General features: G+C 45.1%; 3 protein-coding genes across 6 annotated transcripts; 1 reads left to right on the top strand and 2 right to left on the bottom strand.

Moving 5' to 3' along the window:
- Positions 1 to 3,171: 3,171 nt before the first annotated feature.
- On the bottom strand, positions 3,172 to 13,339 carry DPM1 (dolichyl-phosphate mannosyltransferase subunit 1, catalytic). The gene is made up of 9 exons (XM_081196716.1): positions 13,206 to 13,339; positions 10,940 to 11,039; positions 9,670 to 9,703; positions 8,811 to 8,887; positions 8,663 to 8,688; positions 7,177 to 7,272; positions 6,660 to 6,728; positions 6,347 to 6,461; positions 3,172 to 3,519 (listed from the first exon to the last, which is right to left on the bottom strand). The coding sequence occupies exons 1-9, from the start codon at positions 13,307 to 13,309 to the stop codon at positions 3,415 to 3,417; spliced, it is 726 nt and encodes a 241-aa protein (XP_081052842.1). The 5' UTR covers positions 13,310 to 13,339; the 3' UTR covers positions 3,172 to 3,414.
- A 168-nt stretch (positions 13,340 to 13,507) lies between these two features.
- MOCS3 (molybdenum cofactor synthesis 3) lies at positions 13,508 to 15,993 on the top strand (the record flags this gene model as incomplete). Its single annotated transcript, XM_081196476.1, has 1 exon — positions 13,508 to 15,993. One exon carries the CDS (start codon positions 13,508 to 13,510, stop codon positions 14,810 to 14,812), a length of 1,305 nt encoding a protein of 434 aa, XP_081052602.1. The 3' UTR covers positions 14,813 to 15,993.
- A 24,727-nt stretch (positions 15,994 to 40,720) lies between these two features.
- On the bottom strand, positions 40,721 to 52,179 carry KCNG1 (potassium voltage-gated channel modifier subfamily G member 1). Of its 4 annotated transcripts, XM_081196380.1 has the most exons (4): positions 51,024 to 51,453; positions 49,077 to 49,203; positions 45,320 to 46,129; positions 40,721 to 42,842 (listed from the first exon to the last, which is right to left on the bottom strand). In XM_081196380.1, the coding sequence occupies exons 3-4, from the start codon at positions 46,076 to 46,078 to the stop codon at positions 42,072 to 42,074; spliced, it is 1,530 nt and encodes a 509-aa protein (XP_081052506.1). In that variant the 5' UTR covers positions 46,079 to 46,129; positions 49,077 to 49,203; positions 51,024 to 51,453; the 3' UTR covers positions 40,721 to 42,071. The 4 variants fall into 4 exon arrangements, with proteins under 4 accessions (XP_081052506.1, XP_081052504.1, XP_081052503.1 ...); XM_081196378.1 differs by lacking the exons at positions 49,077 to 49,203; positions 51,024 to 51,453 and adding an exon at positions 51,584 to 52,179; XM_081196377.1 differs by lacking the exon at positions 49,077 to 49,203.
- Positions 52,180 to 71,364: the final 19,185 nt, after the last annotated feature.

The following is a 71,364-nucleotide window of genomic DNA, read 5'->3' as shown; positions in this document are numbered from 1 at the left end:
GGTTCTAAGGCTTATACAGTGGTACCTCGGGTTAAGTACTTAATTCGTTCCGGAGGTCCGTACTTAACCTGAAATTGTTCTTAACCTGAAGCACCACTTTAGCTAATGGGGCCTCCTGCTGCCGCCGCGCCACCGGAGCCCGATTTCTGCTCTTATCCTGAAGCAAAGTTCTTAACCTGAAGCACTATTTCTGGGTTAGCGGAGACTGTAACCTGAAGCGTATGTAACCTGAAGCGTATGTAACCTGAGGTACCACTGTAGTTAAAAAATGGTTCAACTCTTGAAACTTGGCAATGTAATAAAAGCAAGCTTGGTGGATGGCCCATGCCAAATTTGGGGTAGAAAGGATAATAAATTACTTGTTTTAAGCAAGCTAAACATTTGATGAGACTGGCATACTGACAGATGCTGTGCATTTTTCTTCCATAGAGTTTTCTGAGGTATTTTTTTCTGGAAATATTTCTCCATTTGCATTGTGCCTTTTGGGAAATAGTTTGTTGTGTTAGGTCGAGAACATATTTAGTGTGTGCTTTTGCCTAATATTCGCGTAACGAATCTGTACTCTTTGGAGGAAGCTTAGGCCTGCCCTGTGGAACTACCATCAGATGTCAAGGAAATAAACAACTATCTGACTTTTAGAAGACACCTGAAGGCAGCCCTGTTTAGGGAATTATTTAATTTTTGATGTTTTATTGTGTTTTTAATATTCTGTTGGGAGCCGCCCAGAGTGGCTGGGAAAACCTAGCCAGATGGGCTGGGTGTAAATAATAATAAATTATTGTTGTTATTGTTGTTGTTGTTATTGCTTCATAGCTCCCTGATTAACAATTTAAACTGCAATTAAAACTATTAATATTCAATTAACCAAAAATGGTATTTCTTGCTGGGTACTTGTAAAATGGGGTGGTAGATTCAATGGCATTGGCTACATGTGCCTATTCCAGTGAACAGACAAGTCTTAAGATGTAGGTCCCATCACACTACTGTTTTTTTATTTGGTAGATTTATGTCCTGCTTTTGGCCTGGAGTCTGAAAAACAACCAACCAACATTTACAAAGCACAACAGATGCACCAGGAAATACAGTCTTGCAACAGCAAGCTTCATTTTCTCTTGCATTCACCACTATACACAAACATAACAGATTTGGTTGTAGTTTTATCCCTGCTCCCCCAATTTGGGAGTACCTGTGGGCCTGCTATATTTTCCAGAAGAGAACCTAACCATTCATGGATAGATAATTTGCAATTCTATATAGCCTGAACTCTGGAGCTTCATTTCCATATTCCTTTCATGTATACTTTGAATTACAAATAACCAAACTCTCTTGAAGTGCAGAGGTATACTGCATAAAAAAAATTACTGCCGGGGATCAGAGTGTACTTTTTGTTTTGTTTTTCCACAAACAGTTCACATTAGGATTCTATTAATGTTAGCAGTAATCTAAATATGGAGAAGTGTACAGCCAGGAAGACATTACTGCACTAGCTGTATTCAGATAAGTATGCACTGTTGTATTTAGCCGCAAAAAATCTTATGTAGGTGCACCCATGAAAAATAGGCCACACTGTACGTGTCCATATCGAAGTGCTTCTGAAGTTTTTTGCATATCTCGTCCCAAACGAACATTATTTGTTAAAAAATTCTGCCTTGCCTTTGCATAAAAATGCTCAAGGAAGCTAAAGTCCAGCCATAATTCCCAGAGAGTGGTAGTAATTTTCCAAAGGAGTGCAATTATGAATTACATAATGTGGTTCAGGCCCTACCTAAAGGTCCAAATCAAAAGTTTAGCGCCAGGAGTGTGTTTTTTTGGACCTCTAGCAGTTGTGCCACAGGGCATTTTATGTTGCTTAACATCCATATGAAGCTGTTGAGAATAGTTATTAAGAGATTTGTGGTCAGGTGCCATCAATATGCTGATAAAATAAAGGCAGCTCTATTTCTCCACAACATTTGAATTACAGGAGGCTGTGCAGGCCCTGGACCAGGGGATGCTGGGAAATTAACTAGGCTTGAATCCTGGCAAAATGGAAGTTTTAGGGGCAAGTGGTTCTTGTGTCTGAGAAACTGGCCAATTTCCCACCCTGGATGGGGCAGCACTCCCTCTGAAGGATCCCCCACAGCCTGGGGACTTGCATGGGGGTTTTCGCTTGGGAACCACACTGCAAGGGATGTTGTCAGCTCCATGTTCAGTGTTTGGGGAAACTAGAGCTGGCAAAGTGGTTGTTTGTCGCCTCCAGTCCATTGACAAGGACAGGAGAAACAAGGCAGCAGTGTGACTGTTTCGCTTTGCTGCAGTTGCTTGCAAAATGTAGTTTTGTTTCTCCCCTCTGTGCCATAAGAAGCAAGGCTGCTTAGCGCTGGATTGGGTCCATGAGAGGCAGAACCACACCCAGCACTAAGTAGGACCTGCCTTCCTCACATCAGCTCCTGTGGCAGGGGTGAGATCCTGCTTGGTCCAAATGCACCTAATTTAAATACATGGTGGGGCAGACTGAATGGTATTTTCTGTTGCTCTGCCTTATGCACATGGAGAAGAGCAAATGCACTTGATCCACCTTCAGCTTCCCTGGGATGCAATGTGCAAATGTGGTCTACGTGCATAAAATCTAACATGCATAGGCCCATTCCCCCCCCCCCAGCAGACATGTGAATCTTTAAACAATAAATATCATGTTAAAGAAGTATGCAAAGGCCTGGAAACGATGCCTTATGAGGAACGGCTAAGGGAGCTGGGCATGTTTAGCCTGGAGAAGAGGAGGTTAAGGGGTGATATGATAGCCATGTTCAAATATATAAAAGGATGTCACATAGAGGAGGGAGAAAGGTTGCTTTCTGCTGCTCCAGAGAAGCGGACACGGAGCAATGGATCCAAACTACAAGAAAGAAGATTCTACCTAAACATTAGGAAGAACTTCCTGACAGTAAGAGCTGTTCGACAGTGGAATTTGCTGCCAAGGAGTGTGGTGGAGTCTCCTTCTTTGGAGGTCTTTAAGCAGAGACTTGACAACCATATGTTAGGAGTGCTCTGATGGTGTTTCCTGCTTGGCAGGGGGTTGGACTCGATGGCCCTTGTGGTCTATTCCAACTCTATGATTCTATGATTCTATGAAATAGCTTACTCCATTCAGAGGAGGTGCTCATCCCACACATACCCAAAATTTAAACACAATTTAAATGGAATGGGTTTATTTTTGAATAGCAAACATTACACAGTGATCATTATTCACATTTAATAAATAATGCCGCCCGAATTATATGTACTGTATTGTTTTTCTTCAAATCAGAAATTAGCAATGATTTTCTATATATAGCCACAAGAAAACTTAGCTAGATTCCACTATCCCATATAAAAATAATTTCTTCAGTCCAATGCAAAGGTATATGGAATGCTAGGAAGATTCTCTTTAATAAATTATGTGGTTGCAAACAAAGTCAACAGTCCCTTTACAAAAGAAACTATTTCATTGCCTCCTAATTTAGATTCGCCATAGACTCTGTCCACAAATGATATAGGTACCTATTAAAAAAACAAAACACAAAATTATTTTAGTTTTTTAGTTTTAACATAACAAGTTCAAGAAGTAATAGAAAGAAAAAAAGGGCCACTTCAGCTCCATCTAGCATGCAGACTTGAGAACAAAAAGACATCAGTGAGGGATACACCCCCAAAGGGAGGGAGTTACACAGATCTGGTGGCACTGCAGAGGGGGTCCTATCTCGCATCAGCACCCAATGAGCCGTATTTGCAGATGTCAATGTCTGGGTGAGCAGATATGGGGAGAGGCCCTCTTTCAGCTTTGTAAGTTAAAGTCGAGGTCTTGAATTGGGCATGGCTGCAAACAGTCTGGCAAAAATATTATTAAAACTCTTTGTTCAAAACGCAGGGTATAAATCTTTTAAACAAAGGGAAAAGAAGAGACAAAATTCTGTTCGGCTTTCTTTTCAGCATCCCCATCTATGTGGTGGTGGGTTTTCCATATTGCAGCAAAATTCATCACCATCTCAACAGTATTTAAAATTGTGATATACCTGCAATTAGTGTTATACTTCCAAGGGATACATACTTGGGCTACAATCCTACATCTACACACACACACACACACACACACACAATCACACACACACTAGCCTCAGACAACAATCTTGTAGCACCTTAAAGACTAGCACACTTTATTCTAGCATGAGGCATGAAGTGTAATTCTCAGTTGCCGGTATATATGGTTGTAAATAGTGGGACAAGGGGGAAACAAAATGCAAAAAGTACAAATACTGGCAATTCAATTGAGAGCCAATATATGCACAATAAGTAGAGTGACCCTTTACAAAAGCAGTGCCAGGTGTTATCTGGAAGTAACACAATACTTCCACTGAATGCAGGAAATATTCAATGATAAACGTGCATAGGATCACACTGTTAGGGGAATTAGCAGTCCTATGAACAGAATACTAGGCTTGATCTGGAGAAGCATGTGAATTCATATGGCCCTGAGAAAGTTACTACCTCTCATCCTCAGCGCCTTATCTGTAATTTGGAAACAATACTAACCTACCTCACAGAGTTGCTGTGAGAACAAGAGAGGCAAATGGTTACTGTATGTGTTAAATAAGATTACCAGTAAGCCTAACATGCATTTTATTTTTCTAGCAAACATATTGAAGTGCTGCTCCTTTAATAACTGTTGCACATGGTTCTAATTCAGTAGCTATTCATTTAAATATAGTAAACACTGATTTGAATTCTTTAGAATGCCAGCTATTTTCACTATACTGAAGCAGGAACTTTAACATTCCAGTGTGTAAGACTATATGTTAAATAATACCCAAGGGGCCGAAGTCAGACGGTGGAATCCACAGAAAGTCTGGCTAGGTACTCTCAGTTGGCATACTGAACTAGAAATCAGCTGGCAGGCAGAAATGGAAAAAACCACGCTTCCCACACACATGCCGCTCTGCCAAACATGAGTTGTTGCATCTCTAGGCAATAGTTTCTTCTGCCAATGGAGAGCCAAAGGCAGAGGCTTGTCTAGTACATTTTCAGTTGCTTCACTGACAACAAGGGCACAGTCTTGAGACAGAATTGCTAAAGAATCTGGGACTCCTACTGGAGGCTCTTGCCAGTGCAGGAAAAAGCAGCTTGGAATGTAGTGGAATGAGACAGTCTAGAACGCTTATGCTAAAAAATAATCTCATAAAACATGTTTATTTTCTTAGCAGTCTTGTACCTGTTTGGGAATCCTAAGAAACCAAAAAAGCAGTACAATTTTGAAATCAGTGATTAAAATCAGTGCAGTTCTGAAAGGTTCAGTCTACTATCTTGATTCAAAATGTTATCTAAGCATAGATAAAAACCTGCTCCTTGATGTCAGGAACCAGCATGCAAAATTTGGTTACATAGGATGAGATTCAACTGCCCTGTTCTGCTACTGGAAGCCAGTGCAAGGACTCCCATTAGCGCAATGGGGTTCCCCTGTTCCCTCTCGTACCCCACGCCTCCCCCAAATCCATACTGGAGGATTGGGAGAATGCCCAGAACAACATACTTGGGGAGCCAAGGGGTGATCATTCCATAGGGCAAAGCAGAAATGGAAGGAATGATTTCCTTAGCACTACAACTGAATTTCGCCCAGTAACTTAAGAGATGTCCAAATGCATAGTGAACAAACAACTTTCCAAAATACAGAGCAGAATCTACAACAAAGGCAGGCCACCATGTTTGTGTGAGGGTGCCAAGAAGAGATTTTCATCTGCAAAAGAAGCACCCACACCTGCTGTTGTTTAAAGCTTGTTAAAATAAGTAATGACTGTTGAAGTTAGGTACATATTAGGTAGACATTTGTTAATTAGGGATTTCCAGTGTACTATGGCATAGATAGGGATTAACTTTTATCCCTAATTCATTAATAGCAATTAAGTTGACAGTCCAAGTCTAAATAGTTGCTGGAAGGTTGGAGAGAACTAACTCGTAGTTGCATAGTGTCTGTATAACTGATCTGAATTAGGGGTTATGACTGGAGATCATTGGATTATTGGCTCAATTCAATACATTTTTGTGAACACATGGAACTCAAGCGGGTACCTATCTCAGTACAGGATGTTAAACAAATTAAATATTCACATTTTTAACAGCAATTACCACAAGCCTACATTTGTACTTTGCTGACTGTCAAGCTCCTCACAGCATTACATAATTTGTGTAATTTCTGTCACAATATTAGATTTAGTAGTTCTCAGGCTTATTACACCTCCTGGGCCATTTTGCAGCTGTTAGCCAATTATTATTCTATTATCCGTCAGGTAAATTTATAATATTTAAAATGTAGTGTTTGTGATTTAACATTCTTTACCTCTCCAACAGAGAAACCCAGCTGTCTGGCCCGGACAATCATTTCCATTTGGAAAACATATCCTTTCGAGACGCATTTCTCCATCAGTTTTTGTAAAACATCTTTTCTATATAACCTACAGAGAAAGTACATAAAATCAAAACCTCTTGAAATATTTCCGTTATACAAACACTCCACAATTGCAGTCTTTACTCCCAAAATTAAACAAGTTTTACCATTTCAATCCATGTCTGACGTTATTATCCATTTCAAATTGACCATTAATTTTATTGCTCATCTTTGAAAGCTGAATGCAACTTTAGAAGCAACACACCTGAAGCTGCCTGTTAAGTCAGATGCACCTGGCCGCAGTAGAACTTGAGTGAGGAAGTTGGCGCCTCGGCTGCCAAGAAAGATAAGGAGTTTTGGTAAACATTCAGAATCCAATGCTGAAAAATCACACACTGTTCTATAGATGGGATTTCATTATAATAACATTGGCCTACAAATGCATAATTTGGAAGAGTTTGCTAATTCACATCAAGCCAAGAAAAGAAGCATGTAGAACAAAAAAGATTTATCTATCCCAGTTTGTAAATTGTTTATATATTGCCAAACACAACCAGGAGAATTACAAGAATAAAAGATCAAATCTCTGCCCACAGGTTTACTATCTATAAAGTAGGACGGGGGGGGGGGGGGATGCTATTACTCTACGACCAAGCAAGAATAAAAGACTAATCTGGAACAGTACAAAAGGAGGAGGAGGAGAGTTAATAACAGAACTCAGAATCCTCCTGTGTGGCTTTTTCTATCACAGACCTTGAATGATGGAAGAAGAAGCTACTAACCTGATCAATTTTCGTTTCAAATCCCACCCATGCACACCTCCATTTCCTTTATATCGCGTTCCAGACACAATGTCAAAGTTACCTTCTTTCTGTGTTCTATGTAAACATTTGAGAAGAAGAGGGAAACACAATTACATTAACAAAAATCTATTAACTTCCAGTAATCTAGGTCCGATTTAATACAATAAATTCAGCTTAAGGAAGGCACCAAGTTGAGAAGGGGAGAAAAAGGGTCCATTTGTGACTGGCAGGTCTAGGCTGTAGTAAAAGGGAGTAATTTCAACTGGGAAACTAATCCCTTTTAATTCTTCCCATCTTAGTTTTGCCAGTTTGAGGACCAGACAAAAAGCAATAATTTCTTTGTTTTACTATGCCTCCTCCAGTCCCTCACTGTTTTAAGCACACAAAACACTTGTTTCCATAAAAACAGTGGAGAAAAAGGGGTGGAGAGCAAGACTCAATAAATACTACATGAAATGTAATTACTTTCATTTTCTAAGCGATCACTATCAGTTTCTGCTTCTTCATATGTATCAAACGATGACAAGTTTGAGGTCAAGTCAAGAGGACAGAAAAGACAGAAACAGATCCACCAACTACATCAACAAAAGGAAGCCCATAAGCAAAGAAAACCCTGAATTCTCCCTTCTCTTGTGACAACGGCAGTGCCCCCTAGAGGCAAAAACGATTCTTGCTCTTGCATTTGAGAGTTGTGCTCTAAGTGTACAGGAATCCGATACTGTTCATAGTTTTACATAAAAGTTTACCTGTTGCATAGTTTTTAGAAATCATTCTGGGGGAGTATGCTTATGAAAACCTAGTCTTAAAAACTTTATTCACTATTCTGGAGGAAAATATTTCATAACCCATTATTTTTCAGAAAAACTCAAAAGCATAGGCAGAATATGTTCCTCCACCACCACAATTTCAATAGGTTTTTTTGTGGGCTTTCACATCTCTGTGCTGCTATCCTTGTGAAGTTTGGCAGGAATCTGACCTTGCTGCAAACATTAACCAATTCTGGTCAAAAATTAAAGTTTAGACTTCTTTTCTGATTTCTTTCATTGTTCAACCTATTGCCCATTGCTAATGTACCACATCCCCTTCATGGATCACTGCCTTGCCGTGGCGAAGGGGCTTGAAGAACTCAGAGAAGCTATGAACTATGCCGAGCAGGGCACCCAAGATGAACAGGTCATAGTGGAGAGTTTTGACCAAACGTGATCCACCTGGAAGAGGAACTGGCAAGCCACTCCAGTATCCCTGCCAAGAAAACTCCATGGACACGACTAAACAACTAAACAACAACAAAAAATTTCTGCCTGAAACCCTAGAGAACTGTTGCCAGTCAGTGCAGATTATACTGAGCTAGTTGGAGAAATAGTTTGACTTGGTATAAGGCAGCTTCCTATGCACCTGGGCAATAAATGTCAAGGTCTGACTGAAATATTTAAAAAATACTAAAAATATTAAAAATACTACCCACCTGATGAACTCTGGAATGAATTTTGGCTGAAAACACAAGAGAGAGATATGGGAAAATGAAAATATACCCCAGCTCAATACAAGTTAAATAAAGAAAACTTTATAAAAGGCTAAAGAAATGTATGCACAGATACAATGGAAACACTTACATGGTGTGAGAGGTCAGCATCCATAATAATAATGAAGTTTCCTGTGGCATGCTTCATTCCATGAATGTAAGCAGTCCCTGGTGTAAACGATACAAAGGCAAGATCTGTCACCCACATTCAGAATCATGTACGTGAGCTGTCAGCTACAAGGCTGATTCAGTTTCTCTTTAAAGTCAACATATGGAATAAAAAAATGCCCTACATTTTTACTGAATGGCTGCTTGATCAATCTGCTATCCCACTCTAGCCTGTCCCGGGCAACAGTTAGTCACACATGAATGAATTTCAAGCGGGTACTACAACCCCAAAGTGTAGTGTATAAATGGGGATAAACAGCGTACAGTGGTGCCTCGCAAGATGAAAAGAATTCGTTCCGCGAGTCTTTTCGTCTTGCGATATTTTTCGTCTTGCGAAGCACGGTCCGTTGCAACTGCGCCTCGTCAAGCGGCTTTTAAAAAAAAGCGCAAGACGTTTTCGTCTTGCGAAGCAAGCCCATAGGGAAATTCGTCTAGCGAAACAACGCAAAACTGAAAAACCCTTTCGTCTAGCGAGTTTTTCGTCTTGCGAGGCATTCGTCTTGCGGGGCACCACTTTAATTTCATGGTTAGAGAAAATTGTGTAGGTTCAGCTTATTATTTAACTGGAGTTGTGATATGTTGGACGCTGTTGAAAACCAACAAATTTGCCTTCTTACCCCCAGAAAGGTACATATGTTAGTTTTTTCCAAGTTTCCCACACACACGCTAACCAACAGAGTTAAAGGTATGATTAAACTTATGCTTTTGAAAATGGTAAACTGCCCTGGGAGTTCAAGGTCAGAATATAAAACTTGTAAATCCTCAAATTAATGAATACTTACCCAATCCAAGTTTCTTTGCTCTGGGTCTTAAAAGCTGTAAAATATCAGTGGAGGAAATGATTAACTAATTAATTGCATTAAATGATCCATGATTGTAGGTTTTTTATTATTTCAGCTAAATATTAACATTAACACAGTTGCTCTTCTCTCAATTAGGGCTGCTACACTTCCATATTTACAGAGCAACCTGCCTTTAACATTTGGATTACACAGACATTAATTCAGATCAAAACAGTTACAGAATATAGAGCTGTAGACCAAGTTTAGAATGGTCTGCTGAAGATGGGAAATAGAGCCAAAGCTGGCTGAATCAGCTGTGCGTGGTGCTTTGTAGTCCTGACTTTGGGTCTTTGAGATCATTGCGATGTCAGGTGACTGACAGATGGTCAGCCACCCACTTGTTGATTTCAGCCCAAAGAGCCAAAAAAGTCCCCCTCCCTTAGCGTAAAGTATGGCTCACCACCAAGCACTTCGAAATAAGGGAGGCTTGACTAGCAGGGTTAGAGCATACACCTGCCATACATCCATGCTCTCTTAGGCGCTCACATAAAAACTTCAGGGGCTTAGTGCAAGTAAGTTTGCTCATTATCAGAAATACGTATTGCATTTTTTAAAAATCATGCATTTCCAATTTTTCTTAGCAACGCTTCATCAAGAGGTATTCAGCAGCATATATACCTTTAAGGACTTAATTCTGCAAATATGAGTGGGCACAGTATCAAATGGATGAAAATGTATTGGATAATATCCAACGGAGTCGCAATCAGAGTCGAACCCATTGCAATTAATGGACAAGTAGAGTCCACTGATTTCAGTGGATCTACTCAGACTACAACCAACATTGAATAGCACCCACTGTATATGCAGCTGAAGAAGCATTGCTAACACTGCACCTGGATCCCCTGTTGCAGTGCTGAACATGACAAACTTTTCTGTGTGTGTCACAATGCAAAAATTATGGGGAAAGTGATATCTGGTAGATTTCTCACAGATAGCTATTAGAGCATCCTATGAGGTCAAGTGATGACAACTCTAAGAATTAGCACAACTTTATAAAGTGAAAATTAAAACTGCATCCAAATATGCTAATTCAGGAAATTGCAAACAACTCCCAATGTTGCTACCCATGCTATCAACCTGAATAAACTGGTAAACAATTCAGTGTTAAAAGAACGAACAACCCATGCATCCCTTAATGCTAATAATATTATTAAGCATCTTGTGTTGTAACAGCAAACAAGTCAAGGCAAAAAATAAACATATGACTCACAATCTTATCAGATCCATAAATCTTTATCAACTGTTCAGCAACTTCCTGTGTCCCATCAGGACTTCCATCATCTATTACTATAATTTCGAAATCATTTCCACTGAAAAAATAGAGAATTACATTTTAAAGCCAGGTTCAAATGTTAAAGTATATAAAGTATTATGAAAGGGGGTAGGGGAACAGAGAGAAATAGCCAATGGTTCCTCATCAAACTTAAATGGTGTTATTAATTCTATTACAATGCACTCTCCTTTCAAAATGGAACTGAAATGCTTCATAGTGCCCTTGCTCCAAGTAAATACCGCAGAGTAACGGCAGGGTTTGCACTGTTGGCCAATGCTGGTTATTCGTTTCATGGGTCACAGTTGCCTCAGGCATTTGCCTGATTCAGAAACTGAATGATTAGAATCCTAGAAGTGGAAGGGACCCCAAGGGTCATCTAATTCAACCCCCGCAATGCCTAATCTCAACTAAAGCATCTATGACAGATGGCCATCCATCATCTGCTTAAAAACCTCCAAAGGAGGAGAGTCCATCACCTCCTAAGGGAAGCAGTTCTTAATGTCAAAAAGTTCTTCCTGATGTTTAAATGGAATCTCATTTATTGTAACTTGAATCCATTGGTTCAAGTTCTAGCCCCCAGAGCAGGAGAAAACAAGCTTGCTCCATCTTCCATGGGACAGCCCTTTAGATATTTCAAGATGGCTATTGTATCTCCTCTCAGCCTCTTCTTTGGGCTAAACATCCCCAGTTCCTTCAACTGTTCCTCATTAAGGATTGGTTTCCAGACCCCTGATCATTTTGGTCACTCTCCTCTGCACGTTTCAGCTTGTCAATAACCTTCTTAAACTGTGGTGACCAGAACTGGACACAGTACTGGCCTGACCAAGGCAGAATAGAGTGGTACTAATACTTTCCTTGACCTGGACGCTATACTTCTGTTGATGAAGCCTAGAACAGCATTAGCTTTTAGTGTGTGTTGCTGCATCACAATGCAGCTAAGCCTGTGGTCTACCAAGACCCCTAGATCCTTTTCACAAATACTACTGGCAAAGAGTAGTATTTCGCAAATACTGCTCCAGGTGTCCCATTCAAGAGATCTGGCCCTTAAAACCAGCATTCCAAATAAGTAAGTTACTACTCCATAAATAAAGCTATCAGATTGGATTTTGGCTCTTGATCAATAAGCAATAATGTGCTTACAGCTGGTGAAAAATCATGTTTCAGGAGAAGTTGCTGGCAATCTACACACCGCTTGCTCTGTCTGTGAAAACAGGCTGAAAATTTTCACCACAGGCAAGAATCCAAAGACTGCTTAATGAAAACCTACAAAATCTACACTCTGACACTTACTCACTTACAGTTACAGATAGGTAGCCGTGTTGGTCTGCCATAGTCAAAATAAAAAATTCCTTCCAGTAGCACCTTAAAGACCAACTAAGTTAGTTCTTGGTATGAGCTTTCGTGTGCATGCACACTTCTTCAGATACCACTTACAGGTACACATAAACCGGTCTATAGATTGCCTTGAGACAGTGGTTTAGAAGGTGATTAATAAATTTATTTTCATAATAATATAGGAATGTCCCTGGAAAATCACCATCCAGTTTACATGCAGATGGGGGGAAATAATGTTTAGGTTTCACTCCTATCCTAGACACACTTGCTTGGAAGGAAATCTCACTTGGATACGAATGAAAGTTTGCTTCCAAGTAAACATGCATAGGCTTGTGCTGCCAGGCTTTAATCCTATACACACGCTCCCCTAAGTGTGAAAACCCCATTGGACAACAGTGAGGTTTACCTGCAAAGTCCTAGCTTTTCTAAAACAACAGACAAAAGTCATGTCTAAACATATTCTATGGGGGCGTAATGGGTCTGACGCATCCTTAAAAACCTAGTTATATGGTGGAGCCTGAAACAAACGAAGCAGATACAGTACATCTTTTACCCCTGGAAGTTAAGCAGACCCAACACCATCATGCCCTTACTTCGGGGTACATATACCACGGATTCACAACCCCCAACACCTTTAAAACGGCCTCGGGAGAAAAGCTTATCCCCACGATACGGAGGATTCTAATTCGCAACGGCGACGATGGGAAACGGAACGGGGTTCTGGAAGATGGGGCTAGTTATTCCAGATTAACTAACGCGGAGTACAGGAACGGGGCGGATTTTTCCGGGGGGAGCTCGTTAGCGCTAGGGGCTTTTTTTGTATGTAGTTAAGTCGCTGAAACGAAACAAGTCCCCTCCCCTCAGTCACCTCTGCTCGAAACTCCTCACCAGCAGCCACACAATGAGCGGCAGGTTCTCGCGCTCGTTGTAGGTGGGCAGCAGCACCGAGTACTTGTCCCGGGAGGCGGCCATGATGGTGGCGGCGGCGGCGGCGGAGGAGGCGGAGGCCTGGCAAGGGCCGAGCCGACGTCGCCTGCGTGCCAACCGGCCTCCTCAGCACCGAAGAGCCGCGGAAGCGGAAGAGGCGAGGCCTCCCTCCGCTCCCTCCCTCACAAACAACCGCGGCTCGCCGCTGAGGCGTTTCTACTCCGTGAGGTGCTGAGGTAAATCATGGCGGCGGGAAAGCGCGCTGAGGGGAGCGTGCTGGGAGGCGGCGGCGAGTCCCAGGAGTCGGAGGCGCCAGGCCCTCTTCTCCCGCTGAGCCGGCTGGATATCCGGCGCTACTCCCGGCAGCTGGTTCTCCCGGAGCTGGGCGTGAGCGGCCAGCTGCGGCTGTCGGGCTCCTCGGTGCTGGTGGTGGGCTGCGGAGGGCTGGGCTGCCCGGTGGCTCAGTACCTGGCGGCGGCGGGCGTGGGGCGCTTGGGCCTGGTGGACCCGGACGTGGTGGAGCTGGACAACCTCCACAGGCAGGTGCTGCACCGGGAGAGCCGCCTGGGCACCCCGAAAGCGCGCTCGGCGGCCTCGGCGCTGGGGGAGCTCAACTCCCGGGTGCGCTGCGTGCCTTACGAGCTGGCCCTGTCGCCCAGCAACGCCCTGCAGCTGGTCCGAGACCACGACGTGGTGGCCGACTGCTCGGACAACGTGCCCACCCGATACCTGGTCAACGACGCCTGCGTCCTGGCCGGGAAGCCCCTGGTCTCCGCCAGCGCCCTCAGGCTCGAAGGGCAGCTGGCGGTGTACAACCACCGAGGGGGCCCCTGCTACCGCTGCCTCTTCCCCAAGCCGCCCCCTCCGGAGACGGTCACCAACTGCGCCGACGGAGGGGTCCTGGGGGTCGTGCCTGGCATCCTGGGTACCCTCCAGGCCTTGGAAGTGATCAAGATCGCCTCTGGCATGGGTGCCACGTGCCACGGGTCCATGCTGCTCTTCGACGCCCTGGAAGGCAGGTTCCGCCACATCAAGCTGAGGCCCAGGGACCCCAGGTGTGCCGTGTGCGGGGACCACCCCACGGTGACCGCCCTCCAGGACTACGAGGAGTTTTGCGGGTCGTCGGCAACAGACAAGTGCCGGGCGCTGCACCTGTTGAGTGGCGAGGAGAGGGTGTCCGTGGAAGAGTACAAAAGGGTCCTGGACAGCCGGGCTCCTCACGTGCTGGTGGACGTGCGCCCGCCGGTGGAAGTGGACATCTGCCGCCTGCCGCATTCCCTCCACGTGCCCTTAAGTAAGCTGGAAGGAGGAGACGAAGGATCCTTGAAGTCCTTGCAGGAGAGGATACATGAAGCGAGGCAAGGGGCGGACGACAGCACGGCTCTCCCCCTTTACGTGGTCTGCAAATTGGGAAATGACTCTCAGAAGGCTGTGCGAATATTGCAGGGGTTGTCTCAGAATGGACTTGGTCCCATTTCTGTCAAGGATATCAGGGGAGGGCTGATGGCGTGGGCTAGCAAAATCGACGAAGAGTTCCCCCAGTATTGATGTTTTCTAAGAGCGATAGTGTTTTGTTTTTATTCAAGTGTTTCATTGATCACTCTCGTGGCTGAAAATATTTGTAATACTCCTGCAGAAGACTTTTTGGAATATGTGAAATTTCTTTTTTAGGAAAAAAAGTTATTATTATTATTATAAAAGACAAATGTGTGTGCGTGTCAATTTGTTAAAAAGTCGTATGGGGTTCTAGCCAATGCTAGTCATGGTCAGAGGAGACCCAATGCAATTAATGGACATCACTAACTTAGGCCTTTTACTTTTAATGGATCTACTGATGAGAAAATCTTAGATGCAACTAACATCGTTTCAGAAGAATTGCTTCCTTAATAAGCTAGTTTATTTACATCTTTATTTTTGAATCTCTAATACGTTTCCTTTTACTAGTATTGATGCTTGTCTCAAGCTGCGACAAAAGCCACATCAAGACATATATCAGGTTCCATTTATGTATCGTCTAATACTCTTGAGAGCATTGAACATCACTGATCCAGTGAACTTTGAAAATGGCAGTCTCCCCTTCACTTTTCTTTATCATCTCCCTTGTGTGACTTTAGTAATTATTTTGCTTAACAAAGCTGAGAGAGCACTCTTCAGCTTCCTCATGTATTCCTTCTTCCCCTCTTTGCTGCCCCCCACTATATCAGTTTGGATGCCATTTGCTGCCTCTGCATCTTGGAGAATATTTGCTCCTGAGTCCTGTTGGGTGTATGGGGTTTACATCTTGCACACATACTTTGCTTTATCCCACACACCATTGCTGGGAACTTTTGTTATCTAGCACTTCATTGCTTCCTTTAGCTCCAAAGTCTCCATCTTTTCTTTATGACCTACTTGGTTGTGAGCAATAAAATAATGTGAGAGAGGCATTCCTAAATAACTTGGAGGAAGACATTTATATAACCTGTAACTTGAGGTTTCCCCCCTCATAGCTGTTTTAACCCGACTAGTAGTGGATTTCGGAAAGAGCAATTTTCTGTACAAGAAGAAGATGGTGTCTGTTGTGTAGTATAGTATTCATCTTCATGCCTGTACTTCTGTACTGGTGTACAAATTTCCTCTGGCATGAAGTTCAAAGCTCATATGTTTACTCAACTAACAGATCTTGGGAGAATGCTAACAAAACATGTACTTCCTCAGTTCTGTAAAATAAATACATAAATCAAAAATAATTTGGCACACTGAACATATAAATGTATTCACAAGCATTTGCGTTGCTTTTTTCTGTGTTCAGAATTCATGATGTCAAACAGATCTTGGAGATTTGGGACAGAAAATAGGGTGAAACAGCTGTGCAATAAAGGTCACAATAGGAGGGAGATTGAGAGCCATGTGATTATTGATAGTTGAACAGATACTGTCCACACTCCCCCCACCCCAAATATTTCTTTGCAGACACAGGCGTTAGATATATTAATATGAAAGCTGGAGTTTGGGGAGTCCCTCTCACTTCAGTTGTTGCTTGATATAAAATTTATTATTCCCAAATAATCTTTTTTAAAGTATCTGATTATGAGTTTAAATAGTGACCTTTTACACAGAGAGAACTTTACACCTTGGTCACAGTAATTCTTGAGGCAGCTGTCAATATGAAAACATGCCATAATCATTAGAATACTACCATAAAATTTAAACAGAAAAGCATATCTAGTCTTTTAGATTGAAGTACTGAGCACCATGCATGCTAATGGCACTGTGTCTCCTGTTAAACACAGTATTCCTATACTGTTCTTGTCCACTTTTCATACGTTTACTAGCTATGACTGTGATCCTGTTTCTTTCCAAATGAAATGAAATGGGGCTACTTTTTGCAGGGTGGAGTGCATGTGTACTAGAAATTCAAATCTTTTCTGGATACTTTAGAGCAGGGGTTTTCAACCCTTTTGAGTTCACAGCTCCCTTGAACAACTACATTCTTTCTGCGGCACCCCTGTGGGGCTCAGGAGCTGGCAGCCCCTCACCCTTTTTCAAACAACCTCCCTTGTGGAGTGTTCCCTCAGCCTCAATCTTCTATCTCCTTGGGAGTCTTCCAGGCAACTGCCACAGCCACCCCTGGTCTCTGAACCGCCTCAGCTCCTGGCAACCCAGCCCCAAAGGCACCATTTGCCTGGGGAGCTTGTAGCCAGGACTGCTGCAACAAACAGCTGTGCAAGTCTTTGAAAGGCAGGGATGGGGGAGGGCATCAGAGGAGGGAGGGAAGGAAAGAGCAACAGAGGCCAGTGTTGCCTGCAGCACCCCTGACCATCATTCAAGGCAGCCCAGGGTGCCACGGCACACTGGTTGAAAACCACTGCTTTAGAGAACAAGATAGTGGTATTTAGCCAAGCTATGGGAGATTAGGGGAAAATACAAAGTGATATGGATGGTACCTGACTAAGTCATCTTGGAGCAGATAATTATGATCAGTGGACATGTTAATTATGACTAACTGAATCCCATTGATTTCAGTGTTTCTACTTGCACTCTAACTTGGATACCACTCTATATGGCTTAACTGTAAAATGGGTAATGTTTCTAACAGCTTTAATAGGCTGTGATATTACATTCATTCTTTCTTCCTCTTGGTGCCCTTATCCAGCATGCTAGAGATTTTTGACATGTGATGCAATTTTATAGTTGAAGCTGAACATACCTTACACACACCCTCCCCATTATTTGTCTGCATGACCTTAGATGAATGCTAGGATATATGTGTAATAAATAACATAATCTCAACAGTCCAATCAGTTGATCTTGCTAATTTAGACATTTGTGTAGTTAAATGTCTAGGTTCAAGAAACATGGCCTAGCTAGGCTGCAACTCAGAATCATGTTGCAATCTTAGATTTATATCACTACAATTACATTCCTGAGAAACCATTGGCTCTTACGGTTGATTTGAATGTGTGTTTTCATGTTCGCTATTGGCATTTGTGCTTTCCATATTACATTTTGTACTTGTTGATCTACACTGGCGGTTTCTACAGACTTTTGTTATAATGTGGCTAATACAACCCACTGTGCACATCTTGTAGCAAGCCTGTATCTCTGCAGTAAATTCCTTGGTAATGACTGGTAGACCAACTCTGCATTACATAGATACCTGCAAACATGCAACACCAGCCTTGCCATGCGGGAATTCCCTGCAGAAGACCGCAGTGCCTGGAGACAGGCAGTCAGGTCGTGTGTCCATAGTGACCAGAGAAGGAATGACTGCAGCAAGGAGCGCAGAGAAAATAAACACCATGGTGCTTTTGCACAACAGGATGTCTTCCTCTATGACAGCTGCAACAAAACACATGCCTCCTGTGTCAGTCTCTACAGCCACAGCAGGAACTGTACCCTTCCAACTGCTTGACTTCACCCCAAAAGGCGCATTCCTCCATTATCTTCCGAGACAGACGGATGGCAGCAGCAATGACTGGCAGTAACCTGGACACTTCTTAGTGTGATTCAGCCCACACATGAGCTGGCTCTATGGCTGTTGTGGAAAACCCTCACATACATACTAACAGCAAATCTACTAATAGCAGATTTACATCATGGGAATAGTATAGCATGTAAATCTGCCTGCAGTGAAATCTAGTGCAAAATTGCATTTTAAAGTTTGCACAGTTAAATCAACGTGTGCTAGGTGGCGCTGCAGGGTAATTCATGATTAACTTTGCATGGTGGGAATCTCAATACATGGGATGAGAATGAGCTGCTTCGTTTTAGTTCTTTTGGGAGGACTGGAATTTTGTGCAAATCATATAAAATCGACAGCAGCAATTTGGTACGTATAATTTAGCAGTTCAAAAGCAGCACATAATGACAGGCTGTAGACAGTTAAGAGAGAGAAAAGCAAAGCAAAAAGTTTCTGTGTTGCCTGCATTCATTTCAAGTGTGGTGCTGCAGGTGGCCATGCAGATTCCATTAAAATGAATGGACAGTGCTAAGTAGCACAGGCACGATAGGATCACAAACATGCTGGTTAATTTTCAGGCCTTTGGATATTCAGAATGCTTCTCCAGTTCATGTCCCATTAGGGGAATAATTATCCTACCTAAAATTACCCAGTACATAAAGCATTTTAGTTTTTAACTTTCAAAGAAAATTGGGGAGGTTTCTTAAAGAATCAGATTGTTTCCTGTATTGTCACCTTCACCACAAAATGTAAAGAACCAGATTTTCATGCTGTGCCCCCTCCCTTAAAGCATCAGGATTATCAGTCCTGATTAAAGTACTTTTCTACCAATCCAGGGGGGAAATGCGAATTGAGCTTTCAGAGGTTTTCCCCCCTCCCCCAGTTTCTGGAAAGATTAAGTATATAACTCAAGCAATACTGACAAACATTACTGACACACCTTCAGATCTTAAATATCTAAAACAATTCTTTTGCTCGGTTCCTGATCATCCTGCTTTATCCATCTGTTACAGTGCAAAGTTGATCTACCAATCTTTGAGGTTAGTCTCACTGGGACTTGTCCCTCTTCTCTTTCTGGAATCTATAGTATCCATCCATCTGGATGCTAGCCAGGGTGCTAGCCAGATCCAAGACAAAGCCACAAACGGTGCCCATATTCCTACTTCTTGCTGATTCATGCTTAGCAATAAAATGACATACAAAACTATGCCTTAAGAATGGTGTGTTTTGGCGCCCTCTTGCTGAATCCTTGGACAGCTGGAACTCAGTATAATTGCATCCATTCTCCCATTGCTTCACCTTTCGCCCAGACTCTACCTTAATCTTCTATTGATGAACACTTGCTCCTTGCTCACATATGCTTCATGCCAGGCTCTGGACCCAATGAACTTATTACTTTCGTTCCTGCTCAGATTCCTTGCCTAGAGCAGTTTCTAATGCTGCAGCACTGCTGGCACAAGGAACTTGCATGCGGGCAACAGGACTTCCTCGCTTGCACCCTCGAAATAAGCTCTGGGGGTTGAGGAATGCACACTAGGAAAAAGAAATGGAAGTCCCATTGTGCCCATGGAGCTCCACTGCATTTTATTGTAAATTGTCCTGTGATCTTTGCATGAAGGATGGTATAGAAATAACAACAACAACAGCAACAGCAGCAGCAGCAACAACAGGATGCAACCACCTAGTGTTCAACCATTGCTCCTTCTCCCCTTTCTCCTCAAAAGTAAATGCCAGGATGTGATGTAGGGTAAATTCCTTCTTATCCCTGCCTGCTGCTCTATAATTTGTACTGCGGAAAACCAAGCTTCCTGCACATGTATTACTCAGCATAATGTACTTGCTCAGCTAACTGTGAGCTTTCCCCTGCTCTCAGTACTTCTCATACAGCAGTGGAACTAGAAGTCCTGATTTTATTGAAGTCAGCTGTAAAGGTTCTTTTGATTCCAGTACTGCTAGTATATAAAATCCAGCACCCCACGAGCCTTGTTAACAGATAACAATGCTGTCCTCGGGAACGGTGTAGAAGCAAATGCTAAGCCAGCATGCTCGCTATAGGCAGCATCTGAAAAACATGCTGGATCTCAAAACAACAAAGAGGATCGTAAAATTATGCACTTTCATATACACTCCAACAGGCTTAGTTTTTTCGTTTCTCTCCCTGTTTCAAGTACTCGCTGTTCCTTTCCCCCCCTCATTTGGGAAACAGCTGAGGATTTCTTTTAAAAATAATGTTTGCTCAAATATGTAGTACAGTTGCCGTTCTTGGGGGCTCAGCTCCCTTACCCTGCTCCCTAGAAGCTTAATCTCAGTTTGACAGATGCATCTTGACCCCAGAACACGTTGTGAACATGGACACACACAGACACAGAAATGCCAGTGCTTCTACATTCCTTATCGCTGCCTGTCTAGACGAGTTTAAGCTGCAGCTATTTTGTAAGTGGCTCTATATGTTCTACCGAGTTTACTTGAGCCAGTGTGTTGTATTGGTCAGAGTGCCAGGCCAAAAGGGATGGAAGAGACCCTGGTTCAAGACCCCACCTGGCTTTAGTTGAGATTCCTGCATTGCAGGGGGTTGGACTAGATGACCCGCGGGTCCTTTCCAACTCTGCAGTTCTACCTACTTCACAGGGTTATTGTGAAGATACTGTGGAAGAGAACTCTGCACAGCACCTTTACCTCCTTGGAGTAAAGGCAGGAAATAAATGGAACAAATAAACTGTCATGCTCAGTTCTGCACTGCTTCATAGGTCAGGCAATTGCTGAGTAAATTTTTAATGAAACAGAACAGCAGCCAGAGGTGAACGGTGGAGTCCTTCAATAGTCAAGCTTGGCAGTGTTGTAAAATATGCAGATTTCACCTGTGAAATGTTAAAAGGTATATTCTTCTTCTGGGATTCAAGCAAAGTGTTAAGATGAGCCACTTTTACTCGCCAAATTTAAACGGAAGTAAGAAATAAGGAGGCAAGGGCTGATAAACTTTTAAAAAGTATCATGATCAAGAGACTTAATCTAATTATGGAAGAAATTTCTGGCGCTGACTTTTACTCTTCATATAATTAGGTGAATGAATGGATACTTCTCCAAGCATTGAAAAGCCTATTAGAGCTCTTGATTAATTATCCACATGACGTTATTTGTTATGCACAGAGTCTGATTAATCTTTCACTGACTTAGATAAAAAAAGAAAAGTTTGAAATAGAACACGGAGACTGTACTGGATTCATAGCTCTTTCTAGGCTATGTTGCTTTATTGCCTTCTAATGGAACAGTAGAAAGAACTATCCATTCTTTTTCTTCCTACTATGTCTGCCTGCAAACAAGGGTTTTTTGTTTTTGTTTTTGAGCCAGGGAAGGGCAGGTTATGTAGCCGTAGAGACCAATGCAGGAGAGACATGTTTTGTTGCAGCTGGGGCAGATGAAGGTGTCCACATGCACCATGGTGTTTATTCTCTCTGCATTCCTCCCAGTCATCGTTCCTCCTCTGGTCACTGCTATAGATACAGGAACTGGCTGTGTAGGATGGGTGGCGGTTAACAGATTAAGGTTGAATCATTTGAGCTATCCAGGTCAGTCAGTCAAAATATGTTTTGATTAACCCAGTAGTCTTCAACCTTTTATAATTATAATTATTTATTTATAACCCGCCCATCTGGCTGGGTTTCCCCCGTCACTCCCAACAGAATATTAAAAACACAATAAAACATCAAACATTAAAAACTTCCCTAAACAGAGTTGACTTCAGATGTCTTCTAAAAGTCAGATAGTTGCTTGACATCTGGTGGGAAGGTGTTTCACAGGGCGGGCACCACTACTGAGAAGGCCCTCTGTCTGATTTCCTGTAACCTTGCAGTGAGGGAACCGCCAGAAGGCCCTCAGAGCTGGACCTCAGTGTCCAGGCTGAACGATGGGGGTGGAGATGTTTTTGATTTTTAGGACCCACCTTTGTGCATCTTGGAGACCCACTCTTAATTTTTTTACAACATATGGTGGCCGTGCTACTGTTGTCATCCGGTTTACGTTGAGTTGTGACCCAAGAGTGGGTCTTGATCTACCAGATGAATGAAGGCCAACATGAACCTAGCATTTCCCAGATTGGTGACCTTCACATGTTTTTGAACTTCCACCAGCCCCAGTCAGTATATCTAATGGTTAGGGAAGATGGGAACTGAACTTCACCCAAATAAGAACAGCTGGTTTAACCAGTTACATCGTTACAAGACTTCAGCATCTTTGCAAATAATATACAGCATTAATTTGAACTGTAACAGAAGTGAAAACAAGCAAACAGGGTGTTGGTAGGCAGTCCATATGTTTAAAGGTCGTCCTAGGGGATTTTAACATCCATGCCGACACGACCTTACAAGGGGCCGCTCGGGACTTCGTGGAAAGCATGGCCTCCATGGGGCTGTCCCTGAATAAGTCTGGCCCAACCCATAGCTGTGGACATGCCTTGGACCTGGTGTTTACCTCTATGGATGTTGGTGATCTGACACTAAGTAAAAGCGAAATGAAAGAAGTGCCATGGTCAGATCACTTCCTGGTGCAACTGGACTTCTCTGCGACCCATCCCCTCTGCAGGGAGGTGGGACCAATTCGGATGGTCCGCCCCCGCCACTTAATGGATCCAAATGGTTTCCAGAGAGTGGTAGGGGATGCTTTATCCCATGTTGATGGCCTTTCAGCCGATTCCCTGGTGGCCCGCTGGAATGTGGAGTTAACCAGGGCTATTGACTGTTTGGCTCCGAAGCGCCCTCTCCGATTGCATGGAGCCCGGACAGCCCCGTGGTTTTCCACGGATCTGAGGGCAATGAAACAATCGTTGAGACGGCTAGAGCGCCGGTGGCGGATAACTCATTCCGAATCTGACCGGACACAGGTTAGAGCTCAACGTCGAGCCTACCAAGTGGCGATAGCGACGGCGAAGAAGAATTTCTTCACCGCCTCTATTGCATCTGCAGAAAACAGCAGCAGGAGACTTTTTCAGGTGGTTCACAATTTAGCAGAACCACCTGCAACATCGGGGCCCAGTACGGGCCACATGTTCTCCTGCAATGATTTTGCAAAGTTTTTTGCAGATAAAATCGCCCAGATTCGGGAAGAAGTAGACTCCACCGTGGGAGCAGGGCCGGGGCGGGAGAGTGCTAGAGTTCTGTCTAGTCAAGTTGAGTGGGATCAATTTCAATCTGTTACCTCCGAGGATGTGGACAGGCTGCTTGGACGAGTGAAACCAACCACCTGTCTCCTGGATCCTTGCCCATCCTGGCTTATAAAAGCTAGCCGGGAAGGACTGGGCGATGGGCTTCGTGGGGTGGTGAATGCTTCCCTCCGTGAGGGAGCCTTCCCAGACCCGCTGAAAGAGGCGGTTATTAAACCGCTTCTTAAAAAACCATCTTTAGATGCGGCCACGATGGCCAACTATCGCCCAGTCTCAAATCTTCCATTCCTGGGCAAGGTGATTGAGCGAGTGGTTGCTGAACAACTCCAGGCACGCCTGGAAGAAGCGGACCATTTGGATCCCTTCCAGTCGGGATTCAGGCCTCATCATGGGACTGAAACTGCCTTGGTCGCACTGGTTGATGATCTCCGGCGGGCTAGGGACAAAGGTGAGAGCTGTTTCCTAGTTCTGCTGGATCTCTCAGCGGCGTTTGATACCATCGACCATAGCATCCTTCTGGACCGTCTTGAGGGGCTGGGAGCTGGGGGCACTGTTATACAGTGGTTCCGCTCCTTCCTCCTGGGCCGTGTTCAGAAAGTGGTGGTGGGGGATGAGTGTTCAGACCCTTGGGCCCTCACTTGTGGGGTGCCTCAGGGTTCTGTCCTCTCCCCCATGCTTTTTAACATCTATATGAAGCCGCTGGGAGAGATCATCAGGAGGTTTGGGCTGGGTGTTCATCAGTATGCGGATGACACCCAGCTCTACCTCTCTTTTAAATCAGAACCAGTGAAGGCGGTGAAGGTCCTGTGTGAGTGTCTGGAGGCGGTTGGAGGATGGATGGCGGCTAACAGATTGAGGTTGAATCCTGACAAGACAGAAGTACTGTTTTTGGGGGACAGGAGGCGGGCAGGTGTGGAGGATTCCCTGGTCCTGAATGGGGTAACTGTGCCCCTGAAGGACCAGGTGCGCAGCCTGGGAGTCATTTTGGACTCACAGCTGTCCATGGAGGCACAGGTCAAATCTGTGTCCAGGGCAGCTGTTTACCAGCTCCATCTGGTACGTAGGCTGAGACCCTATCTGCCTGCGGACTGTCTCGCCAGAGTGGTGCATGCTCTGGTTATCTCCCGCTTGGACTACTGCAATGCGCTCTACGTGGGGCTACCTTTGAAGGTGACGCGGAAACTACAACTAATCCAGAATGCGGCAGCTAGACTGGTGACTGGGAGCGGCCGCCGAGACCATATAACACCGGTCTTGAAAGACCTGCATTGGCTCCCAGTACGTTTCCGAGCACAATTCAAAGTGTTGGTGCTGACCTTTAAAGCCCTAAACGGCCTCGGTCCAGTATACCTGAAGGAGCGTCTCCACCCCCATCAGTCTGCCCGGACGCTGAGGTCCAGCGCCGAGGGCCTTCTGGCGGTTCCCTCACTGCGAGAAGCAAAGCTGCAGGGAACCAGGCAGAGGGCCTTCTCGGTAGTGGCGCCCGCCCTGTGGAACGCCCTTCCAGCAGATGTCAAAGCGATAAACAACTATCTGACATTCAGGAGACATCTTAAGGCAGCCCTGTTCAGGGAAGTTTTTAACGTGTGACATTTTACTGTATTTTTGGTTTTTATGGAAGCCGCCCAGAGTGGCTGGGGAGGCCCAGCCAGATGGGCGGGGTATAAATAATAAATTATTATTATTATTATTATTATTAAAGACACATCTTAATACATATGTACATTTTGACAGTTTATGGCATTTGTTGCAATACATTTTGTTCTCAGTTTCTGTGCAGCCAAGGAAATATTGCAATTCTGACAGTAACGTATTTCTCTTGGTTAGGCAGAAAGCGAATTATTTACAAGTAAGTTATCAAAACCATCCAAGTCATTGAAAAATTTCCTCCTGGGTTCAGTATAAACACCACAATAGAGAATATAATGATAAATGTAAAGTTTTCAGTTTGAAAGGATCTTTCTGTCTTAAGGAAACTTGTGGAATTCAGTCTTTATGAGTTGCAGTATGACCTGTTCTGGTCCAAAATAGAAACACTTGGACAGTGGTCACAGTGGACCTTTCACTTGAGGGGTCTTTCTGGCTGTACAACATGCCAGACCTACTTGCTGCTTAAGCAGTCAATCTTGTCTTTCCCTCATGTATTAAGTAGGCTGTCCACTTTAAGAACCTTTATAGCTATAATATTTTCATTCTTTTATATATAATATTTTCATTTATAACATAATGAAAAGTATCTTTCAAAACATTGCAAAACTGCTCTGGAATTTGGGGCGGGTGGCAAGATGCATTTAGTGATGTCACAGGTACTATCCAATAGGTGCTCTCCATGGCTATACTTTCTTCAGTTCACACTGAACCTCAGCAAATGCTTGAAGAACCAGCTTTTGAGAATGTATCCTGGTTCCTGGTGCAGAAATGCATGTTGTACTGAACACAGTGGGGGGACACTTCCTTCGCTGCTCGTAAAAAAATATGTCCGCCCTGGGCAGAGTTCTCATGCCAATGTAATATTTTCCATGTGTGTTTCTTCACAAGACTAGTTCCACAGCATGTCTGTAGAGGAAATGGCTTGAAAACAAATAGAACTATACAATGCCTTGGACAGCTCAAGACTTTGAGCACATAATTAAGCTTAATGTCAAATGGTAATTAAGCCCTGGAGAGTCCTAAACATGAAGGAAATGATTTAATCCAAGGATGGACTTCAACATGCCAGGGTATGCCAACATATGTTACTAGCCTGATGCCCACCAGGGGAAGGGCTGTAGCTCAGTCATAGAGGATCTGCTTTGCATGCAGAATGTCCCAGGTTTAATCCCTCTCCATCTCCTGATAGGGTTGGGAAAGGCTGTTGCCTGAAACCCTGGAGAGCCATGCTTAGCCAGTGCAGAACCACTGAGCTTAATGGGCCAAGGGTCTGATTTGGCACAGGGCAATTTCCCTCTCTCCCTTGAGATCTTTATTTCTGAATCCGCAGGTCCTACACTATCACTGGGTTGTGTGGCTACTCTGGATTTTGCTCACCACCTTTCAGTAATTCTTCACCCTTTTTTTGCAGTCTGGTGAAATAAAGGTTAAAGGACCCCTGGACAGTTAAGTCCACTCAAATTCAACTATGGGGTGCGGTGCTCATCTCCGCTTTCAGGTTGAGAGAGGCGACATTTGTCTGCAGACTGCTTTTCTGGGTCATGTGGCTGGCATGACTAAACCGCTTCTGACGCAACAGGACACCATGACGGAAGCCAGAGCTCATGGAAACGCCATTTACCTACCTGCTGCAGCGGTACTTATTTATCTCCTCACGCTGGTATGCTTTACAACTGCTAGGTTGGCAGGAGCTGAGACAGAGCAATGGGAGTTCACCCCGTCACACAGATTTGAACTGCCAACCTTACGATCAGTAAGCCACGAGGCTCAGCAGTTTTTAGACCATGGCACCACCACATCCCTGCTCTGGTGAAATAACCAGAGCACTTAAAGTAGACAGAGACGGGAAGAGGGAGTATCTTGCTGTATAAGGTTGAGGCTGGCATCAAGGGTTGGCATGGTTGAGCATCTATCTGAAGTCCATCGGGAGCCACTGCCAGTGGTCAGAGTGGACAATAGGGAATAGATGGACCCAGGGTCTGCTTTGTAAAAAAAACAGGTTTCTATTAGTAGTCCCACTTCCTCTCGACTAAGGGGCTGAGGATGCCTTACTCATGGCCTCTCTATATGTACCTTGTTGAATGCACTGGGTATGCCCCCACTCTGAAGGTCACATTCCCCCCACCCACCCAAAGTGTTCATACTGACTGGTCAAATAAGCAATAAATAATAATTGCTCTTCAGGTGTCCAGCTGCCAGGGGTCACTCACCATCGACCACAAAAGGAAGAAATTGCTGGGCACTGTTGCAGGCTCCTGTAGACATTGACACGTGGCCCCTCTGTTGCAAAATAACTGCTGTCCCCACCCAACACACCGAATGTATTTGTGCAGTTGCTAAGGAGCAAGAACTCTCCCTCTGTCTCCAAATTTAAATTTTTTACTCTCATGACGTTACCTTGAGAAATCAGTTCCGTCTTACACAAATGGAGGTCTCCTTGACCCCAGATGCTGAAAATAAGACTAAATCCTGTACAGCAAAATAATAACAATAAAATAAAATTGCTGCCACATAAGGTAGAGTTAGTCCTCTCTGCTGGAGGAAGGTCAACTTTGTGAAGCATCAGGAGGACTCTGCTTTTTTATTTCATAGTTGTGGGAACTGGCCGTGCTGTCAGTTTATTTAAGAATAGCGCTACTGATGTAGATATAAATACTAATCATATCTGAGTGAACATATACAGAGAGAGAAGTGGGATTGTGCTGTTAGCCCAGATTCAGCCATTTGGCATAACGGCTGAAATAGCCTCCATGATGGAAGCTGCTCCATTAGGCTGGATGGGCACTGCCCTACCAATCTTAATCTGCTCCTTGGGAGTCCCACTTGCCTTGTCTTCTTACTTACACCCAGCCTGGGGAGTGGCAATCCTGTCAGCTTCTTAGGCCACATTCATGCCATCTTTTTTAATCACTATGATGCCACTTTAAACTGTCATGGCTTCCCCCAAAGCATTCTGGGAGCTGTAGTTTGTTAAGGGGGCCAAGAGTTGGGTAGGGTTAGTTTGCTCCATTCCCCTCTCAGAGCTACCAGTCCCTGAGTTCCCTGTGAAAAGTAGCTCTGGGAGCAAAATAGGGGCCTCTGAACTTGCCCATCTATTCCGCTTGCCCTCCCACTCCCCACAAATGTTGCAGCTCTTGCAGTCTCAGTACTCTTAATACTCTGTTGTATCACTTGGTATACATTTTCATAGCAATAATAAAAATATTTTTTAAACTTCTGCAAAGGGCCTGAAGGTGGCAGTGTAAGATACAAAAATAAGTAACACTTATTTGCAGGTTCCAATTTTGCTTGGACTGCACAGTTAGGTTAGAAGGCTGCCTTGAGCCTCATTCGCACTGTCTAAAAATTTGCTTTGTAGGTTGCTTGCTCCTTCATTTCTTTTGCAGGAACCACATGGCGTTTCTACTGACGAGGTGATTATGTTGGTTTATTTGAAGCTTTCCCAAGCCCCATCCTCTCTGCTTACTCCTTCAGCTTGCAAAAGCTCTCCTTGTCTTCCTGTTGGTGTGTGTGTGTGTTGTAAGGCATATAAAGCAGCAATGTGAGATGCAGTCTAGTAACACGACAAAACCACAGAAATACAAACAAAAAAACCACTCCCACAGAGTGCATGGATTTTCCTTCTTTTGCACAGCTGGAATGGAGCCCCCTGCACAAAGACAAGAATCAAATTTGTTGCTCCACTCCTCTTTGTCTCTGATCCCCATCCACTGCTGGCATGCGGCCCCTGGAAGGTTCCCAACAAAGAAGTGTGGCCCTTGTGCCGAGCAAGGGCCCCTACAACAGTTTTATGGAATGCTGCTTCCTGGAATCAGTACAGGTGAGGGGTGGCCTATAAATAATTTAGTTCAGTGGTTCCCAATTAGCTAAATACTGCAAGGGCCCTGTTTTTCAAAAGCCAAGCCATTGACCCCTTACTTTTGAAAATGTGGATATTTTTGTGGAAGTTTCTGTTATGTAAGTGGTGTCACCAAACCCTCCAACAACCAGGATGTGCATCTCACATGACTTGCGTGATAGCACAGTGCCCCAAAACACATGTTTTGGGGTGCCATGACCTCACGTGAGAGACCTGTCTGGCCACTATCTCCCATGTTTTGGGATGCTGTGCTGTCATGCTGTGCTGTCATCTGCAGACCACCAGTTGGGAACCACTGGTTTAGCTTAATATGGCCCACAAATCATTCTATCCACAATTGTGAGGCCTAAGGAGGTTATGATGATGCCTCCTCAGCTGAGTGGATAAAAGGTGGGCCTTTTACCCTCTTCCCCAACAAAATACAGCAGGTAACAGCTGCAACATTCAGCATTGCCTGGTCTTCTTCCTGAGCGGGATTGCAGTTTTAAGGCAACTTATATCCCTGGTTGGAAGCTGGCTGATGTCTAGCGATGGACCCAGTGGAAGCTGGCAGATGAGAGCTGGTGCTGGGCCTGGGGCAAGATGCACGATCAAAGACTGCTCTCCCTAAATCTTCCTACAGGCCAAATGTTGCTAGTTTCTTTAAACAAGCTTTGAAGTGGCTTAGGTTTCCCTTAGGGTGGGAAAGATTGAAAATAAATAAACAGCATTTATCAGAATGGGATAGTTAATACGCTTATTAAAAACAGCACTGTTCACAAAACCGAGTGAAAATAAACAAACTTAACATTTTTAGCACTGATACATTACTAAACTACTTAATTAGCCGTGCTATTACATTTGAATGAAAACATACTGCTTATGACTGATCATCAGTCCATTGGCCTGCAGCACATTTAACAGGGCTCTGCAGACTTTTATATTAGCAAATAATTCAACAATATCACCCAAGCTTAATTTTCCTGCAAGTTTTGATTCAGTGGCCAAGGTTCCCAAATTGGTGAGGGAACTCTTCAGCTACAGTCTCTGGGAGAGCAGTCCTGGGCTCAAGGTGTATGCTGTGCTTTGCCATGTCTGAATCATATTAATAAATATTGGTGCTTACAGAGGACCCTGAGCAATAGATGGAGCAATATAGTCACTCGCTGGTTTGTTGAGACAGGAGCAAGGACACTGTATCTTGGTACAGTGGTGCCCCGCAAGACGAATGCCTCGCAAGACGAAAAACCCGCTAGACGAAAGGGTTTTCCGTTTTTTGATGCGCTTCGCAAGACGAATTTCCCTATGGGCTTGCTTCACAAAACGAAAAAGTCTTGCGAGTCTTGCGATTTTTTTCGCTTTCCCCCCTTTTTCTAAGCCGCTAATAGCCTTTTAGCCGCTAAGCCGCTAAGCCTTTAATAGCCGCTAAACCGCTAATAGCGCTAATCCGCTAAGCCGCTAATAGGGTTGCTTCGCAAGACGAAAAAACCGCTAGACGAAGAGACTCGCGGAACGGATTAATTTCGTCTTGCGAGGCACCACTGTATTCTGGAGCCACTTAGTGTCGTGGCTCCCCAAATAAAGGTGAGCCTATAATTTTGCAGCACAAAGACACACATTCAGAATGTTATTGGAGGCCCCAGTGTGAGGTTTTATATAATCAAAACCTGGGAAAGAAATATAGCCTCAGGCTGTTACAAAGATGTAATACAGAGCAGAGAACAGTTCATCAGTATGTAGTGGATGTTCTTGTGGCCACGTGTATAATTTATTTGCAGGTGTTTGTTTACCAGCATGCTTCATGCTTATATGGATAAATTATGTTAAGGCTGTTTACATTCAAGGTCCTGGGCTTATTTCCTGATGTATAAGGAAGGACCAAGCTACAAGCAACCAGCAGCACAGCCGTGGCTGGACCTCCAGGCCGAAGTCAAGGTGCCACAAGCTAGGCACAGGTGAACTTGTCAGGTTTGCTTTCTCTGTTTCTTGTTTTTCCAATCTTAATTGCAGTTTTACACATTTCCACATCAATTTGCTTTTAAAAAAAAAGTCCTCCTGAAAACCCATCAGCGAATTTCTCCTAATATACACAATTTTATATGCAATTTCCCTTAATAGGTACATTTTTGGAAAGCAATTTCCCCTCATATAATGCATTTTTATATGCCGTTTTCACAAATGCATGGATTTGTAGGCACCTTTACTTGAGTTTATGCATTTTTGCACACATTACTTGGCTGGCCGAAGTGGATTGCAAAATTAAAAGGAGTGTGAATTTTGAAGAATGGCTGTGTTTTGCTTCACATATTGGTCCGGTAAGTGAAGATTATGCAGGTTTGCCTTTAAATACGAACTAAATCCAATTTCTCCCCCATTCCTACCCACAGCCTTGGGAACCGTAGTTTTTGCCACCACCAGTTTTACAGTTTGGTTACTCCCCCTTTGGCATCCCCCACTCTGGTTGGACCACAGGTCAATGCAGCCCTCAGCCTGAAAAATGCAAGCAGCCCCTGCATTAGAACAAAAATCCCCCAAACCACCCCAAAGATTTTACCAGCCTCTCATTAGAAAGATTGAGTATGTGCAGTTTTGCATTTTAAACTCACTTAAATCATATCACCATCACGACTACACAAATACAGTGGTGCCTCGCAAGACGAAAATAATCCGTTCCGCGAGTCTCTTCGTCTAGCGGTTTTTTCGTCTTGCGAAGCAATCCTATTAGCGGATTAGTGCTATTAGCGGTTTAGCGGCTATTAAAGGCTTAGTGGCTTAGCGGCTAAAAGGCTATTAGCGGCTTAGCGGCTTAGAAAAAGGGGGGGAGCGAAAAAAATCGCAAGACTTGCAAGACGTTTTCGTATTGCGAAGCAAGCCCATAGGGAAATTCGTCTTGCGAAGCGCATCGAAAAACTGAAAACCCTTTCGTCTAAGCGGGTTTTTCGTCTTGCGAGGCATTCGTCTTGCGGGGCACCACTGTAAAACGTGTTTGCTTCTGCTGCCTTGAAGCTAAGCACATTTTCATGCACAATTTTGTGGCAGGAAGTGATGCTACATTTTTGAAGTTGAAAACAATAAAACGAGCACCTGGAACCATGTACATAAGACCATTAAGTCCAGGGTCTAAAATTACCTAGCTGACTTTGGCCTGAAGCCTTGTGAAAACTGATGAAAGTTACATAAGCATAACGGATAGCAGGGCTGAGCTCTTTATTTCTGTTTAGCTGACGTTTGTATCTGGAGCAGGTCCGAAAAGCGGAAAGGAAGCGATATTCCTATTAGGCAGAGAGAAGACACAGCTGCTGCTAGTCGAATGCGAGCTCAACATGCCATTTTTTCCTTCCAGGCCTGCAGTCTATCAGGTGTGCCCTGCACTATTGACATTGATGGTGCTTGCTGTGGAGGGTTCTGCATTATGCCAGTTTAAGGCATGAAGAAAGAAGGGGAAATTGATGCCAGAAGGAAACGAAGAGGGAGATTTCATTAATGCTAATTAAATTCTCAAATCTTTCTTTAGGCTATGGCAGGGTCACCTGGATGAGGGCTTGGCTGCCAACCGACCAGAAATAACCATCCTGGTGTGTTCTTGCACTATTAACAGTTAATAGGAGCTTGATCTACAGAACTCGGCAGGTTCTGCTTTTCACACCTGTGGAGATAATCTCTTCAAATTTCTCCAGCTGAAAGCCCTGTTCAAGGTATTAGAATCCCATTTTGGGGTTTAAAAGCATCTTTTCTTTTAAATTCCAAACTTGTATACTTCTGGAAGCTTAGGCAATCCTGCAAGTACAAGACTGCCAAGTTATTTTTGAGGTATTTTTCATTACCAAAATGATAGAATTGGGCATGCAAGCATACAAGTTCATTATTAGAAGGAATAAGTATGCAGAGGCACTTCTGTTTGATGAATACATTTTTATATTTTGAAGTATTTGAAAGTGTCTGAGCGATTATTGTAAGCAGGCCTATTAACTTCTGAGTAAACATGCACGGGAACATGGTGAATGTGATCGGATGTAGACATTGTGGAGTTCTCTTCTTTGGGCCCCCAAATACCTGCTGATGTATGACTTGTCATCAGGTAAAGAACAGAGGTGGAGAAAGGTACCTCTACAAATCTGTGCAGGAAAACCAGCAACTTATTTAAACGCTTGGAGTGATTACTTGGGCCTAGAACTCGCTGACTAGAGGCAATTGATGTGGGAGGCTTTATTATGTAAAATTAGCATGTACAATTTTTATGCAGATTTGTCATGGGCCTTATAACTATTTAGTACTCCCCATGGCTTTGTACACACAAAACTAGATGTCAGGAAGAAAGGTCATCCCTAACATCCTGGTTTTCTTTTTAACTTACGGCAGAGCATCCTGTCATGTGAGCCTCACCTTCACTCTGAATTACCAGAGTCTAGACACAGGTTTACCACCCCAGTGAGTTTTAGACCAGAGCCCAGAGAAATCCTAAAAGGGCAAAGCAATATTCAGGTGAAATATTAGAAGTTGCCAAAAGGTGAAGATGAGGAACCCCGCCAAGGTTTTCAGCTATACATTTTCATAGGCTGTTGCTTAGATGAGGAGCACTCCTTTTGAACGAGTTGAATAAGAATATTAAGAAGCCAATAAATCACCAGGCAACTTGGCAAGCCTTCTGGCTCGGACCCAGCTGCCACTCTGAGCTGAAACTTTAGGCGGCAGAAGCAAGCCAATGCCAAAAGTAGCAGCCTATAAAGTTAGGAAGCCAAGCGCTGCATACAAACCATACATTTTAAACACATACCCCCTTCCACATCCTAGGAACAGGTTTACCTGCCCCCCAACTGTAATCCCCAGCACCAACAACAAACAATGCTCATGATTCTATTGTTGGAGAATGTATGGTGTGCACTCAGCCCAAGGACACATGGTTAGGAAGAGAAAGGCTGGCACTGGCAAGATCAGGTGCAGGAAAATTGTGTTACCTTGACAAGCACGAATATGCATGGGCTATTTTTGGCAGTGCTTGTGATAGTAAAAAAAAGAGACCATCCCCGATTCTCTGTTTCATTCAGTGTCTGCAAGTCACACGTAGCTCATGTTCTCCAACTACTCTGGACGCTTACCAATTGGAAGTGGAATGTGGAGGGTTTATATTGCTTTGGGTATCGGGAGAACGCCTTCACCTCCTAATCAGGGCCTCAGATGGAAATGGGGAGGGGGGTCTGGGTTACCAGGATCTCCTTGAAACCCTTTCTGTCCAGCAGTCCTTTTCCTTCTCTTGGGAGCAAAGGAGGCTGCCTCACACTGAGTCAGACCACTGGTGACACTGCCTAGCCTTGACTTTCCAGCCTTTTAGGTTGATCTCTTTCCCAGCCCTACCTGGAAGTGCTAGAGCAGGGGTAGGCAACCTAAGGCCCGGGGGCTGGATGCGGCCCAATCGCCTTCTCAATCCGGCCTGCAGACAGTCCAGGAATCAGCATGTTTTTACATGAGTAGAATGTGTGCTTTTATATAAATGCATCTCTAGGTTATTTGTGGGGCATAGGAATTTGTTCATTTGTTTTTGTCAAAAGATAGTCCGGCCCCCCACAAGGTCTGAGGGACGGTGAACCGGCCCACAGCTGAAAAAGGTTGCTGACCCCTGTGCTAGAGGCTGACCCTGGGACCCTTTGCATGCAGAGTATATGCTCTGCCAGGGAGCTATGGCTTTCCCCCCACTTGACTGATCCACTGCTCAGCCTAGGGCAATGCAGTGGTAGCTGGTGGAGTGGCCAAGGGGGCCATTGGAGGTGGGATCAAGGGGGACAGTGGAGGCAGGACCATTTCCCCCAACTTTTCTGCCCTTCCTCCTCCCTTGCAAAGGTGCTATAGACTGCAGATCAGCAGCTACTGCAGGGCCAAAAGTTCCCCACACCTGCTGTAGGCAATGCAGTAGTATTGTAACTCGGGCTCCGACTGAACTCAGCTCTGTGAGGTAGTTTAGACTTAAGAGACTCTGTTTGGACAACCCCCTCGCTTATTAATATAGCAGAAAATGGGGAAGAGCTCATCTCACAATAAATACCCATACTGGAAGCACCTTATATGAATGAACACAATTCAAAAACATTGCATTTGGGCCGATTTGGGAGCCCAATCTGTGGTGATAGCTCTGTGATGGCCAGTTCACATATTCAACTCATTTGATGCACTGGCCATGAACTATATGAACCAGCTTTCTGTCTTGGTTGTGGAACCATAGAATCATAGAATTGTAGAGTGGGAAGGGACCCTGAGCATCATCTTGTCCTGCAATGCAGGAATATGCAGCTGTTCCATAAGAGGACTGAACCTTCAACCTTTGCATGATCAGCACCACGCTCTAACCATCTTGGCATGGAGGCATGGCACACCCACAGAATAGACGTTTTCAGCTAATCTTAGAGGAGAAATTAATCCTTCAGATATGGCCAGTCTGCAGGCTTTGCAGCTCAAGACTTTTACTCCTTGAACAGTGGCGTCGATTAAGCATGAGCTTAATCTACTGCTTTTGTTGGTTAGGCAATGCTTGAGAGAAAATAGACTGGAATACATGGCATGCAGCACATGACATGCCAATCAGGGGCTCTATTGAGCTGCACAGCTACTAAGCTCAGAACACGAGGTTCAACTTCCTGGAGAGCTCTATATGCGGACTACTACCCAATAGCCTTGAATTAAGAGATCTAAATATGAATCCTGTGTTAAGTACTTCACTGAGCTGGGACTATCTGGTATCATAACAAGGACATACAGGGATCTCGGGTATCAAGCTACTTCAGGCACCACGTCACAGATCTTGAGCATACAGTATGAACACTTGCACTGTTTCACTGTATGCTGAACACATACAGCAGGGGTGGGGAACAACAGTCCTGCTGGGATAGCTCAGTCAGTAGAGCTTGAGGCTCTTAATCTCAGGTTTGAAGGTTCAAGTCCCACCTTGGGCAAAATATTCCTTCATTGCAGGGGATTGGACTAAATGACCCATGTGGTACCTTCCAACTCAACCATTCTATTATCTCGGACCATTGCCTGTGCTGGCTGGAGTGGATGGCAGGTGAAGTTGCTCACCCACAATGTACAGAGCTCTTCCAATGGGACATAGCAGTCAACTCAGAAAACTTCTTAATGACAAATTGCTGCTATGTCTAAAGCAGGGGTAGCTAATGTGGAGCCCTTCAGATGTTGCTAGATGCCAGCTCCCTAGTCTCACAGTCATGAGAGCTGTAGTTGAAAGGAGGGCACCACGTTGGCTGTCTCTGGTCTTTGTATAGGGTTAAGTTTACAAATCCCATTATGCACTCCATGGATGGGAGGAAACACCTGCATAAAAACACACAGGGCCTAGAAGGAACATGACCCATTGGTGATGAAAATGAAGAAACTGAAGCACAGCCATAATTGGTTGAAATTCATACTGGTTGATGGGTTTCCTGCAGAAGCTAGTTGTCTGGGCCAAGAAAAAATGGATTTCATCCTCCGAGTTTTGCGCATAGCAAGTGCTTACATGATGGGAGCACTGAGAATTAGTGTGTGATTATCGTACTTGCTGTGAGTTGGACATTATGTGTGGAAAAGTTAACCTCACATAGGATTCTCATAAACTCTAAACCCTTTAACAGAAGGCACAAGGTGGAGACCAGCATTGTTCCCCTCGGCAACTCTGGATTTAACGCAGACTGGAAAACTCTGCCCACACGGATTGTGTATACACAATTCATGCCCGTTTCCTTTCCCCGACATATGCATCGAATGAAGCATACAGCTATGACTCAGTCAAGCACAAATACTTTCTATTGAATTAAGATACAGCTAAAAAGTTGGCTGCCCATTTAGCCGAGACTGAAAAACACAACAATCAAACCAGAACCAAACCCTGGAGAGAATGCTCTTTGAACCGGCGGTGGGCAAACGCTTGTTTAATAACGCTAAGCTTCCCAGAATGCCAAAGCATGGAAATAGACAGGTTTGCTGATCCAGCGAGCGATTCGCTTAGGAGGGGCAGAGAATTAAATGAAAATCCATTGCACTGTGACACAGCTTTGCTTCAGAGACATCTTAAATCGCTGTGGTGGTTTTTACATGAAAGGTTCTGGCGAATGCTGTTTGTCTGGTCTGTGCCAAAGGAGATTATGAAAAACTAATTGGATATAAGAAACAAGTAAGAGCTTGCTGTATTTCGCTAGGGGTCCAGCATCCTGTTCTCACAGTGGCGCATCAGCTGCTTGTGGGAAGCCTATAAGCAGGACCTGAGCACAAGAGAACTCGCCCCTCCCGTGGTTTTCATCAACTGGCATTCAGAAGCACTAATGCTTTGTACTGCCTCTATCAGAACAAAGGCCCATCTATTCCAGCATCCTTTCCCACAGTGGTCTCCCAGGTAGAATGTGGGATTGAAGGAAAGAAACCTCTCTTGTTGTTGCTCTAATAACTGGTATGCAGAAGCATACTGCCTTTGAACCTGGAGGTTCATATATGTTTATAATAACAATAATGGGATGCGGTTGGCGCTGTGGGTTAAACCACAGAGCCTAGGACTTGCCGATCAGAAGGTCGGCGGTTCGGCGGCTCCCGTTGCTCGGTCCCTGCTCCTGCCAACCTAGCACTTCGAAAGCATGTCAAAGTGCAAGTAGATAAATAGGTACCTCTCTGGCGGGAAGGTAAACGGCGTTTCCATGCGCTGCTCTGGTTCGCCAGAAGCGGCTTAGTCATGCTGGCCACATGACCTGGAAGCTGTACGCCAGCTCCCTCGGCCAATAAAGCGAGATGAATGCCGCAGCCCCAGAGTCGGTCACGACTGGACCTAATGGTCAGGGGTCCCTTTACCTTTAATAATAATAATAATAATAATAATTTATTATTTATACTCCGCCCATCTGGCTGGGTTTCCCAACCACTCTGGGCGGCTTCCAACAAAGTATTAAAATACACTAGTCTGTTAAACATTAAAAGCTTCCCTAAAGAGGGCTGCCTTCAGATGTCTTCTAAAAGTCTGGTAGTTGTTCTTCTCTTTGACATCTGGTGGGAAGGCGTTCCACAGGGCAGGTGCCACTACTGAGAAGGCCCCCTGCCTGGTTCTCTGTAAATTGGCTTCTCGCAGTGAGGGAACCGCCAGAAGGCCCTCGGCGCTAGACCTCAGTGGCTGGGCAGAACGATGGGGGTGGAGACGCTCCTTCAGGTATACTGGCTTGTGTGTATATAGTTTGGATGTTAACTTATACCACCTTTTTTCTCACTGGAATGGCGTAAGCTGTTTATCCTGTTTGAAAGCAAAATATTTTTAAAACTCTCAGGACTTGCAAACACAGAGCTGGGGATTTATTTATTTTTTTAAAAAAGTTTAAAATAATTCTGTCATTTCACCGAAACTGGCTTCAAAGACCGAAATGAGACTGTACTTTGTGAAGGGTTGATTATCATTTTTAAAATATTCATAGCTGGCAGTGGGACACAATACATTATGGAAGTTGAAACATATAAACTGTATTCATTGCAAGAAGCCACAGTGGGTCTCATTTTGGTGTTTTCAAAGGGGAAGGGAAGCAATTTCTTAAAGAGTGATTCACAGAACATATTCCTAGCTTAGAAGTAATTTGTTACCAAGATACAAAACCAAAGCAAGCCAAATCCATCCTTATTCCAGACAGCTCAATCTTCCTTCATGTTTACTCAGAACTACTTCCTGCTGTGCTCAGTGGGGCTTACCCCCAGTAAATGTGAATAATTCGCAGCTCTAATTTGGCAGGCAGATCTGGCATCCAGAATCCTGCAGAATACCACCAAACCCCAGTTCACTCTGGAGTTTGACTCTTGGGTCATTAAGACTGAAATACTATACATATTTACTTGGGAGTAACCCCATTGAACACAGTGAGACTTAGAATAAATGTACTGTACAGAGGATTGGACTGCACGACACAAATCTGAAATACTACAAGGTAAAGCTAATGTATGCATAAGGGGATGAAACTATCAATCATATTCTCAACTGCATTGCAAATCAGCAGTGTACCGTATTTTTCCGTGTATAACGCCCCCATGTATAAGACACCTCCTATTTTTGGGGACTCAAATTTAAGAAAATGGGGGGAGATTGCACAGAGTTGTTGAGCTTTTTCTAGGGATTGCTGAAAATCCAAAATCCATCTTTTGCCCCCTCACTGGCAGAAGCTGCCAATCGCCTGCCCAATTGTTGCAGCATCAGCCAATCAACACCAGCCCTTGACGCAGCAACCAATAACACGCCAAATAGCCGCTGACAACCAATAAAACATCCACCCTATCCATGCATAAGACGACCCCCACTTTTTAGCATAGAAAAAACCCTGGTCTTAGACATGGAAAAGTATGGTATTTCACCCCTATCATTTTACTATTTTGCTTCTAAGCTCTCAAATTTTCATTTTGGGACCTGATCTTGCACATGAATACTAACATGATTTAAAGATACCAGAAAGGTACATTGTTTGCCTCCGCATTAAGTGATAAGCCAATACAAATGAATAACTATGTCTACTTAGCTGGAAATCAGGTGGGTTCTTCCAGGTCAATAAACTAGATCCTTGCAGTTAAAGAGCAGTTAAGAAGAAATGGTTGGACGAGATCCAGGGGTTCATAGAGCAGTGATATTCAAACACCAAACCTTCAGGATAAGACTCATCTGCTGAAGAACCACCTCTGCATATTTGCCTTGGAACCTCTTATGTTGCAAAGGATTCTGGGGCAGTCTGTTTTGTTCATGCAAAGCTATGGTCGTGCCTCTTGGTCCTCCCCATCGCCCTATACAAATAGAATATGTTCCCCTGAAACTGCATATTGCAGAGGGCCTGTTGCGGAGGACTAACTTTATTTCTGGGAAGCTTGTTTGCCTTCTCATTGGGCCACTGCTGGAAAACTTCCAGGGAACAGGTTGATAACCACTGATTATAGGGTGTGTAACAGACCAACCACTTCAATATACCAAAGGAACCAGTACACAATTGAAAAATTGTTTGGTAATCTTTGCTTCCCAATCCCAGGCAGTCATTGCTGTCCAACAGGGTTGACAAAACTGGACGCAGTGCACTGGCTGTGTTACTTGAGTACGAGCAGTTTGCTGCAAGCCTGAATTGCAAGGGCTCATGTGGTAAAGCTGTGTACAGTGGTGCCTCGCAAGACGAAAAGAATCCGTTCTGTGATTCTCTTCGTCTAGCGGTTTTTTCGTCTTGCGAAGCAAGCCCATTGACGGATTAGCAGATTAGTGCTATTAGCGGCTTTTAGCGGCTTATCGGATCAGCTGATAAGCGGCTTAGCAAAAGGGGGGGGAAGGGGAAAAAACCCGCAGGAACTCGCAAGACATTTTCGTCTTGCGAAGCAAGCCCATAGGAGATTCGTTTTGCGAAGCACCTCCAAAACGGAAAACTCTTTTGTCTAGCGAGTTTTCCGTCTTGCGAGGCATTCGTCTTGCGGGGCACCACTGTACAGTATTTCCTCAGCGGAAACACAGCCATTATTTTGTGACTGTGGCCAAGTCACGCAACGGGTTCGCCAAGCGTGTGGTGCAATCCAGGCAGGCAAAAATGCCCAGATTCTTGAAAAAGAAACCCAATTTGTATCAGACCCTTGGTTGATTTGTGTGTGTTCTGAAAATATTTCATCCAATTGCTATGGTGCACTTACCACACTAAGGAAGGACAAGGAAATTAACAAAAGGCTTTACGCCTTTTAGGTTTCACTCATGGGAAACTTACTAAGTTTCCAATGACTCATCCATATAATTTTTCTCTTTTCTACATTTCCAGCAATTGCTTCCAGTATTTTCCTTTGCCCCTTGAAAGGAGCCATACGTCCAGAAGTTGTTGCAGCTATCACACTAGTAATTTCGGCAATGGAGCTGGATTAAGACATAGCGAGTTTTATTTCCTTCTATCCTGTGCAAAAGAAAACAACCGTGAGACAATGACTGGTGTGGCATTTGGGTGCATATTCTGTTTGGATTTTCTGTTCTCTAGCTTTGTGTTACTAACATTAGAGGGTGTGGAACAGAAGGACAGCTGTATCAGGTCAATCTAGCACAATCAGTATCCTGGAGACAAGAGGATGACTGCCGTATGTTTTCTCATAAATGTTCAGAGGATGATGCACACGAGAACTCAGGAGGGGAGTTATAAAGCCCCCCCCCCCAAATCTCCTTTCTACGCCTAACCAGTCTGAAGGGAAATGGTGCTAAAAGCAAGATGTGAGCTCCTGTTGGTATTGGATACACGATGGAACCGGGTATGAGACACTTAATGAGCCATCTCGCAGAAAAGAGAAATCACATCCAGCGACACTGGGGCTGTGCCTGACTGCCTATCAGGAAATGCTACTTGACTCAGCAGTAAGCGGGTGCTTCATTGAAGGTAGGACGGAGAACTGGTAGTCCTCCAGAAGTTGTAGGACTAAAACTCCCATCATTACCCCCCTCCCGGCCATGCTTGCTGGGGCCAATGAGAATTGTAGGTTGAAATGCCCTGATTGAGAAGTGGCCATAGAAACAAGCAGCTCATTGCTGCAATTTAAATTACAGCTGAAATGTGCTGCTATTGCTTATCTTCAGAATATAATCCAAAACTGCTTGATGTGTCCTCTGTTTGAAGCTTGGGAGGTCAGCAAGTGGGGGTGGGGGTTGCAAGAAAATAAAGCATTCCTAAGCCTGCTTCAAATGTGACCCACAGACTTCCTAACTCCAGTACAAACAACGGGTTATACATCCAAGGATTAAATCTGGATCTGCGAGATGTTATAGTTCACAAAGTTTGGTAAAAATAAACAACAAAAGGTCAATTAACCGAAAGATCAGAATGTTGACATTCACAGTCAGTTCTCTCTTGGAAAACGGCCTGCCTCTTTACATTACAAATGGCAACAGCTGTGCCCAGTATGTAATTTTACACTGTTCTCCTTTTGGTTAACGATGCACGGTGTACTTCCTTTAAAAAATAAACAAATCTCCATTTCATGATCCCAAATTGTGCAACCTACTGGAAAGCAACAATCTTATCCCCCACCCCCTAATAGCAATGCTAATACAACATAATGATGAACCAAGTCCCCACGGTCATAATGGCTAAAAGCCCTTTGCGTGTTTATTTGTACAATGCCATCTCTCCCCAAAGCCTCCAGAAGCAAATGCCGAGATTAAAAAGAAGAGAGAGAGAAATCCTGTCGCTGTTTGCTCGGCAACAGGGCAGACGTGGAAACTTCCGTTTCAGCCGTCATTCCTGGTCTCTGAAGAGAGGCTCGGAAACATGCCGCTCCCCTGTGATGCGTTGCTTAACTGGGACTTTGTTTTCATTAAGAACTGCGCCCTCCTGTACATGATCCTCTCCTGCTCTTGCTTCAGCTCGATGTAGGAGCGCGAGAACGTGTGGAAGATGGACGTGACGGGAAAGGCCATGAGCAGGATGCCGCTGAGGATGCTGCTCAGGGCCACCACCTGGCCTGGGATGCTCCTGGGTACCATGTCACCGTATCCCACCGTCGTCATGGTGATCACGGCCCACCAGTAGCTGGCAGGGATGCTGGTGAACTCCTGAGAGTCCGCCATCTCGTTCTCGATCACGTACAAGAGGGGAGCGAAAAGCGCGATGGCCACGCAGAGGAACAGCAGCAAGAGCCCGAACTCGCGGGTGCACCTGCGGGCCGTCAGCCCCAGAGTCTGCAGGCCCAGCGAGTGCCTGGCCAGCCGCATGACGTACAGAATCCTCAAGGCACGCAGGATGCGGAGGACTAGGCCCACCTTGTCCAGGTAGATGTTGCCGGAGGTCGGCTTCTTGTTGCTGCCCAGCGAAGTGCTGTCCAGAAGTAAGGTGATGTAGTAGGGGAGGATGGCGACGATATCGATCAGGGTCAAGGGGTTCCTCAGGAACACAAACTTGCTGGGCGCCTGGATGAGCCTCAAGAGGAACTCCAAGGAAAACCACCCCACGCAGACGGATTCCACTACGAAAATATTGTAGCACATCTGAGAACATTCGCCCTGGAGTGGGAGAGAAGGGGACTGCGTGAGCAACGAAACGGCTGGCAGAAAGGTTTTGCTAAGAACACAGAAGTTTGCCCAATGCTTTTAAAAAGCCATCTATGCGAGTGTATCTATGTGCTGCATCTTCACTTTACAGTGGACGCGCAGGTTGTGAACGTGATCCGTGCGGGATGGACGTCTGCAACCCACAGTGGCACGTCTGCGCACGCTGCGATTCGGTGCTTCTGCACATGCGCAAAGCGCGATTTAGCGCTTCTGCGCATGTGCAACCGCCAAAACCTGGAAGTAACCCGTTCTGGTACTTCTGGGTTTCGGCGGTCCGTAACCCGAAAAAACGCAACCTGAAGTGTCTGTAACCTGAGGTATGACTGTATTATTTATGTATTCATTTTTAATTTTAAAATATTTTAAGGCCACCTTTCTGGGTATAAAGACTCTCAAAATGAAAAACTCTCAACAATACAACAGAGCGCTCCTTGCTGATCTGCAACTTATACTAAAAATGGGTTGAAATGCAGTGCTCTGGCTGTTTTAAGGTGCTTCAAAATCACCTACATCCCACTTTTACCTGGTTTTCTCTTCCAAGGACATAATCAACCCCATGATGCCTGCTTAACACCAGATGTTCCTGCACTGTTCACTAGGCTTAAATTTTCGCTTTAGAACATGCAGCCATGCAGGGCAGCAGCTACCAGCTCTTGTCAAATTTTCCACATGATTTGCCAGGACAGGTTATCCAAGTTTCCTCAGAGTTTACATTAAAAAAAAAAGTTTATAGATTTATATTATAAACTGCCTTTTTATATAAACCATGCTAAACTTAGACATGGCCAGCTACACCCTTTTAATACATCTGGGCTCTGGGCATTTGCTAAGCCCAGTGTGATCATGCCCTCACTTTCTTCGATGCTTGAGTAATTCTGGGGCAGTGACAGTAACCCTGTGCTTAATATTGCTGTCTGCATAGCCAGATGTGACTGGCCCCCTGATCCCCAGGGGCCTGTTCACGTTGCTGTGTTAACCACACTTTGAAGTTGTACAGCTGGCATAGCTCATGTGGCAGAGAACGAGACTCTTCATCTCAGGGTTGTGGGTTTGATCCCCACATTGGGCAAAAGATTCCTGTTTGGACTAGATGACTCCTGTGGTCCCTTCTAATTCTATAGTTCTATGAGTCTATTATCAAGGATAGGAAATCCTCTTTTTTAATGTTTAGGGCCGCATACTAAGACAGACCAGGGTTGGAAGCAGAAGCAGGTGGAGCTGCCCCTTCTCTTTCTCTGCAGGGAGGGTTAACTCTTCACTCCCTGAAGCCAATAGGAAGCAGAGAACGTCCTGCAACAGATACTTGAGGACCTCCAGCATAGAAGAACTCACCACCGAGGCAGTAAAGTCTTTCTCTTCTTCGATATGTTTCTTCACGTGCTACACTGAACACGGGTACAAGCTCTCTCCATATGCACAAGCGTTTGTGTGAGAGCACACTTGTTGATTTGCATAGCACAGATATTTGCATGCACAGGCTGTATGTACGCTTGCTGAATGGAGTATGTTAGCATCCTAATGTCACAGCCCTACAGGCAGTACCATCACACCCCCCCCCCCCAGTCTTCTCTTCTCCAGTCTAAACTTACTCAATTCCTTCAACTTTCTTCACGGGACTTGTTTTCCATATCCCTGGCCATCATTCCTGCCCTCCTTTGAACCATTTTGTCTACATCCTTCCCCAAAGTACGGTACCCAGAACAGGACACAGGACTCCAGGCGACAGGGTCTTAGAGCAGAATCAGTCGTGGCCTCTTTCAATTCAGTGCTAAAGCAAGAACCAAAGGGCTGATCTTAAAGATACCCTAATGCACATTTCTCCCCCACCCCCTGCCATCCACATCTAGCCCTAGAGGGTCGCTCCCCTAGAGCAGGCATAGGCAAACTTGGTCATCCAGATGTTTTGAGATTACAATTCCTATCATCCCTGATCACTGGTCCTGCTAGCTAGGGGTGATGGGAGTTGTAGCCAAAACATATGGAGGGCCGAGTTTGCCTATGCCTGCCCTAGGGGGTCCCTACACTGCCCTAGGTGTATGCACTGTGGTTTGGTCAAGCATGTACCTGTCTCCCTTCCTACTGGCTCTTGTGGCAATAGTGCAATGTTCCCTCTGGTTTTCGTCAAGGCAGGAAGTGAGGCAGAAGTAGAGGCTGCCCACCCCTACCCTAATGGAAGTAGGAACGGGCCCTGGCTGTTTGGTTGTGATCATGGAGCAGCTTTGCAAATGAATCTCCAAGTTTGTTATTCCACCCATATATTTTTTTTAACCAGCTTTGCATGTCCACGTATACTTGGTTTCTGCGATGCACTGGTGGCCTGCAAAAGCATCACACCAACTTTCTTTCCATTTAGATGGCTTCCCCTCACATGCCTGAAGACAGCTCCCTACGCATCTTAAGATCAACTACGCATCTTAAAATCAACTTACTCTCTCCTCTTCCTCTCTTAAGCCAGGCATGGTGCTGATGGAAAGGTTGACGGCAGTGATAGTCACAAACAGCACCGATAAACAGGCAAAGACCTTCCCCGGAATCCCAGACTGAGGCCTCTCCACCATGTCTTGCAACCTTTTCATGCAACGCCCGGCTTTCGTCTCCGCCACAGTTTCGCACTGGTTTTCGCCGTCCGCGAACTCGTCCTCCGCTTCGTTCATTTCCGCAATCTCCTCCATTTTCTGCAGGTACCGTCTCTTGCAGCACCACTCCAGGTTGTCTTCCTCGATGCCCCAGTACAGCAGCTCCTCCTGAAATGAAAGCGCGCACATCTCTCTCAGGAGCCGGAGCTTCCCTGCCCGTAGGAAAGTCAAGATGGTCCTAAACGCCCCAGGGTTACGGTCGAAAAAGAACTCGTTGCAGGTCACGTCGTAATCGTCGCAGATGTTGAGGATGTCGTCAAAGTTGTTGCAGAACTTCAGCTGCCCCAAGCGGGTCATGGGGAACTCATCCAGAGTGGTCCATGGGAGCAAGTACTTGAAGCCACCCACGTTGATGATGATGTGATGCTTCCGGTCTTCCGGGCGAATGCTTCTGTATAGTTCTTCCGAGGGGTGGATGAGTTTGGCCCTTTGGTAAAAGACTCCCTTGAGCGTTTCTGTCTCAGCAAATAAAGGGTGGTTGAAGGAGGCATCCGAAGCACAGCTCAGGGCGCTGTAGTCATAGTCCGAATTTTCGCCTGGTAAGAGAGTCATCTTGGTCAACAGGTGGCTTCACATCCCTTTGCTGCTCCCGCTACAAGATTTCTGCAACGGAAAAATAAACAGACATTTCAGGGTCTCAGTTTGTGTGACATTCCCCATGCACTGCGTATTGTTTATACAGTGCTACCTCAGGTTAAGAACTTAATTCGTTCTGGAGGTCCGTTCTTAACCTGAAACTGTTCTTAACCTGAAGACCACTTTAGTTAATGGGGCCTCCCACTGCCGCTGCGCTGCCGGAGCACGATTTGTGTTCTCATCCTGAAGCAACGTTCTTAACCCGAGGTACTATTTCTGGGTTAGTGGAGTCTGTAACCTGAAGTGTATGTAACCTGAAGCGTCTATAACCCGAGGTACCACTGTACAGCCAATGGAAGGGATGAGAGATACAACAAAGCAGTGTGTGCACGGAATGAAGTGTGAAGCCTACAAAGAGGCTATTTGCGATGAGGGCATATTGATGGTTTGATGCGGGAAAATAGGAGGTACCGATGAAATGGCAATGGATGCAGGAGGGGATGAAAGCACAGCCATCTGGGCCCAATGGTGGTAAGAAAGATGAACCTGCCATTACCAGAGGTAGCCACTGGGCGGCAGCCAATAAAGATGGCAGGACTGGACCATGCAACCTGTGTGCTGGGAGAATCGCTTACAGTGGGTAGCTGTGGACTACAACTCCCATCATCCCTATTACCCATACTTGCTGGGGATGATGGGAGTTGGAGTCCAACATCATCTCGTTGGCTACCGCAGGGCAAGGTATATTGCAGGTTTGAGTGGGCCTCTTGTGTTTTCAAGATGTTTGGATCGTTTCACCTGTTATAGCACCTACCAGCGGTGTTACAGCATCTTTCTACGAAGGGTTCTGTTCTCTGGAGGTGGAGACTAAACCGCCTTTAACGCCTTGGTCCTTTGCATGAAGGGCTGTGCTGCCATCAATTCAATCTATGAACAAATACAGCACCAAGCACTGCGAGAAGTGAAGTTACAGGGAATCAGGCAGGGGGCCTTCTTGGTGGTGGTGCCCACGCTCTGGAACACCCTCCCATCTGATGTCAAGGAGATAAATAAACAGCTTTTAGAAGACATCTGAAGGCAGCCCTGTAACGGGAAGTTTTAAAGTGTTTGGGTTTTTTATGTTTCTATTTTATGGGTTGACCCAGAATTGCTGGGTCAACCCAGCCAGATTGGTGGGGTATAAATAATAAAAATTATTATTTGTTTAACTGAGAAAAAGTTTACTGAATAGCTTCCTTAGTCCACAGTGTTGCAGTGCTGCTTCTGTGCGTGTTCACATGAGAACAAACCGGATGCATAGAGAGACCATATTAAGAGCGGCTGAATTGGGAGATGCATATACAATCCTATCTACGCCTACTTGGGAATAAGCAGCACTGAACACAGATTTCTCTGTAAACATGCATAGGCACATCTCCTAAGCAACTAATCAGACTCAGCAGGATGAAGGATCCCCCCCCCCCCCCGGCTATCAAATTTAGAAAGCTGTGTGATCAGTCCTCTTATCTGCAAGAATCCAAGACAATGCCAGGCTAAAGAGACCAGAGACATTTGCCCTTTCCACAGCCAGAAACAGAAGCAGCAACTTCAGTGTTAACATTCCACTCTTGATCATCTGCACACACCCCTCCAAATTCCCTCTGCAGCATTTGGATTTCTGCAGTGCATCTCTGATGTAATCACCGAACTTGCAAAAAAGGGATTGTTACTATTCCATGGTGCAAGCAATTTTAGATTCACTCCATGGATGAAAACGGGTTCTGCAGCGAGTCATAAAAGTCTGAACAGACGTCTGGAACGGTCTTAGCTACCGTTTTATTATTTCCACCCACCACCCTAGCAAAGCATCTCCTGCTGCAGTGTTAAGCATCAATATAATGAATGGGCTTTGCCAAAAAAAGGCATTGCTACAAGAAACTGAAGCTATCTGCTGTTTAAGCAGTCTGAAGGTCTCACTGAAAGACTTTTCCTTTGGGAAGAAAAATCAATTGATGATACCTGTATGTTGCCTCCAGGTTTCAGAGGAAGCATGCTTCTGAGTAGGGATGGAGGAGGCTGAATTTACCAAATTCACACTTTCTGAAACAAGGACCAAAACACAGGCCTCTTTCAAAATTCACACTTATCTGAATTTTGAGATGCAGTTCTCCAACCAAGTAAGTGCGAATATTAGGTGAAAATGTGCTTAGCCATGGAAACAGCGAACAAAAATGCATAATATTAGGAGAAATTGTTTGCAGAAATGTGTAAATTAGTCAAAACTGCATACAAAGATGTGTTCATTAGGAGAATTTTGCCCTAAATTGCTGAAGAATTTCGTAATGATTTTAAAAAAACGAGTTAATCACAAATTTAGGATTGGAAAAATCTCAAACTTGACAGATCTTTCCATCCCTACTTCTGAATAACAGCTGCTGGAAAGCAACAGAAACATGGCTGTAGCTGAGTAATAGAGTAACTGCTTTTCATGCAGAAAGTCAAAGGTTCAATCCCTGGAATCTCCAGCTAGGGCTGGAAAAGACAACTGACTAAAATCTTGGGTGGGCTGCTGCCAGTCAGTGTAGACAGCACTGAGGTAGAAGGACCACTTATCTGTCCCAGTAGAAGGCAGCTTTCTATGTTTGTATTATGTTGATGCTGGGCTGGGTGTGATCCAAAGGGGCTCTTCTGATACAGTGGTACCTCGGGTTACATACGCTTCAGGTTACAGACTCCGCTAACCCAGAAATAGTACCTCGGGTTAAGAACTTTGCTTCAGGATGAGAACAGAAATTGTGCTCCGGTGGCACAGCAGCAGCAGAAGGCCCCATTAGCTAAAGTGGTGCTTCAGGTTAAGAACAGTTCCAGGTTAAGAACGGACCTCTCAACCCAAGGTACCACTGTATACCACCGCTTTATTTATGTACGCTAAGCTCAGTTAAGCTCAAAGGAAGTTTAGGGTCCAAGAGATTGTTCTTCAATAGTTGAAACATACCTTAAACCTCACCACAAAGAGCTCATTTCCCATCTCAAGGCAACCTCACAAATTCTGATTTGGCAGATTTAAGACCTGCACACTGACAAGGTCACCTTAAACTTTTGCTGCTCGCTACAAGGCAGACCTGAAAGGCATAACAAAATGAGTCCATCAGCATATCCAAGTTTTTACACTATCTGAAAATAAATATTATGCTTAACTATCTCACTGCAGCTATTAACTGGAGTGGGACAATTCAGTACCTAAAGACCAGGGGAAAATCAACACACGTATTCAATAGTGGTCGAAATTTGGGCTTTGCAGAAAGTCTATTATGGACTCTCTTAAGGAGCAGAAATACATTTTGCAGAAAAACAGTATTTCTTTCCATAAGGTTGCTCTGCAAATACAGAGAATCCACTCTGCTATTAATTCCAACTACAGAGCTATTGTTGCTGGATGTTGATAGGATGGGAGTGTGACCATTTCCCCTGCAAATTTATTTCAGATAGGCTACATCCTCCTGCAGAAATTGTTACCAAGCTGAAAAACAGCTATTAATATGTACCTCAAGCACTAGAGCAGTGAAATGCTAAAACACATGATGATTTTCAGCAACAGAAAACACCACAAAGAGCAGACAAACGAGATGAATCAGTGATAAAGACAACCAATAAAGCTGGTTTTAACAGAAAATCTAGCTTAGAATAAAGTATCAGTATGAAATTCATTCACCTTCCCAACTTCAATGCACCACACTGCTCAAACAGAGAGAAAGCATCCGACACGAAACAAGAGTGTGATACCGGAGGCAGGAGAACTGATGTCAATAATATGTCATATCAACAATACGCAACGTTTATCACAAAGATTGACACAGATAGTTGTCACTCAATTGATTGCAAGGAAAACAACAGAGGGGAAATAGACCTGGGCTTTCAAAGGTGCATAACTGCAGAAGTTCAGTTGTTCCAAAGCACTTCTGTCCCCCCAAGCAAAGCAAAGAAGTCTTGTTTGGGGATCTGAAAATAAAAGAGCTATGGGGAAAACCCATATGGAATCCAATGCAGTTACGGTACCAGATGCAGTCAACGTTTCCAAAGCACCCAAGTCATACCCGACAGTCTGCACCAAGTGATAGATTGGATTCAACCTGCTGTAGTGGTGGGGCTCCATAACTGCAGTTTGGAGAGGCTTGCCTTGGGGCTGTGGAAGGTGGAAAAGAGGGAAATGAAGGGAGCGACCCAAAATTAAAGCTACAGCCCCATGCATGCTTTGGAAGTTTATCCCACCGAATTATTGGGGAGAGGGAGGCTTTTGGTTCTCAGTAATCATGCCTAAAATCAGACCACATACCGATGGGACAGCGGGGGCGGAAAAGAAGCCGGAGCAAGCGGATCTTCCCCAAAAGATAACACCGTTCTCAGACACGGTGACTGATGTAAGAGGAATGTGTGGATAATTTTAGGGCGATCAAAATATTTCACCATTATTCTCATCATCCCACGCCATTCTACTACCAGCTCCGGTAGTTCTTCAAGTGTCCCTGTGGCCGAAAGTCAAAGCAGACCACACGCATTAAATCTGGATTAACCCCTCGCTCCGTATTCCAATACGGAAAGGGTGGGGCGCGCAAAGGGGGGGGGGGACGACAACAACACGCCGGCACTTTCCCTTAAATCTCTGCGCTGGTGGGCTTTAAAAAAGGGTAATCGCCGTTAAGGGATCTCTAAACCTGCATTAGGAGCTTTGAGCCCGGAATGACCGATCCCGGAATGACCCAAGAGCTTGTAGCGGCGGCGGATCCGGATACCGGATTCCCCAATCCGATCCGCTGCTTTGCTTCCCGGAACTGAAGAAAGTTCCCCCCGAGAAACTTGCCCGGGAAGTTCGGCGAGGAGCTGCGCGCCTAGAAGATCGCCTGTCGGAGGAAAGCGAGGAGAGGGAGGGGATCCGCTCACTTACTTGCAACAGCCGCTTCGCTTCTCCTCCTGGGCGGGCAAAGCAGGTGGAGAAACAGCCCGGGAGTGAGCAGCAGCGCCGCTAACCAGGACGGAGACTCCGGAGCGCGGGCGGCGGCGGCGGCGGGGCTGAGCCCACGGGACGCCCTCGGCTGGCGCCCTTTGGAAGGAGAGCGCACGGGCATGGCAACGGCGGCTCCGGCACCCAAGGAAGCCCGGCCTGGGGTACGGCTCCCGCGCAAGAGAGGCGGAGGCCACACCCTGCACACGAGACCGACGCGTGCGCGACCCTCCACGCCCGCCCTTTGGCGAGGGCGGTAGCCGGAGGCCAAGTGCGCCCTGCGCGCAACGGGCGCCGGGACGCGCTTGCCTGCAACAGGTCTGCACGCCCCGACGCGCATCCCAGTGGACGCGTGCTCTTGCCAGCGCACGTTTCTCGCATCCAGGTCTGTACTGTACATGCAACAGGAACGCGCGCGCGCGCACAGACACACACACACTGCAACAAGTGGGCGTGCAACTTGCATCCCCGCGGAACGTGAGCATGGAAGAAGCAAATCCCACCTTTCCAGGCTGGAGCGCCGCTCCCAAGAAGGAAGCTCTCTTTCCGTGGGACGCGCATAGAGTGAAGCGTTGCAAGGAAGGAAGATCCGGCGGCAGGGCTTAGACTCCGGCGTGTGCGCAGCTCTCTTTCTGCCGCATGCAATTAAGGGGAAAGTGCGTCCCTCGTTCCGTAGATCGCCTCCATAGCGTTCAGCGGCGATATATTTCCGCAGCTAATTTCCCCTTTAACGACGTGTGCATCTTTTTTGTAACCCGCCTCCAGTCCACTAAGCACGTAAAGGCAGGGGGATCCGTGGAATAAACCGGGAAGAGGAAGAGTTTGCAGTGAACCATAGCAGCCACACGCGCAAACATACGCACACGTGGTCGTGCAGACACTTTTGCAGCAGCACGCGTGTGCGCCCCGCCGTATATACTAGGAACGAATCCCCTCACTCGCAAACGCCTTTTAGGCTAGATCTTTTTGTGTGCGAGGCTGCCGGCATCTTCCATCCCAGCCGGGCCCTACCATACTCCGGAAAGCAATTTCTGTAGGACAGCGCCCCACACACCTCTCAAATCGCTGCAGCGTGATAGTGATGCAGTTCAGTTGCGGCTGTTCAGATACGTGGGATTCTGTTGCGTGGAATAGGATCCCGTGGTCAGGGGAAAGCGGAGGGTAGCTCGAGATCTGCTGGTAGGGTGTTTTGCGGTAGATCAACAAGGATTTCTGATTCCCATGTTGTTTAACAGCAACCCCCCCCCCCTTACAACACTCAAATGAGGAAAGAAGCGTGGCTTGGGGAGATTGCAGGGAGTGGATTTTTGTGTGGGAGGCCGTTTCGGCGGCGCGTCAAACATATTCCTGGGCTCGTAATTTTTTTAAATTCTAAGTGTGTCTTTTACCTGGTGGATAGATAACAAGTTGATGGATATATTCTTGTTAAAATCAACAACACACCAAAAGCTGGCCCTCCCAACTAGAGAGTCTACACACACATTGACTCTCCAGGCAGGAGTCATTCTCGGGTCTACTTGGACAGGGACTGAACCTGCGACCTTCATACATTCAAAGCGTGGGTTTGGTTTTTTTTACCACTGGTCCACAGCCCCTCTCAGACACAGCGCTGATCCACTTTTAATACAGAGGGGTTTGCTTCCAAGAGCCATGCACTGAAAAGTAAAATGATTGCTTTACGCCGTTTCCTGAATAAAATCTCCGTCCAAGGTAAAGGTACCCCTGACCATTAGGTCCAGTAGCGGATGACTCTGGGGTTGAGGTGCTCATCTCGCTTTATAGGCCAAGGGAGCCGCCGTTTGTCCGCAGACAGCTTCCGGGTCATGTGGCCAGCATGACTAAGCCGCTTCTGGCGTACCAGAGCAGCGCACGGAAACGCCGTTTACCTTCCTGTTTATCTACTTGCACTTTTGACGTGCTTTCGAAATGCTAGGTGGGCAGGAGCTGGGACAGAAGAACGGGAGCTCATCCCGTCGCGGGGATTTGAACTACTGACCGTCTGATCGGCAAGCCCTAGGCTCTGGTTTAGACCACAGCGCCACCCATGCCTGCAAATACAGATATTTACTCTGCAGAAATTCTTGCAGTCATTGTGGACTTGGGCCACTAGGTGACACTGCATCGCTGTAGGCTGACTTCTTTGCTGGACAGAGGGATTTTATTATTAAATGAACTGATTTAATAATAATAATAATAATAATAATAATAATAATAATAATAATAATTTATTTGTACCCCGCCCATCTGGCTGGGTTTCCCCAGCCACTCTGGGCGGCTTCCAACAAAGATGAAACATACACTAAAATGTCACATATTAAAAACTTCCCTGAACAGGGCTGCCTTCAGATGTCTTCTGAATGTCAGGTAGTTATTTATTGCTTTGACATCTGATGGGAGGGCGTTCCACAGGGCGGGCGCCACTACCGAGAAGGCCCCCTGCCTGGTTCCCTGTAACTTGGCCTCTCGCAGTGAGGGGACCGCTAGAAGGCCCTCGGAGCTGGACCTCAGTGTCCGGGCAGAACGATGGGGTAGGAGACGCTCCTTCAGATATACTGGACCGAGGCCGTTTAGGGCTTTAAAGGTCAGCACCAACACTTTGAATTGTGCTCGGAAACGTACTGGGAGCCAATGTAGGTCTTTCAAGACCGGTGTTATATGGTCTCGGCGGCCGCTCCCAGTCACCAGTCTAGCTGCTGCGTTCTGGATTAGTTGTAGTTTCTGGGTCACCTTCAAAGGTAGTCCCACGTAGAGCGCATTGCAGTAGTCCAAGCAGGAGATAACCATGGCATGCACCACTCTGGTGAGACAGTCTGCAGGCAGATAGGGTCTCAGCCTATGTACCAGATGGAGCTGGTAAACAGCTGCCCTGGACACAGATTTGACCTGTGCCTCCATGGACAGCTGTGAGTCCAAAATGACTCCCAGGCTGTGCACCTAGTCCTTCAGGGGCACAGTTACCCCATTCAGGACCAGGGAATCCTCCACACCTGCCCGCCTCCTGTCCCCCAAAAACAGTACTTCTGTCTTGTCAGGATTCAACCTCAATCTGTTAGCCGCCATCCATCCTCCAACCGCCTCCAGACACTCACACAGGACCTTCACCGCCTTCACTGGTTCTGATTTAAAAGAGAGGTAGAGCTGGGTATCATCCACATACTGATGACTGATTTTAGAATGTATTTCAATTAATTGACTGTGATTTTATGTAAAATGTGCTATTTTTTTACTGTTGTTAGCTGCTTTGAGCCCGGCTTTGGCTGAGGAGGGCGGGATATAAATAAAAAATTATTATTATTTATTATTATCTCATGCATTTCTATGTTTTTGTCTGATCAGCAGGCTTCTTGCACATGTGTTGCTTGCCATGCTCCTATTTATAATATGACCCTTTATTTTGTTAAAAAGCCCTTGTATCTTACTTTCGACACATGTTGAGGCAACCTAAGGCTATATTTTAAAAAAGAACAATTTCAACAAAGGACTATGGGGGGGGGGGAGAGAAATCTGTCGGACAAAACCCATTAAAACTGAATGAGAATTTGCTTCTCTGGCAGCTCAAAAACAAGTTTCAGAATTAAGATCTTCCAATTAAACTAGCACAGGAGCTTTGGAAATGGCACACCGCATGAAATTTCTTTTGCTTTCCAGGAAATTGGCAGAACTTAACGGTATATTGAGGAACGTGACCTTTGAGTTATTACTATTTTTTAACTGGGGGGGGGGGGGATTAATTCAGGTTTTTTTTTAAAAAGGCCATCCATGAGTGCTGAATGTTGATTCTGCAGCTGTGGGCTTGGACCAGAATCCAGAAAACTTTGTTCTGATTCCCAAATATAGAGCAAGTTGTTTATGCTCATTGGATAGGCCTGTTCCTTTGACAGAGGTACAGTTGACACAGGAAGCAGCCATATACTGCGTCAGGCTATTTGTCCGTAGGTTCCAGTTGTGTCTTCTCTGACTGACAGCATATTTTGTCAGGAGCAAGAGAAAACAAGCCCTGTGAGGTAGGTTAGGCTAAGAGACTGACTGGCCCAAGGCCACCCATTGAGTTTCATGGCATGTCAGGGATTTGATCCCTGGTCTCCCAGGTCCTGGTGCAGCAATCTAACCACTAAACCACACTGGCTATAGAATATACAGTGCATATTTACTTTACTGGTTTGGTGGCTCAGGAAGCTTTTGGAACTATGTATGTCCAGTCTAGGTGCCATTGCCAAGCTTTGCATTCCATAGCCCTTACTACAAATCATACAGGTTAAGGGTTTTGATTTTTGCAGGACTAAAGAGCTTATATGGGATGCGGGTGATGCTGTGGGTTAAACCACAGAGTCTAGGACTTGCTGATCAGAAGGTCGGCGGTTCGAATCCCCATGACGGGGTGAGCTCCTGTTGCTCGGTCCCTGCTCCTGCCAACCTAGCAGTTCGAAAGCACATCAGAGTGCAAGTAGATAAATAGGTACTGCTCCGGCGGGAAGGTAAACGGTGTTTCCGTGCGCTGCTCTGGTTTGCCAGAAGTGGCTTAGTCATGCTGGCCACATGGACTGGAAGCTGTCTGTGGACAAATGCCGGCTCCCTCGGCCCATAGAGCAAGATGAGCGCTGCAACCCCAGAGTCGGTCACGACTGGACCTAATGGTCAGGGGTACCTTTACCTTTAAAGAGCTTATATAAGCACTGACCCTCTTGTGACACATTTTTCTCAGTCTGAAGGCTACACATGAAGCATGGCAACTTGTTGTTTTTTGTTTTTTTTTAAATTGTAACAGGATGTTGAAATATGGCCCGTTTGATGCTAGAGTGCTTCTGTCAGTGTTTTGCAATATTGTTTGGGCAGTGTTCCATACCATCACCAGCGAATTCAGGTGGAGAAATAGATGCCCTAAAGATGTTGAACAGAGATCCAACCACCTCCGTAAATTAACTGCATATTAAACTTTCAAGGGATTTCCTGAATAAATGAACTGGTCTGTCCTCCTTGAAGATTTCGTACCAGAAGAAAATTTTAATCCCCCTTTCATTACTGTTTGTTGCTTGAGGGCTACCTTACCTTCTGTTCCTTTGACTCCTGAAGCTGAAAGCTTGTTTTACCAGCTCCCTGGTCCTTGCAGATAAAACCAGCGTCGTTCTGCAGTCAGCAGCGACGCTGAAGGTGGAACAGGGTGATTCCAGCTTCGTGGATCCTTGGCATCCTTTTTATTCCACAAGCAGAAGGGGAGGACTGTTTTGTTCTAAGCTTAGTGGCTTCTGTAAAGCCCAGTGGTGAAGACTTCTAGATGTGGGATAGATGCATAATTGGCCTTGCAAATTATTTATTTTGAAGCATTTTCACCTCTGCCCCTTAAGGCAAAAAAGGCTCCCAGTGCAGCTTCCATAAATATTGATAAGAATAAGACAGTCTTCTAATCTAAAATACACAACACAAAAGGAAAAAGGATTGAAGAGGGAAGAGGAAAACTAAGCAGGCAGCAAACTGTTTCAGCTTGGGTTGCCTTATTGAAAGCTGGAGAACAGCCACCTACTTTTAGGGGTAGCCAACATGATACTATCCAGGCATTGTTGAGCTACAGGTTTTACCATCTCTGACCATTGGCTATGCAATGGGAGTGTTGAGAGCTGCTACCTGGATGGCTCCACACTGGTTACTATTTTAACTCTCCCAATAAGGCAGCCTTAGCTTATTTTGCAAATTCCTTCCCACCCTCTGCCCCACCTCGCCCTAGTGACCAGCCTCTTATGTTTGCATGCAAACCAAATGTTCTTTTTTTACTTCTTGAAAGCTCAAGCAACTTTCAGAAACCCTGAAAGCCCTTTTTACTGAGAGCAGGTTTTAAAGGGAAGGTTGATGATTTGAAACACTTTATGTTTTGAGCAACTAATTGAATTGTAATGGGGATATAGTTCATTGTTGCATTTTAATCATGTTGCTGTTGCCTCCAGCCTATGCAACAGAGCTGGCTGCAAATACACAATAATTAATAAAATACATAGCCGTTTGCATCTTCGCGGTACAGGTGATGTAAACATTTGTTGTAAAAGCGAGAGCAAAGCAGGTGCAGAAGAACCCCAAGCATCTCTAGAAGGCTCAGTGAAAAGCAAGAGGCTATTCATTTAAAATATTAATAGGCTTTGTCTCCAATAAAGACAAAACAAGAGTATTTACAGGAATGGAAGCTTACGAAGCCATAATACGTTTCAGGGAATTGCTTTTTGGAGGGGGCGGTTCAGGATTAGTATGTTATTCAGCAGGGAAACAGTTATGACCCAAGCTAGTGGGGGGCGGGAATGACTGGAGAAGCTGGTCCCTGACGTGTTTTCAGATCATCTCCAAGTCTGTAATGAAAGGAAAGGAAAACATTTGAAGGGCTTAAGGTTTCTTGGATGTTTTCCCTTATGGGAGTAGCCAACATGGTGCCCGCCCATGAAGTCAATGGACTCCAACTCCCATCAGTCCCAAGCAGCATGGTCAGTGGTCAGGGCTGGTGGGTGTTGTAGTCAGCAACATGGAGGCTGCCCTTGTGCCACATGCTGAAGAGGCAAGCCATTTTCTAGTCTGAATGTTAAAAAGTCAGTGCAACCCAGAAAAAGCAACCCAGAATGATGTATGCAGCAAAGTTTAAGAACCATATCAGTTGTTGTTGTTGTTGTTGTTGTTGTTGTTGTTGTTGTTGTTGTTGTTGTTGTTGTTGTTGTTGTCTTTAACGTAGAACAGGTTTCTGAGTAACACCTGGCTGCTAATTTGATTTTCTGCCGCTGTTCCTTCAATACTTCACAATGGATATTGTTACATGTTTCCCGGGGCAGGGGGATCATTGCCTGCTCTGAGTCCCACCAGGTGCCCAACTCTCTGCAGCCAGCCTCAGCGTGTCATAGGATGATCCCAGCTAATAACGATGTGTTGTTGTTGTTTAGTCGTGTCCGACTCTTCGTGACCCCATGGACCAGAGCACACCAGGTACTCCTGTCTTCCACTGCCTCCCGCAGTTTGGTCAAACTCATGTTCGTAGCTTTGAGAACACTGTCCAACCATCTCGTCCTCTGTCATCCCCTTCTCCTTGTGCCCTCCATCTTTCCCAACATCAGGGCCTTTTCCAGGGAGTCTTCTCTTCTCATGAGGTGGCCAAAGTATTGGAGCCTCAGCTTCAGGATCTGTCCTTCCAGTGAGCACTCAGGGCTGATTTCCTTCAGAATGGATAGCAACCTCTGCCTGGTTCCCTGTAACTTTGCTTCTTGCAGGGAGGGAACCACCAGAAGGCCCTTGGTGCTAGACCTCAGTGTCCAGGCTGAACGATGGGGGTGGAGACACTCCTTCAGGTATAGAGGACTGAGGCCGTTTAGGGCTTTAAAGGTCAGCACTTTTACATATACTTGCATGTACACTTTGTCATACTATATGCATTTCTCTACACCAGAGCTTTCCAAACTGTGTGTCATGACAAATTTATGTGTCCACTGCAGTGTGCAGGTGCGTTGTGCAAATGCTCTCCACGCTCCATCTGGGGCTGGAATAGGGTTAGTTTGACTGCATTTTGCTAGCAAAACTGAATTTCTGTGTCGAGATATGATGCATGTCTAAAAAGCTTGTCACCAACATGAAAAATTTGGAAAGCTCTACACATTACTTGGCTGGAGGTCTGTGTTGAGAGCTAGTGTGGAGACTAGGGGCTGGGAGACTAGGGTCCAAATTCCCACTTGACACTGGGTAACCTGGGGCCAGTCACTGCCTCTTGGACTAACTTACCTCACAGGGTCATTGTGAGGATAAATGGGGGGGGGGGAGGACCATGTACGCCAACACGAACTCCTTAGAGAAAAAGGTGGGATATTAACGACTTAAGTTAAATACTTAAATATAATTGCAAAATTCAGAGAAGTGTGAAGTTTGAAGGGTGGCGGTGATCCAATTCACATATTGTTTCAGGAAGCGTGAATTAGGTAAGTTTGCTTTCAGATGTGAACTGAATAAAATTTCTCCCCCATTCCTAACTTAGACTGCTATTCTTTTTTGGGGGGTGAACTGCTTTGAGCATACAAGTATGTGGAAAATGTGCCGAATAAATTAACTGAGTACGGTTAAGGTGCTTGACCTGGCAAAGAGTCACACCACTGAACCTGGGAATTTTATACTCGGAAGGGCTGCCGGTTTGTAGGTTTAGGTTTGTGCATGTGTGTGCAGTGGGACCTGAGACCCATGCTGGAGCCCAAGAGAACAAGATTTCCCCTTCTTCGCCCACCACAAGGGCTATTGACTAATGCGTAGTGCAAGGTTCTCTTTAATTGGGACCACAGTTGATTCTGATTTTTTATACAGCCCTGTTCAGGGAAGTTTTTAATGTATGACATATTAGTGTATTTTTGGTCTTTGTGGAAGCCGCCCAGAGTGGCTGGGGAAACCCAGCCAGATGGGTGGGGTACAAATAAATTATTATTATTATTATTATTATTATTATTATTATTATTATTATTAACCCACTGCCTTGGCAAACATCTTCAGGAGAAGATAAGGCAAAGGAGTAAACCCTACACAAAGCCAGAGTGAATTCCCTAAAACAGTTGGATGGTGCCTTTTACGCCTCCTTCCGGCAACTCCTGCAGCCAAGCTGGTGCCAAACATATTGCTCTGCTTTCCTTTGGACTGCATCAGAGAGGTCAAGTGGGGGGGGGGTCTTGTCATCTGGGCAGCCCAGGACCTCCATACACACTGCTCAGGTCCACTGTCCAAATGACCCTGGGGAGGTCACTTCAGGGCTGATAACGCAGCAAAAACAACATGGAAGGCAACAGTTATGAGTTATCCATCTCGGCAGCCACAGTGGGCGCTGTGATTCTTTGGCAGTTTGGCATGTGCCCCTGGATGCGCACTCCATTGTCTCCCAAGACAGACGGATGCCAGCAACAGCAACAAAATACCCACAGGATGCACCACTTGAGCATAAATTGAGACACTCATGATGACACTTCCTTTCTTCCTGATTAAGAACATTGAAACAGCTCTAATAGCTGGAGGAAACCAACCTCCCATTTAGTGGTTTCCTTTCTCTGCCAGTAGCCAATATCAAATGCTCAGAGGCACTGTGAGAAGCAGGAGAAAGTGTGATTAAAAAACAACTCAGTTCCTTGCTCTCCACACTGAGCTTGTGGGATGTTCTCGTATGTATGTTACAGGTAGCAATTCCCCTGAACGCGCAGAGAAGAACGCTGTTGCTGCCATAGAAACATGATAAATGTCTTTGGAAGTATAACTAGTACTGTAGTCAGGGGTGGCCTGGCCCATTTTGATACCTGAGATGGCTGCTGTGCCACATATCCTGTCAAAGCCTCACTCGCCAGGGTTGCATGGCAGTGGCTTCCAGTGAGATCTCGCAAGATGCCGCAGAACTCTTGTGAGACCTCATGAGTGTGTTTGGGTGTGTGTGTGTGTGTGTATCTTGCTCTCAACCATTCACTTCATGTCTTTCTCTGTTTGCCATTAACTGTAATGTCAACTCAAAAGTTTGACAATCTGTGTTAAAAGCGCCGACAATTCATTCGCATGCTTTCGTATTGGATTCTGGCCAATACTCATAGGATGAGGTTGGAGTGATTACACATCTTTATAAGCAGTGCTATTTTTCTAGAAAAATAGGTGCTGGAACTCCCCATGAACACTTCCCTCATTTTCTTAGAACGGCAATGACGCCCACCTGAGAGGGGCCCGGACTGAGTTTTGGCAGAAAAAATCCCTGTTTATGAGATATCACGCCATGAGCAATTTCACTTCCCCTGGTGGTCCAGTTGGTACATTCCCAACCCTACCTGGAGATGGTGAGGATTGAGCCTGCAACTTTCTACGTACACAGCAGATGCTGTCCCACTGAGCTACATAGCCTAGAAGCCTAGTTGTTGCTATTTGTCATAAGCTCAGCTCTGTTACAGATTTCGTGTTACCCAACCTACCTTTCCCTTCTCCTTTCATCCCATTTATTATGGAATGATTCTTACATTTGCGCTGCTTTCCTTTGTCCCTTCCTCTTTCATATCTGTAATGTGGTTGTGTGACAATGCGATTCTTTCTCTCTTTGTTCATGAGAAAGTTCCCTGCCATTCCTTTGTATCTCGGCTCTGCTTGTTAACTGAGGCAGTGTGAATGATTGCTCCATTACGCCTTTCAAGTTGTGTTGCTCTTCATTAAAATTAAAATACAGTGGTACCTCGGGTTACATACGCTTCAGGTTATAGACTCCGCTAACCCAGAAATATTACCTCGGGTTAAGAACTTTGCTTCAGGATGAGAACAGAAATCGTGCTCCGGTGGCGCGGCAGCATCAGGAGGCCCCATTAGCTAAAGTGGTGCTTCAGGTTAAGAACAATTTCAGGTTAAGTACAGACCTCCGGAACAAATTAAGTACTTTACCTGAGGTACCACTGTATGCCAGTTTTTATTCGTTAGAAGGCTGTACCAAGAAATAAATTGCCATTGTTTTGAGACTGGCAAAGCTTATTAGAAGGCGAATTGTTTAAGAGTAATACTGTTTCACACTCCTCCTATTGGGTTTATATGATCAGTACGAAGTCCAGGGAATCTTGGAATCCTAGAGGTGTGAGGTCATCTACTTCACTCCCATGCCAATGTAGGAAATCTACCGTAGCATCCCTGACTGGTGGCCTTCCAGCACCTGCTTAAAAGCTTCTAAGGAAGGAGAGGTAGTCCTTCAGAGGCAATCTGTTCCATTTTCAAAACAGCTTGGGAGCTCCACCTAATGTTTAGTCGAAATCAGGTGTGGGGGAACCTAGGCCTTCCAAATGTTTCTGAACTGCTATTCCCATGATCCTTGGCCATTGACCATGCTTTATGGGGCTGATAGGAGTTGGAATCCACAACATCTGGAGAGCCAGAGTTCTCCCACAGCTGGTCTTTGCATGGAACTCCAGTATTATGTCTGTATCAGCATAACCAGCTGCTGCAATGGATGGGTTCAGCTCTCAGTCTTCGTTTCTCTCAGTTTCTCATTTCCCACTCTTAAGTTCAATGCTCCGTATTTCCACATGAGCTTGTGATTCTTTTTTTTAAGTTCTCATAAAAATTGACCAGCTTTTTAGCGTGAATTTCTCCAAATATGCACATTTTTATATGCACTTTTGCCTAATATACACATTTTTGCAAGCAATTTCCCCATGTGCAGTGCATTTCCAAATGTTGTTTTCAGTAAAGGTAAAGGTACCCCTGCCCGTACGGGCCAGTCTTGTCAGACTCTAGGGATGTGCGCTCATCTCACTCTAGAAGCCGGGAGCCGGCGCCGTCCACAGACACTTCCGGGTCACGTGGCCAGCATGACGAAGCTGCTCTGGCGAGCCAGCACCAGTGCAGCACACGGAATGCCGTTTACCTTCCCGCTTATAAAGCGGTACCTATTTATCTACTTGCACTTTAAGGGTGTTTTCGAACTGCTAGATGGGCAGGAGCAGGGACTGAGCAATGGGAGCTCACCCTGCTGCGGGGATTCGAACCGCCGACCATACGGTTGGCAAGTCCTAGGCACTGTGGTTTTACCCACAGCACCACCCGCGTCCCTTGTTGTTTTCAGTATGATATGCATTTATAGGTATATACACTTTTGTTCACCTGGATAACTTTGGTTCGTACCTTGTGAAGTATCTAAGTTTGCCTTTAAATGCCAACCGAATAGAATTTATCCCCCATCCCTGCCATAAACCACAGACATAACGTTGCACCACCATTAACACTATTTAGAGAAGGGCCAGGAAAGGAGTGTGTGAATCCAAATGGGGAGGAGGTGAAACAGGAGGGCTGCATGAGCTTGCCGTGAGAAATCTGTATGAGTTAAACTCTACAGACCACACCTCTAAGCTCTTGCAAAAGTTACTTGTTCATTTGCTTAAGATATTCATATTCTGCCTCTCTGCTTGAAGCAGCTCCTGACAGGCGCCGCGAATGCCAGCATGATCAAGCAAATAAGTGGAATGCAAAGTAAAGATAAAAGCAAGTCATAAAATCATTTGGTTCTGCTGCAGCCTCATTTTAGTTCTCCCAACGCTGCAGTCCTGTCGCCATTTATCTGGGAGTAAACCCCACTGAACGGTAAATGGGACTTACTTCTGAATAGAATATTGGTGCATAGGTTTGCACTCTCTGAGCCTGAATTAGCAAATGGTCTTCAGCTTTTCCCTCAAGAAGAAATAAATGAGAGGCGTGTTCTTTTCCTTCTTTGGGAGTTTTTTTCAAGGCCCCGGGGGCCGCTGCTGAAATGGCCTTGCTCCTCACTTCCACAGATCTGATATCATCAGGAAAATTTCTGCTCAAAAAACCCCCTAGCCAAAAGTTCTGAATAGGAGAAGAAGAAGAAGAGTTTGGATTTGATATCCCTCTTTATCACTACCCGAAGGAGTCTCAAAGCGGCTAACATTCTCCTTTCCCTTCCTGCCCCACAACAAACACTCTGTGAGGTGAGTGGGGCTAAGAGACTTCAAAGAAGTGTGACTGGCCCAAGGTCACCCAGCAGCTGCATGTGGAGGAGCAGAGACGCGAACCTGGTTCACCAGATTACGAGTCCAACGCTCTTAACCACTACACCACACCGGCCCTCAAACAGCCCTCCCCCCGCGTACAACTCTAACTTCAAATGTCACTTGTGCACTTGTTGCTAGAGTTACCTGCTCCTGAAAGACAACATTCTGTCTGTTTCTGCATTATTTCAGAAATAAAAAAACAACGTAACATAAATTAAAGAAAAGGAAATTAGATCTGGAGTGCAAACCAGGGAGGAGTATGCAGCTTTCGAACCCCCAACCCCTCTTTTTTTTGGCATTAATTAATTAAGTAATTAATTGGTAAAGTGGCGGGGAGCTGTCCAAAATTAGTTGGTCTATAGTTCCCCAACTGGCAAAGGCATCAAGTTAAGGAAGGATCTGAGAGCAGCTGGCCTGTACGGTCTTAAGGAATGGATAAGGCATGCAATTAGACTGACTTTAATCTAAATTGGAGGGTCATGAATAAGGAAGATAATGAATTCATTTAGCGTGGGGCGGATATTTGTAACAATGAACTGGGGGAGACAACGTGAAGTTCAAACAGTGTCTGTCCTTCTTATCGTTCTTATAATACACCAAGATGCGAGACATACATAATGTGATTATTCTGCACATACGTCTTTGCATAGGGCAAAATTACCATGAAATGCAGTCTAGCTATCTGGTTAATGACTCCTGCCCCTACAAATTAAGTTTAGGAAACATTATTCTAAAATAAGGACTTTATTAAGCAGACACAAGAATCTGATAATGGTGTTTCATAGTAATTGTACCATAAATCTTCTCCAAGTCTTTATCTAAAAATAAGTATCTGCCTTGATGTCTCCTCGTTCCCCATCCCCCCCACCCTCGTAATTATCTATGCCTGTTTTCTGCTTATCACGGGCAACAAGCTTGCCTATTTTTTGCAGTTCAACCACTGCAGAGGTTTCTGCTCCCCTCCCTGGAAAATGCTATTCAGTCCTTTTATGGGGAAGAATATGTAGAACATGAACTTGTATCAGGACAGGGGCATAAATACCGGTACAGTATATGGGTAAAAGCAAATCAATAGATTCAGGGCAGGTTTGAGGGTCCCTTTGCACATTACTCTCATTGCCTCTCCCCCTATGTGGGAGAGTCCCCTAAGTTTCAAGGGATGGGGCTAGATTTTTGGTACTGCAAATTCAGGGTTGCCATATTTCTAGAAGTAAAAAAGTTGTTGACGTATTTTTGTAGTCATTGAGCTTTTTTAAGAAAATAGATCATAAGGGTTCTGGGAATTACAGCTCTGTGAGAGGTAAACTGCTTTAAATGTGTAGGATGTATATGCAGCCGTTCCCCATTTTTTCTTTTTAGCTGTAAGGGATGAGAATTCTGCTGAATAACAGCCTTCTTGCATCCGCCATTTTGTTTTTCCACAATGTCCCAGAGGTGTTGGTTGGGGGGGGATTGGGTGCCATTTTTGTTCTTTTCCCGCAATGGCATGGACTGACACAACATCTGGGGCATTGTGGGAAAAACAAAATGGTGGATGCCAGCTATGTTGTGGCTGCAGAAATTCAATGGGCCTGAAGGGTCCATGAGGGCAGACAGTCATCAGTGTGGTGGACTCTGTGAAGGCACAAGGGTCCTCTTGGAAGCTGCTCTAAGGTAGGGTTGCCATATTTCAAAAAGTAAAAACCAGGAGACACCCTGAAATTGTTGAGATTTTTTTTACGAAAATGCCAGGAAAACCATGATTTCTTGGTTTACTTGCCAAAGATCCACTGCCTTCCAGAAATTCCCCCTGTCACATTGAGCAAACCTCATGACCTCACAGGATTATTGTAAAGAAAAAAATGTGTGAGAGAAGGGATTGTATATTTATTCAACAGATAAATGGGATGAAATAAAATTTTAGCTGTAAGCTGCCTTGAGTCTCTGTCAGGGAAAAAGGTAGGAAATAATAATAATAATAATAATAATAATAATAATAATAATAATAATAATAATTATTATTATTTAGTAGTAGTAGTAATGGAAACTGTGAGAATGATCAGAAACATACCATCTTACTGAACTCATTGGGACTCAGTTCTAAGGAAAAATGCTTAGGATTGCAGTGTAAGGCTACACAGTCTTTAACCAGTTAACTGGGAGTCAGCTCCATTGAATACAGTGGGACTTACTTCTCAGTAGACTGTGTAAAACTCTGCTTACAATAAAGAAATAAGCACTCCACATGTTTCCTTAAAAATGGCAGGCTGCTGAAGCATTGCAACAACAACAACAACAACAACAACAACAACAACAACAACAACAACAAAACTTTTATTTGTATCCCGCGCTCCCTGGGCTCAGAGCGGCTAACATCAAACATAAAACATTGGTATAAAATCAAAGAATAATTTAATTACCTCCTAAAAACAAGTCAGGATCAAATTAAAATCGAATTAGATGGCTTTCCGCAGGATTAGGGTTGGGAACAGTAAATTTTCTCAACAGCAATGAATTTAAAGTGGATTGGTGACATTTTCCTTCAAAATTCTAGGAAGGGCTTTGTATGCCAGCTTCACCATATCCTTCATTTGGTGCATGGATTTTACCGGTATTTTCAGGATAAACAGGATTCCATTTTTGCACCTACACACACACAAACGCACCACTTTTAATTGTTCTCTGAGATGTGGAGCGGAGGAAAAAAGGAAAACCGGGACATTCTGGGATCAGATCAGAAACTGGGATGGCTTCAGAAATTCCAGGACTGTCCCTGGAAAATGGAAATTTGGAGGGTAAAGGGAGAGCAGAATCGCCCGATCCAGCAGGGGGCTTCTTGCATTCTCGTCTTACAAAATGGACAAAGCTAGTTTATCCTTTGCACTTTAAGCCTTGGAGGAACCGCGGCTTTTATAGCTGCAGAGAAAAGGCTCTTTGTGCATTTTAATCTGTGTATAGAATATTTCTGATATGGTGTCATCTATAATGGTGTGTAATTTCACTGCAGCCTTATTCTAAACACATCATTTAGGGTGACAAATACGTATTAAGTTAATGGCAAATATCCTATCTGTTTCTGACTAATGCACTTAATCAGATGAAAGGGAGACACAGAAAGGCTTAATAGGAAAATTGGCTCTCAGATATTGTGGGGACAAATGTTGCAGAACGCACAGTACTTATTTAACTTCAGTTTGTGGAGAAGGAAGGCCTTTGTGTGTGGATTTCGCAGAGAGCTGGGGCCCTACAGAAAGGGATTTTGACTACAGTTTTCCTCGGTTTGATATGCTAACCACTACACCAGCTCTCTAGGCACGTTTGTGAATAACAAGGAATGTTCCTTGTCAGACTAGTTAAAAAGTCAATCCTTTATTAGGCATAGGAAACCACACATTATCAAACAAACACCGTATACAAATTGTGCAAAATACGAATTCAGCATAACAAGGTTTGTCCCAGTCAGATCTTTAACTCCAGAGAAAATCAATTTGCATAAATAATACAATATAACACTACCACATCACCAATCAATTAAGAACCACTAAATCTCTTTATAATGGCCCAGTCTTTCTACATGGACAGCACTCAAAAATGGACAGCCACTATTAAAGTAATTTGATCATTCCTGTCCGAAAGCAGGTCCTGAACCATTGGTGGCATAGAATTGAGCCTGTTAAGTTGTAAGGCCTCTAATAATAGTCTTCTGGCATAAATGCCAAAATCACAAGAAAAGAAAATATGTTCCAAAGTATCAGGTTCCCCTTTACAACATTTGCAGAGACGCTCTGCTTCTGGGAGAGCTAAATATCTTCTATCTATAATATCTACTATCATTGAGGGAAACATATTAAATCTGGCTAAAATAAACAGAAGGGATGCAGGTGGTGCTGTGGGTTAAACCACAGAGCCTAGGACTTGCCAATCAGAAGGTTGGCGGTTTGAATCCCCGTAACGGGGTGAGCTCCCATTGCTCGGTCCCTGCTCCTGCTAACCTAGCAGTTCGATAGTGAAGGAGTGAGGACCAGGGGTCCACCTGGGTCCACTTTGGAGAGCCAGGCTGGAGATAAGCTGAAAGCCATCTTAGAGAGCAAACTAAAAGCTAAAAAAGACATTTCTCTCTCTCTCCCCTGCTTGCCCCTGCTTGCAAAAACAATACACAGCGAGTTTGCAAGAGGATGCGGTCAGGGGATTTTGGAGCTGTTCTGAGAAACTGTTCGTTTGCCCAGGATGTCTAGCCCACCACAAGGTTCTAAGCCGAGCAACCTGTTAAAACCACAAGGACATTTCTTGGAAGCGGGGGGGTTCAGGGGCACTTCCTGGAACTAATAAAGAGGTTAAGTAGATTATAAGCCAGTAGCGCCACCTAGTGGAATAGGCAACTTGGAACCGAAAGGACACACCAAATTTATTAATTGGTTGGGCTTCAATGAATATGCATAAAGGGGAATGTTTGAGGGCTGGGTCAAGGGTTGAACCATTGTTTTGCCTAAGGGGATAAAAACTGTTTGCCCCTGGTGTTCGGGGGCATTTTCTCTCATTTTGGCAGCTGAATGCACCCCTTTGCTTTGCTTGTCTGACAAATAAACCAAAGTCAATAAAACTTTTGTAATTAAAATATTGCTGCCTGGATTTTTCCATTCTGGTCTGTATTCTGAAGTCTCTAACATTTCTGGTGCTTGCGTGACTCGGATAGGGACCTTAAGTCCTCAAAAAGACCAGAAGGCAGCTCCCTTGTCCTTTTCTAGGCGGGACACAGGGGAAGGGCCAATAGGCCGCTTATCCTGGCGCCACCGAGGTTTTTCTTCGGAGGAGGGCGAAGCCAATTTGACCCTTCTGCTGGATCCTGGAAGAGAAGGCAATGGATTGAAGGACCGAGGTTGACAGGACAGGGCAGAGTCCAGCCGGCTGGTGAGTACATGACAAAGGGCCCTGGGGACAGAGGAAGACAGAGACCCCCTTGTAATTAAAAAGGGGAAGGGGCATCCTGATCACATGCCCAAGCGTGTTTGGTGGCAGTAAGGGAAGGATTGGCCCCTGATACCCACCCACGCTTAAGGATTGAAAGGAAGGCAAAAAGGAAAAGGGGGGGGGAACCGGGAGGCTAGTGTGTGTGGTACAGCGTCCAGTGAAAGAGGCACTTGGTGCGTGTGTGTGTGGGGGGGTAGAACCAATAAATACTCCGCTTCCTAGCAGCGTGAGTTCGAATGGGCGAGGAAAATTGGGAAGTGCATGTGTGTGTGTTTGGTGTTTGGGGACGCTGCACAAGGGCCATATTAAATATGGGAGGGAGTGGCTCAAAAGGTCTAATAACTCCCCTAAAGTGCATGTTGAACAATTTCAAGAAAGGATTCAGCGGAGACTATGGCGTTGTGATGACGCCAGAACACTTACACACTCTGTGTGAACTGGACTGGACACAGTATTGAACTGGGAAGAAACATAGGGGCCCTAGCTGGGACAGGGCAACAAGGAGTATCTTTTGAGGCTGAGTAGTTACTTAGAGAAGAGTTTCAGACTCAGATTCAGATTTGGGAGCGATGGAGGGGATCGCTCCAGAGATCCCTTAGGTTATCCAAGTTAGTATACAGAACCAGAGTGCATACAAAGCTTTCAGATCTCTGGACCTCAATGAAGGCAAGAGTTCAGCCAGGCAGAGCTGGAGGGTTCTCTGCTGAGCTGTAAGTTTGATAGTAAGCCAAGCCTCCTAGTTTCTCCAAAGCCCATCACTGAACTGGGAAGTACATGAGCCTTGCAGACCTCCAACAGTTTTGATCCCTATAGTAAGTACAGCTTGACCAGGGAGGGCAAGCTAAATCCCAGAACTTAGTTAGGGAAGAGCTGGGTATATATGTGACCAGCGGCAGTTTGGAACACATCAGGGAAACCACCAGTAGTGCCCTAGGTTCTCTGATGACCAGTGAGAGGTGGTCTATGGCTAGGAAATACGAAATGGTTTTAGACCCATAGCAGTTATAGCTGAGACAGGGAGGGCAATTTAATTGGTGTCCTTAACCAGGCACCAGCTGGATGGCTCAGTGCTCAGGTGTGTCTCAGAGAACACTGCAGCAGACCCCTGGTTTGAGACTCAGGCAGAGAAACCTCAAGAGAAGACCTGCATCTTTGTGGCCACCACAGTTGACAAGTTAGTTGCCACAGAAAAAGGATGAGGGAACAGATGGAAAAAAAAAAAAAACGCAAAAAAACTGCGTAAAACTAAAAGAGGAAGAAGAACTTTCTCCATTTAACTTGCATGAGTTTGTGAACATGGATGAAGTTTTAGAGGTTCACGTGATAATAGAGAAACCCCCCCACCCCCCTGGCTGAAGAAATATAAGACTGATCAATTCAAAATTAAGGAGAATTAATACACAGGCTTTAGAATTTCTTGGAACGCCTGATGGAGGCATACAGAATTTGGACCCCCTTTGACTTTGAACTCCCTGCACATGAGTTAATGGTAAATGCCTCCCTCATAGGACAATGTGCAAAGGACATTAGAACCAAAAATCCAAAAACAGCCTGGGTTCCAGGGCATGTCCAGATTTCAGATCATGGCCATCGCCCAGAAGGTGTTTGAACAAAGAGGAGAGGCTGAGAAGAGGGAGAAAAAGCAGTGGAGGAAAGAAAAGGCAGCAGTGTTAGGCACAGGAATGGCTCACAGGCCAGGGACCCGAGGGGTCCGCCGTAGCCATTCAGAGACCCGCGGCCAAGGGGGAGGAAGATGCCTGTTCAGCAACAGCAAGGCCATAAGAATTACCCCTGTGAAAGGCTACATGGAGCCAATTGGGAAGCCTGGTCAAAAACGCATGTATTACTGGCTGGCAGAAAAGCAACTATGGGAAAGTACACAGGCTGAAACAGGCTTTGCCCAGCCCATTAAGAAGTTTACAGGCGCAGTGGAGGCTTGTGAAGGAGACGTGGCTGATGCTCTAGAGAAGACCTGGGTTGCGTGGCAGGGATTGAAGACGGCATGTCAGGCTGCAGTGAGTACCAAGCCCAGAGGGGGCTGAGGCTGCTTTGGGAAGTTGTTTCTACGGTTCAACGCATCTGTGTGATGCACTGTGTGTTGGAGAAAGGCTGAAAAGGCAGTTGCAAGCTGTTCCTCAGGCGATGGAGCACCCAAAAGTGGGGGTGCAGGCCAGGCAAGCCATTCCAAGAGTTCTGAGGAGGCCAAAGTCTCCAAGAGTTATTTGTCCTCTGAGGTGAAGTCCAACAGCGAAAGGCATTGCCATGCAATTGGCAGCTGGATGCAAGGCTAACATCTATATTGATTCTAAATATGCCTTCTTAACCCTGCATGCGCATGGCGCCCTATGGAAAGAGCGGGGCTTGAGTGGAGCCCACGGGAAAGCTCTGAAATACGTTCCAGAAGTTGAGACGTTACTAGAAACTGTATGGGCCCCCAAAGAGATTGCTGTAATGCACTGCAAAGGCCATGATAGAGGTTGGGACATGGTCACTAGAGGCAACCGGAAAGCAGATAATGCAGCTTGTGAGGCAGCTCTGAAACCTCCACCAGTGGTCACCACCGCCCTCAACCCAGCTACCCTGTTGCCGGTAGGAGAAGGTGAGGAGCAGACGCACGATTGCATTGAGGTTATGGACACAAGACTGGACCAGGAGAAGTGGCCAGAGGAAATCGATTGGCAGACAGAGTGGCCAAGGAAGCAGCCCGGGAACTGGCCCCGCCTCAGTTATTGGAACAGTGGTCCCAGAAGGGATCTTAAGCACTGCTGACAAACCAGATACTATGTATCCACCCACATGAGGCCAGATGCCACAACCAAGCAGCTGGAGAAGTA

The sequence above is a fragment of the Podarcis bocagei genome (genome assembly GCF_964188305.1).
Source record: "Podarcis bocagei genome assembly, chromosome: 5".
Lineage (NCBI taxonomy): Eukaryota > Metazoa > Chordata > Lepidosauria > Squamata > Lacertidae > Podarcis > Podarcis bocagei.
This window is presented reverse-complemented; position numbering and strand designations above follow the sequence as displayed.

Excerpts from the sequence above, each read along its gene's own strand:
- KCNG1 (XM_081196378.1), bottom strand. The coding sequence starts at position 46,078 with ATGACTCTCTTACCAGGCGAAAATTCGGACTATGACTACAGCGCCCTG. Across the intron at positions 42,843-45,319 it reads TAAGAGAGGAAGAGGAGAGA|GGCGAATGTTCTCAGATGTG; the intron begins GTAAGTTGATTT and ends CTCCCACTCCAG.
- DPM1 (XM_081196716.1), bottom strand. The coding sequence starts at position 13,309 with ATGGCCGCCTCCCGGGACAAGTACTCGGTGCTGCTGCCCACCTACAAC. Across the intron at positions 8,888-9,669 it reads AGCAAAGAAACTTGGATTGG|GGACTGCTTACATTCATGGA; the intron begins GTAAGTATTCAT and ends CGTTTACACCAG. Across the intron at positions 7,273-8,662 it reads TTCATTCCAGAGTTCATCAG|AACACAGAAAGAAGGTAACT; the intron begins GTGGGTAGTATT and ends ATGTTTACATAG.